At 39.1% G+C, this 72,089-nt stretch overlaps 1 long non-coding RNA gene across 1 annotated transcript; it reads left to right on the top strand.

Annotated features, from left to right (window-relative positions):
- The first annotated feature begins 25,983 nt into the window (after positions 1–25,983).
- Positions 25,984–50,788, top strand: LOC112944118. Its single transcript, XR_003248717.1, has 3 exons — positions 25,984–26,068; positions 29,575–29,659; positions 50,666–50,788. It is a non-coding gene; the product is annotated as an uncharacterized LOC112944118 (long non-coding RNA).
- Positions 50,789–72,089: the final 21,301 nt, after the last annotated feature.

Below are 72,089 nucleotides of genomic sequence, written 5' to 3'. Positions count from 1 at the left end.
ATTAAATAACCTTTCAGAGGTCACTTAAAGAGTACAACTTGGCAAAGTCTCTGGTAGGGCCATCAGGCAGGACTTCGACTTTACTCCTAGGATGCTTCTGTACTCAAGTGTAATGGTGATGCTTAGCCCTGTTACTGTTGTACAGGCATTAACTAATTAAACGCCCCTCATTCTTAGGAGGGAGGTAAATATTTGTCTCTTATAGGTAAGGCAACATGAAATAACTGAATGATAAAGGAGCGAACCCAGCAGTGGTGCCTGGCTGTGAGTGAGGCTGAACAAAGCAACCTGCCTGACTCCCGCTGGAAGCTGCGCARGGCCAGATCAGCTCTCTCCAAAGAGCTCTTTCTCCTAATTAGACGCAGCCTAGATGTTTTAGGCTCTTCTTGCACGTGTCACAAACAAGATTTGTATAACAAAGCGGCTGTTGTTATGGTAAATTCTGGGCTTTTGAAGCCCATTTTTTACTTTGCTACTTTTCCCTATTCCTGCTTTAGAGCAATTTTTAAATCTTGGGTCTTCACCAGATGTGAATACAAGGGAGGCAGCTTGAGGCAGTCCTTGAGGGTGATTTTAGGCCCTGTGAGAGTGGTGCAGGTGCCAGGTGTGCAGCTTGGTGTGATGTGGGAATGACCACATGAATACAGAGAAGAGCAGCCGTGAGATTGCTTTGAGGGAGCTTTCGGGCTGCAAGTTTTTCCTCTGTGACCACCYAGCAATTTTATTATCATTAATAAACTATCTCCTGCAAACCTACTCTACAATAAGGCCAGAATGTCATTCATCGGTGCCTGCTGCTTAAGGTTTTCTTACAGTTTCCCCACAGACACTTTGTGCTTTCCTACCAACAGAGTATTGAGGAGAAATTGCCTCCAATCTTCTGCAGGACTGGGATGCAGTAATGGGCTGTGTTTTGGTTGCTTTCCTACTGCCAGCTTATGAAAAATAATAAAGCTGAGGAACAAATTGGATATTAAATAGTTTATTTGTATGTGATTCCTTCTTTCCCATCCGTCGCYGAGTCCTCCCACGTGCTGCTGATGGAGGTTCTTCTGCCGGGGGCTGCTGTGAAGGCCCTGCTGGGGCTCTCGTGCTGCGAGCAAGCGTCGTAGCTGCCTTGAGCAGCCTAAATGTGCTTTAACGAGACTCTTCCAAATCACCACGCTGTAGCTGCGCGTGGTGCTCYGCAGAACACCAGTTCAGAGTCTGTCAGCATTTTCCAGATGATTCATTCTAAGAACTTATTCCATGTAGAAATTTGACATRTAATGGACAAAGTCATTCTTTTCTCTTTATCCATTTTTTGTCCTTTTTCCTCTTCATTTTCCTTTGTCCTCTTGGGAAACAATACTTGGTGCTCTAGCTACTAAATTTATCCAAAGTATTGTCCTACCCAAGATGAGAACGTCTCTGCACCAGGCTCAGTGCAGTTCTCTGACATGGTCCTGTGAGACAGGCTATAAAGAAGGAATCTGAGTATAAAAACAGTTCTTATGAAGCAGACGTGCTATTTTGAGGAATACCAGTATCATCAGCTACAGCCTGCAGCCTTGGGTGATCTGAAAGGCAGTGTCTAGTTCATCATATTGTTATTAGGAAGACTTTCATGCTTTTTGTAGGATAGACTGAGGGAAGATGTAATTTGGTTGAATACGAGTTTGAGAGTGACGCTAACCGGCATTGTAACCCTTTCATGGTAGAGTGACCTGAGTGGACTTAATTGCTGTTTGTTCATTTGAGGCCTGCAGTATGTCTGCAATGTGGGATGAAAATTGTTGTATCGAAAATATATGCATAATTGAACATGTGAGATCTTTCTAAAGTCACTCAGGGTTCAGCTATGAAGGTGACATTTTTTTTCTGGAAAGCCGTGAACTGGATCCTGATTACAGGCAGGAAGACCCTTCTTTAGGCTACCAAATCTGAGTGCAGCATTAGCAGCTGCGGCCAGGCTGAGGGGAAAATAAACACATGAACCAAAAGCAGGAAAGCAGGAGGACCGAAAGCAGCAGAGGTGGTAGTGAAAAGACATGGGGCTTCCTAGGGGTGTGGTGTTTTTTTTTTTTTTTTTTTTTTTTTTTTTTTTTTTTTTTTTTTTTTTTTTAAAGCTCCTGGTTTTGAAGATACAGGTCATGTAAAAGGCTGAAGAAAAGCTATTGTTGATAACGCTTTGAGTTAAGGACTCTTAAAAGTGCCTTTCAGGTGCTTTCTTGAAGATGCCTGGCTTGAGATGAGATACTGCTGCCTACTTTGATGTCCAGTATCCATACTTTTCCAGAGGATTGCTGCTTTCTGAGCTGTGTTGCCAGCCTCATTAACTGCTCCATTGGCAGTTTGTAAATTGCAGCCCATGGTTTATTGCAAGGTACCTGCTTGCTGCTTTGTCTGGCTCTTGTTGCCGGTGATTCCCTGTAGGAAGAGCAGCGAGTCTCTAGAGCAGCTAGGTCACCCCTCTGTAATAGGGGTGCTGGCTGCCAGGAATGGGCATARGTGATCTCTCAGGGGACCAGACAGTATCCAGAGGAGGCAAAGGAAGCARATATGTATTGCAGAATTCCTGGGAGGTGGTGGGAAAGGAAATGTGGTGATAGGTAGAAGCAAAGTGATTCCATTCCATTTAAATAGATGCCAGGCAGAGCAGTCAATGTGTAACAGCACTTCCCTGAAGTTACTTATCCCATTTAATTTCCATGCTGTTATTCCATGGTAATTCATATGTTTATGAATTAAGATGTATATCTTTGTAACAACAGCTCTAGAAATTAGTTGGTGTACCAAAAGAATTCCTAAAGATCTTTGACCTGCAGCAAGATAGGATAAACATATTTAAAATAAATCAAGTACTTTACTCCAACAGCAGCAGAATGGAAAGGTGTTAGAGTCAGACGGGGGAGCACAGGTGCAAATGGAGTTTATAAAGTGGGATATTTTAATGACATACCATACATCTGCTGTAAATGTTTTATGTGCTTTATTATAGCAGCACTGCTAAGCTTATTATATGCACCTCATAACCAAGTTCTGCTCTGAAATCTGCAGTGCGGAGTCTTTGATTTCATCCGTATTCTGAATTAATTCACTTGTATACTGACATTTGCGCTTGCAAAAGTGCACATCTTTGGGAGGATAATTCTCTAAAAGATAATGGAGTTTGAGTGAAGTGAGAAACATTAAAAAATAGCATCCTTGCTTTACACGTTGGATTGCTTACTTGCAATCACATATGCATTGTAGGCAATAAATACTATAATCAGAGCTCCAGGGTTGGTGACATCTGGTTTCAATACTTCCCTCATGATTTAAAAGATAGTCAGCATTCATTGTCAAAACGGTTACTGCTAATCTATGTAAAGGACTGTCATATTTGGCTTTTTGCTAGTGTTCTTGAACACATCTGAAATGTCTCCTGCTTCCTATTAAAGCTCTTCACGGAGAGTCTTAGCATACGTACTGCCTGGCAGACTTCAGATATGCGAAGGATGTAGCAGCATTTTCTGTGGCTGGATAATTTGGATTTCTACTTTCTGTGACTTATGCTTGTTGACTTCAAATTCTTGCCCCACCAGAAAGACGTATCATAAAGTTATTAATGCCAGGCAGCTTTCTTTTTCTTTTTTTTTCTTTTNTTTTTTTTTTTTTTTTTTTTTCTCATTAAAAACGTGTCCCTAACTGCGTAAAGGACTGCAGTGGGCTGCAAAGGCGGAATGCTGAAAACAGATCGCTGATGTTCCTTGGTATGACCAAGGACTGGGGGCCGGGGAAATGGACCTTGCAGAAGTTGTTGTAATTATCACTTGCATACTGTTCTAGCTGTTCACTAGCTTGTTCTCCAGTTGACTTTAAGTTGTAAAATAGAATCCTTGTGTTTTGGGTTTTTTTTAAATTTCTGATGTTTCTCCCATTTTGTTTTATCAAGTGAGGTTAACGGATCAAAATTCCAGCGTGTGATGGCTAAAGACATATTTAATTTTCCCTCTCATAGAATCATTTCATAGGATTTGAACTGTGTGAACAGCTATGACTCTCTTGGCCCCTCTGCTCAGTTTTGTCATGCTGCGAGCTGCCCTCACACTGCAGGTGTCTTGTTCAGGTCCTTTCCCATCTTGRGTTTCTGGGAGGATGAAGGTAGATGCCTCATCTCAACCATGCACAGTACTGTCAGCATGCATCTTGCAGTTGCTTCAGGAAATGTGCTGGTTTTGGGGACACAATTCTTTCTATAGCTCTKTTGCTCAGCATACATACTCTTACAAAGGCAAAATTCATTATAATATGTCTTTTGGTCATTTCTCTGTGGGGAAAAATGTGTAACAGTAGGTGCTCACAGTGCAGTAAATTAGATAGCATGGATTTTCTTCCAGAGAAAAGAATATAGATTTTAATGCTGTTTACGCTTTCTTCTGTGTGATTTAGATTTCAGATTGAATAAATGAAAAGTGTAGAGGATGGTATTTGTTTCATTTTATATAAGATATGTAAACTTTCTCCTTCTAAGCATGTGGTAAACATCTAGAAGATTTTATTATATCTAATGAATTGAAAAAGTCTTTCATGCATCTAAAAGAACAAAGGAAAAAGAGGATAGTCAGAGGCTGTAAAGCATTTAGGTATAGAAGTCCGTGTAGAATATCTAAATTCTGCAATTTTCAGTGACTTCTTGGTAGATAAAGAATATATGGGTGTTTTGTCTCTGACCTTAGCAATGTTACAAAGTCCAAAATTTGCCATGGTTAGAAAACTCTTCCAATGCATTAGCCTCAGAAATGTTTTTCTTCATGCTTGTTTTGCTTTCCTTTTTTGTTTTTGTGTTTTTTTCAGATCACTGAAGAAAAGTTGTGTTCCTTACAGTATATTTGTTCAGGGCAATGTTAAATGTACAGCGTACAAGTACAGAGGGTATAATTAGAAGTAATGGAATGGAAGAACAAATCAACTTCAGACTGTTCTCGCTGTGAGGTCTATTAGAAAAGTCTCATCCTTTGTGGTGCTTTCTCTTGACTGAACACAGCACTAGAGACAATATTAAACTGTCCTTGCGCTTTGGAAGGAAGAACTGAAAGAATGGTGTGGCAGAAAGATGGATCAAACACTCTCAGATCTCTAATTTCTGTCTCAGAGGAGTCAGATATTTGCTGTAAAAATATTGTCCTTGTTGCTTTTCTGACATTTTTTACRTTGGTATGGAGGTCTCACGAGGTGATGTTAGTCTGAATTCTGCAAGAGATGAGCAACCCATAAATCTCTGTAAAGAYATGCTAAATGGAGAATTGTTTAGCTCCACCAGGGAAAAGGCACAGTGCAATTATGTAGGATCAAATGCAAGACGTCACTGAAAATGACAGCATGAAAGCAGGATGTTTGACCTCTTGTGACTTGGTATTCATCATAGGCTGGCTGTGAGTCTTTTTTAATTTCTCAAAGTTAGTGGATTTGTCCTAGGTAGGTAAAAACCTGTGGAGGATCAGATGACACTTACTCTGTCTAAAAGTGGTATGGACTTAACGTGGCAGCATTTGTRCTGTAGTAACTTGTAGTTCAAATCTCATGATGGATGGGTCATATTCAGCTCCTGTTTAAGCAAGGATATCTTCTACTCACTCCAGTTGTTTTGCACCTGCCTGCCAGTTGSTTTCATGAATGAAAACTAAGGATGAAATGCTCTAATCTAGTTAGATATTGCCTAGAATGCCCCTAAGAATATCCCTGTTTTTTCTTTAATTATGATTTTCTGTTAGAGTACTCTTCCATCCGGATTGATTTTGGACAGAAGCTATCTGTGTGACAGTAATTTGAAAGCAAAATGTTTCCAGTTCTTGTGCCTGAAGGGTGAAGGCAGGAAGACCACAAGGCTAGCCTGATAAGTTCAGGTATTTTTGATGGTCCTTCTGTGGCTTGTGTTTTACAGGTGGTTGAAAGTCTCCAGAATCAATCAGAAGATTTGGCTTTATTGGTGTTTAAGTCAGGCTGCTATACTTCTGAAATCCAGTGCTCTTGCTCACTCATATTTCTTCATTACTTCCTTTCATTTATTTATTCTTAATTTTCTTGATACCGTTCATCTGTGCTCTGAGTTTCTACACACGTCAGTTCTATGCCACTTTCTAGCCTCAGTTCACCCCAGAGATAAGATAAAATTCTTTTTTCCTGATACCATGTTTCAAGGTATAAAGCAAAGGTAATAATGTGCTTTATTCTTTCTTTAGAATGTTTGTGGTAGTATTTATTTTACAAAAATGCAATGCCACATCAGGAACAACGTGCATGCCTTCCAAATGAGTAGAGAAATGAGTTCCTTCCTGTGGAGAGGAGGGATACGACAAGCAGCATTTCAGTTCGGTGCTCCGAATACAGTTAAATGCTAATCGAGGGAGAAGAGGAAAGTTGTGTCAGCATAATTGCATTATCATTATTTCCTGTGATGAATGCTTAATTGGGAGAGGATGCCCAGCATTCCTGGGAAAGCAAATAATGGTTTTATGAGCTGAAATGAATGATAAGGATAAGGCTTACCTAACATTCACATACTGCCTTTCACTTGAAACTGGTTACAGACATCAATTATCCTTCACAGGACATCTGGCTTGTAGGTAATTGTTATTTAAACAGGAGAGAACCAAAAAGGAAAAAAGCTAAGTATTATCTACATGTTCTTAATTCTCCTGCCTGATATGGCTTTGGGTGAGGGACAGCCGGAGTGGAGTAAATTTGAGTAGTTACACTGGGGGCAAATTTCTAATTGCAGTGAAATGGGAGGAAGAAGCTCCATGGAGCTATTGCAAGATATTGCAAGAAGGATACAACGGAGATTGACAGGAATCTGCTCTGCTAACAGGAAAGAAAGAGGTGGGGGGAAGTTTCTGAAACATAAAACAAAGGGAGGGAAAAGGAGACAGCGGTAGAGCAAAGACTTCTGCAGTGAATTAAGAGGTTCAGCTGAACTATACTGCAAAAGCAACACAGTGATTAAGACTTAGTAGAGCTGGGAGGTCCAGAATGATAATAAAAATCCAGAATGGCAAAGTGACTCACCCGGACAAAGGGTCTAARCACAGAGATGATAAAGGCTGCGGGTGCTGCAGAGCCACAGATGTGGCTTCCTGTGCTGGCCAGTACCTTGCAGTGGTGGGGAGAGCTGAAATCAACCAGGCTGCACTCACCAAAATCTACATCCCGAAGCTCTAGTGTTTTAGTGTTGATCAGTTCTGGCTAAAAAAGAGTAAGCAGTCTGATTTGTGTAGTCTGGGTTTAATTCTTCAGTTCTGAAGTACCATTTTTGCATCATTTTCCCCTAATGCTGTTCCTGAGAATACTGTGATATAATTAGCTCCTGTAAGTCTATCAAACTGTTGAAGATCTCAAATTATTTGAGATTTTGATTAGGAAGATTAAAGCATGTCTTAGGCTAGGTCTTTCACTTAGATACTAAAATTAAGCAAGTGCTTCAAATGATTCCCTGAATTGCTCTGATAGAGAGCAGCAATGTGAGGCAGTTTCTATGATGTGCATTGAAAGTAATCACCAAGTGCAGTGGTTATGGTCTGATGCAGACGGCAAAAGAAATAATATATATACTCCAAAGTCTGTGCAAACCTGATTTTAGATTTGCAAGAAATTTCCATCTTTATCATCCATGACTGCTCATAATGGTTAGTGCTAGGACAAAAGGCTCAAGGAAAATGAGAATATATGTGCTGTTTGTTGTAAAGTACAGCCTGCGGTGAAATGGAAAGGCATTTCTATATTTATAACTTTTTGTTTACTATTAATTTACTATAACTTTCTTGGCAAGGATATATGCCTAGAAAGGAGTGTTTGCTGATGCCTGTGCGGACAACAGAAGCAGTAGGACACATCTGCAGTGAACATCTCTACTGCAGGCTCTTGTGTCTTGAATTTATTTGGAAGCCTGAAGCTTATTCTGTCCCTGTTCTTGCCAGCAGGTCAGCCAGTGTTTCTAGAAATCTGTCCAGCTTGTTAACTGATTTTCTGAGTCAAACCATGTACAGAAGATTAAGTGCATATGAAAATCAGATTGTGGCAGGGAAGGGAGAATGAGTCAGTTGCAGCCTAAACTGCCAGAACAAGATACTGCTTAGAGGAGATCACAGCGATATGGTTGGACATGATTTCTAGGTCTCTTGTTCTCCCTTCACAGGGCTGCAGTAGGCTCCAGGGCTTCGCCGGTCTGTGGAGCTTGGTCCTCCATTAGCCTRAGCAGCGGAGAGATTCCACAAGCAACCCATGCTGTGGCATTAGGGGTGGTTGTGCATGCTGGCACTTTTCTCTTTTAATAATTTCATGACCACTAAAATAGTTAGCTCATGATAATGGTGGTTTGTAAACTACTAATACTTGAGGTATGAAGTAGCTTCTCGAAAAGACTGAAGAAACTTGCACTTCTAAAAGTGTTCTTCCTGTGTTCTTTCCTTCATTTTTGCATCATTTTCTTCAGAACTACATTAGAAGGATGACTGAGAAAAAGATTTTATGATATAAAGCAGTGTACCACAGGCATGTATTTGTTTAGAAGCCATGATTACATAAATGATATATCCATTTTAGGAATATTTTGTGCATATATMTCTTTGAGTATTTATGTTACTTCATTAGTCATAAAACACGGTCCTCTTTCTTCTGAGGAACTTGTAATTTAAGAGCAGCTGTGACACATGCAGTTTAGGCAATGTTGATACCCTGCAGAGATGTCTGTCTTAATTCATCTGTACTGTGCAGCTGTGCATCCTRCCATGTGGACAGTAGTGTTTGTGGTCAGCATATACCGGCTGAAGTAGTATTTACAGGGATGCAGTTAATGTATTCAGAATTTTTAATAAATCTTCTTCTCTTGTGTGTTTCAGATGGGTAGAATTTCCATGAGAAAAATGTTCAAATGTTATATGCAAGCCAGCCCTCTTACGTATTCCCTGCCCTAGTTTTTGCACAGAGCTCTTGCTGAGCAAGTGATCACTGCTTAAACTTCCTGGAGTGGCTTGGAGAAATATAAGTTCCTGACTGGGGAACAGATTGATGCTTTTCCCTTCTTYCTCCCCCTTATTTCTAGTGTCTTTTTCTTAACACGATTCAGAGAAGTTAATTTGGGTGCACAGGAATCTGCAGAGAAATCAGAGCTCTGACTTGCAGCTGCCTTTGATCCCATTTGTTCCAGTGCAGTTACCTTCCAGAGGCAATGCGCAGATYGAGGTCCTGCCTGATCTTCACAAGATTCCACCTTTAATCATATACATGACAGAATATGCAGAGAGGTTATTTCTGGGCTTAAGTTATAGATAAATGCAYGAATTTAAAGTCAAAACAGTCTGTTTTTGAAAGCTGAGTAGCAGAGTGCAACATACTGTTGCCATCCTCCTTGAAGGAACTGCATCTTGTTTAGCTTTTCATCTTGCTATTGAAATCCCAGTGTGATTTTATTTCCATCTGCAGAGAGCTTTGATGTATCCTGCCTCTCCGTGCAAGGAAAGGAAACAAATTCTTGCATTGTAGGACGTCTCATACTTCATGTCCATAAATGTCATGAATGCAATGAACCTTATTAAAAACTATTAGCAATGTTTTGAGCTTAGTCTACATGCAATTTTCCTTAACTCTGAATGGGGAGGGTGATGCTGTTCCTGTGTGCACAGGTAGAAGTTGTGTTTGCTCCTGCCATCTGTATCCACCTACTGCTGTGAAAAGAAATTGACTGTTGGGCTATTTTTCTGTATGGCATCAATCTAAGCAAGTAGGGGGAAAAATATAATGCTCCTTTCAAAGCAGCAAGCCAGWTTTTTTTTTTTTTTTTAACTGAGTTATATGTTTTATAAAATGTTGTTCTAATTTAAACTGGGATTGTGAAAACTGCCTGGTTTTCCTTATCTTTTAAGGTTATTTGCAAAGAAAAACTTTTTTGCAAAGAAAAACTGCGGCTCTTAAATTCTCACTTGACATTCCTTATGTCCATATATGATTAGCCTCCATTGCAAGGGAGGTCTCCTCTCAATTTCATATATAGAGAATATTTAATAGAGCCGCAGGAGAAAGCTGGTTGTGAAGTGCTGCGACCCATCCCATTTAATTTCCATGCAGAAGACGAGGTGAGCTTTGTGGGGTGAGTCTGGCCAGACCTTTGTGCTGCAKCCACTGAACCCCAAGGGAGCACAGAGCTGCACGTGGGGCACCTCATGCCCTGGGCTGTGTCCCCGCAATGTGGCTGTGGGTGGCCCAGCCGGCGCAGGATGCCAGGCTGTCACCAGGGCTGCAGGCTCTGCCCTCGGGGCACCTGAGAGCCCTGCTCTGCTTTGCAACACAGGCATGTCCGCACACAGCTAAACAGCTGTGAAATTGGGTAGAAGTTTCTTTCCCCAATGCCTGTGTCATTTTGAAGAGGGATTTAAGTGCTGTAGTAGTTCTGAAAATTTTATGTATAGTCCTCACATTAAGGATATTTCATTTAGAATTCAAAAGGCAAACTTTGCTCTCACTTACCAGCGTAGTACTTGCATGCGTAGCTATAAATTCAGTTTGACCCAGTATGTGAGTTTCAAAACTATTAGGCCTATCTATTTAAAATATGCTGACTGATTTTTCACAGATCACTAGAAGCTTCTTCTCTGATGCTGTGTCAAAGCATATTTTAAAGGAACAAATCAAAAAATCCTCAGCAGTGCATTTTATGAAATAATAATTTGAAGAGCTGAAGTCTTATACCATGGTGTTTTACAATCCTGTTTCTRTATATTTCTCTAAGTAAATACTTCTCCAAAATGCTTGTCACTGTTCCATTTGGTTATAATGCTTTATAATTATGAAACTGTAATCTGTAAAATGTTGTAAGTAGTTCCTGAGTAGAGARAACTATTAACTCATGAGATGTCTAATATGTAGATATATTTTTCCTCAGTGAAGAGTAGTAATTTCTTTATGAAGTTARATTTTAAGATGTTACGGGTTAATAACTTTCCTATTTTATTAGTTGGCTTCCATTAAGTTACTTGGAAATTTTTACATTATGGCAAAGAYGCTTTGCGATACACTTAATACATCCCCTGCCCTGTGCAAGGGCAATGGACTGTGCCATTACATAGTCATAAATGTGACAAGTAGTGATTTTTACTGTTCTTTCTAGACCACCTGCTCTAGTGGTGTGATTTACAACTATAGAATAAAGATCTTTTAATTTGGAGCTAGTGATGATTAAGATCCAAATCATCATTATTATTTCTCTATCATTAAGGCCCAAATCCTTAYGGTTTCCATCAGGTTGGACTGCCCWAGGGACCTCACAGGATCATGATTTACACYGGTGCTATGATACTTACTGTGCTGGAATGAAATTTTGGTAAGAAGTGAACAGTAGCTGAAGCAAAACTTTTATTTAAATGCATTTTAATTTAAAAGATTGATTATTTGCTCTTCCTCTTGTGGCACTCATACAGCCTTCCTCTCTCCTTTGGTTTAGGCTGTTAAGAGGATGGATAGTGATGCATTTGCATTGTAGGTCAACCATAAGTTGATGAAACTCAGTATAATTTTGTAAAATTTGGTAACAACCTTAACTTTCATATCCTTTCACTGATGTAAATGGATAGAGTTCACAAGGATTGGGCAGAACATGAAATACTASAGTATGTTTGATGTCAAACAGAAACTAAAGCTTAAAACTCATAGGGTGAATGTAACTCAAATTAAGGGATGTTTTAGGAACTCTATCTTAATTTGTGTATGTGTGTCTGAGGCTGGACTGCAGTGTCCTTCAGGTCTGTGGTGTATGTGCTCCAAAGCTGTGACCGGCAGCTCCAGTAAAGCATGGAACATTTCTGAGCTAGCAGCATGTGTCTCTGCTAGGGAAGTAATTATATTTACAAGGTCTCATTACCTCTGACAATAAGGCAATTAGCAACTATTCATAAAAATTGTAAATTATTTATATAACATGGTTCTTCATTGGCAGAAATAACTTATTAAAAATGCTATTCATTAGTGATGTATAGTAGTTCAGGACAGTTAAGTAAAGTTTGCTCAATTACCCATAGGGTGGAAATTGAGGGAATYGCTAGTACGTACTAGTTATTGCCTTCTGTATCTACTGGTCTCAGCACATGATTTGCTCTTCCAGCACTGCTCCTATTAAAGCCTGTTTGGGGGATGCTTGGTGTGGGGATCAGAGCACGTTCTTTTGCTTGGAGTCAAGGTCAGGTTTGAAGGTCCTTCTGCTCATTCAGATTTTTGATACTTACAGAGGAAAAACAGGTTCCTGCATCATTACAAACCTCAGCMCTAGTCTGATGAGGCAGACTTCATGTTCTCTTGCTGAGGCTTGTGAATCTATTTTGTGTCCCTCAGAAAATGTTTTACAGCTTTGCAAATGGGCACAGTATGCCTTAAGCCATTGCTAGCACCTGACTCTCCTTGCTTGCTTTGGTCTATTACTGGTCTTTCTGGAATAATAAAATGTACCTGATAATAATCTATCATAAGCATGCACTTGGTTGCAAGGYCAGTGTTTACATGTAGGGTTCTCTTCTGTACCACTTCTCTGCAACCTACAATGTCTTTGTTTATAGTGTGACTTAGCCCAAACCCTTTGTCCTTGTCCTTYGTGTGCTTGCACTCTGTACTAATCCTTACCTCTGAAATCCTGCCAGGCATATGCAAAGTTATGATCCTTTTGAACAAACAAGACTCAACAAGTTGGAGCAGTGGATGYGACTACGTGGTGATTTTTGTTAATTTCTGGAGGCCTGTAAGTAAACTTGCGTTCTTTACTGTCAGAAAGATATCACGTGTCTGCTTGATGGAAGGGTCTAGCCTTTAGCAGTGTGAGTTGCATGCCTTGAAATTGTGAAGTGCAACAAGTCAGAAGTTGTCAGTTTTCTAAACAAAGAAAAATCCACTTGTTCATTTTTGCTCCCAACTTTATCACTTTCTTACTGAAAGAGCTTCTGTAATTASGTGACATTCTCTGCCAGCCAAATAACCAAGTTTTCTTTAGCCGCAGAAGACATTGAAACGCTGAGTTTTTGAGAGCTGTACGTGCTCTGCATGTTTCGGTTATTCTTCATGCATGATGGCTTTTGTAAATCTTGCAAAATTTTCATGGTGTTGGCAGTGACAACTGCTGCACCTTTCGCACCGGGAAGGTCCACAGCTGCCCACGTCTCCTGGTGCAGAGGGCAGCAGCACCGATCTGTAGTGAACATGGATGATGAGACCTCTCTTGTAGCAACCAAAAGGTGGCTGTGCCCAGTGGTGGCATGAGCTTCCTTCCATCTTGTCAGGGGTGTTAGAGACTGAACATCTCTCTGAGAAAAGAAGTAGCTAAAGAAAAGAGCATGTGGCTAGAGCAGCAGAAATGGGCAGCAAGTGCTGCAGGCCAGAACTCGCAATTGTGAGCACAGTTCTTCCTTCATGCTTTGTCATCTTCGAGAATGACATTGATGAAAGAGAAATTTGGGTATTGACATTGGGCGATGTGAGTAGCGTACAGGATGATTTTGTTCTAGAGTGACTTTCATGCTTGTCTGTGAAAACAAACAAAAACCCTGGGAGTTGAATCTCTAACATTCAACACCGTTTTCAAGTTCCAATTTATCTACAGTCAAGTTATTTATTAATAGTGTTTCATCTCCTGCTTTTCCTCTCTTTCTTGGGCTACAAAATTCAAGATGACTCTGTTAGAATTATGTTCATGAGATTATATATGCAAGAAATATGTATTTACAACACATTCAGTGGTACTGTACATACAAATGGAATTTAAGAAATACAATCTCAGCCAAGTAACAGCATTAAGTACAGGGTTAAAAAAAGGGGAGGAGGCTGCAGTTAGTTTCAGAATGGCTTCCTGGCCATATTAAGACTCTAACAAAGCTAATTCTTACCTCTGCAAGACTATGTTCTTGTCCCTCATATTTTCTTGATGAAAATAATTTCACTTATGTCAGGGTTAGGTAGATAAAATGCTTTTTATGAAGATGGAATACAGATTCCTATTCCTAACTTTTTGTCTCATAGAGTAATAGTTACACATTAGTTTCAAGGATAGCGTYTCAAGTAAGGGTCAAGTGCAGAAAAAGTCCGTTTCTGTGAGCATGCAGTGCAATCTGAAWATGTGTGAGGAGAGTTGCAAGGTGCACTAGATTTTTTTTTAATTTTAGGCACATTTTTCATATATTATGTTCAATATTAAGGCTGCATTTGTGCTTTGTTTACATTTAATTAAGTTACAGGGTTTAATGCATTTTATCTAAACTTTGAAAGTTCAATTCAAATTATTTGTTTGAATCTCATTAAGTAGATAAGCGTTTTGTGGCATATTAAACTTTTCTTAGTGCCTAAATAGCTAATTTCAGCACTTTTAAAAATTCTATCAAGAATACATTCAATTTTCTCTGTTCCGTAAATAAAATAATTTATGCAAGACTAAATTCTTCTGAGYTCTCTTGCTAGCCCCTTTGTAAAGGAAACTTGGAAAGTTTTTTCTGTTTCTATTTTTTTCAGTTGCTCATAAGCAGGTGCAAGGGAGGCATATAGTTATATGCAGTATAGTTATTAACCTTTTCTTTTTCATACATAGTTTTTAGCAGCATGTCTGTATGTGTGTATACACATGTATGTATACAAACAATAGAACTTGTGTCAGTTCATGTCTCCTGTGTGGACTTCTGGAGTGATTTTAAGCACAGTAATAGGAGATGTCAGAGAAGGGCTCTGGAAGTGTGTGCCACAGGTCTGCAAACATCAAAAATACTGATTACCTGTGGGAGTCCTTCCCTCCCTGTCCTTTCTGCTCCGTGTTAACTGTACACCTAAAAGCAGATAGATGCTTATTCTTTTACTGCTACAGAATAGTACAATTTGAATGGAGAAATCTATTTAGTGACCATTTGGATAGGAAGCTCTCTACTGTTTGTCAAAAAAATCAATTTACCATTTTAATATCACTTTCCTTTGAAAGCCGAGAAGATGCTRATTTTGAGACTGAGGTATTTACATATCTATTTACACTTGGTTTATGTACCTGCTTACCCTTTGTAAATATATCATTTTACTGTGAAAAGCTAGAGGATGTTGGCTTTGAGACTGTTCGTATTTATTTTTTAAGAGAAGAGCTGAAGGCCAAAGCACATCACTTCTAAGCATGCATGTGAAGTACCTCACATGATGAAATGCAGTTGCAYGTGCCCTTAGCAGACCCCGCTTCTCTAAAGATGCAGCAGCAGGAAGCAAGGAACTACTCACATGGATAAATACTTGGTGGATATAAATAACCCRGAATAAATATACCTTTATTGGGCCTTATCCCACTCTAAGTGTCTTTCTGTAACCCACTTGGCAGAACAGAGCTGAAGTTCAGTGCAGCTGGTCCCAAGATGGGGTGAGTGTTGCTTAGGGGCTGCTTGCAGCTGCTTTCTGGTAACACAAATTACCTTTCCTCCTTGTTGGTCCCACTTTGCTGTAGTACACAATGCAGTGAATTCCAATAAGTGTTTATAATTGTGGAGTAGCTTTATTTACTGTACTGATCCCATGCTGATAGCCAAGCACGTGGTGACTTTTTGAAGGTCTTTGTGGGACACCACTGGTAATAGAGGAATGCACAGAAGCTCCATAATTGTAGCAGTGGGTGGTTTCTGTCAGACATCCCAAATAAAATGCATATTCTTTGAATCTGTAGRAAATTCTCTGAAGAATAAAAGGTTCCTTGGGTTTTGTTCGACAAGATATTGGAATTCACAGAGTTTGATTTGAAGCAGCTTAGGATTTTTTCTAAGGTTATTGAGTTCACACAGAGTTTTCCATTGGTTTCAAAAGGTTATGGATCTTCTTCAATCAAAGCACAATGACAAATACAATCTTGGAAAGTTTCTGTAAATTATAGCATCACAGGGAGGAAATGCTCGAGTCTTACTGTYGGCTTTGGTCTGATTTATTTACCGTCTCAGGAAAGCCAGACAAGTTGAATGATTTTCAGATGCTGAATCAAGAGAGACCCTAAACCTGGAATTGTTTTGCACTTTGGCTATTTCTCATAAGCACATATTTTATTTTTGAACCCATCTATGTCTCATCTCTCTTACCTAACAAAAAATACCTATTGTGAAATAAGACTCTTGGCTAAATTTCATTCTATTGAAACTCTGGGGCTGAGTCCACTGGGCAGTGTGCTGCATGGTGCAGCTGTGACAGTGCAGCAGAGCTCGCCTGTCATTGTCACTGCACAGTGGTTAGAGCAGCCCTCGGCTGCCTTAAACACCTGAGAATAATGGATCCTGTGCCCGTCTGGCTTCTGCACGTTGCAGTCTGGCACCGATCGGCCTTTTGCTGTCAGGGCTGCCTCTGCGCAGGTCGACATATTGACTTTCATCATGTTCCTCCAGTTCTCTTAACCTGCATCAGCTGCTGTCTTTAACGGGCCTGTCAGGGACCTTTTTGAGCAGACAGATGGTACGGAATAATTTGTGCATCACTGGTAGGAAACGCTTTTGTGATGAGTAACAGCACATTTCTAGGAAGGTGGCTTCAGAAGCCGTGAATTCTGGGGAAGGCCCTGCCTCTGGCTTGCTTTGCCTCGCGTGGCGTGGGTCGGTCTCTTAACCTTTGGCTTCCTGCTTGTGAAAGGAGAGTGTAACAAGCGACCTACCTGTCTTTTGTGTCATGACCTGTTCTTTAWTATTTTGTAGCCTATTAGAAAATTCTGTCAGTCTGATGAATTTTGCAGTACACTGCAGGAAATGAGCCTCGCTTTGCTGAAGTTGTCCTGTTTTATTAAAATCTGATGAAAAATCACATCTGTGCAGCTTTTGCATCTATCTTATGTGAAGATCGTTTTCACATGAAATTCATCAGCGTGCRGCTCATACATGCAATTCATCAGCATTCATATCATGATAGTGAAGAGTAGCCGAGCTTGTTGCTGGTCTTGGTAGTATCTGAGGGGAGCTTTGACTCAGGAGAAGGAAATCTTTATTTCTTGGAAATCTTTTCCTATACCTAATTAAGCCTCACTATTAAGCCTCACTACACAATCAGCAAAATTGGATTTCCTCTCTCAAAAGAAGATCCTGTGGCCTTTATCCAATCTCTGGCAATCTTCTATATGCTATAAATATAAACATAGGTCTTCTGCCCTCTATATTTGATGCCTGATAAAAAAAGAGTCATCTCCATTGATCACTATGAAGCCAGGCCAGGTCTTTGAGCTAGCTTCCAGGTACTACCTTAGCATTTTCTTGCTTTTCTAGTTGCAGGAGAACCTTGGCTGTGGTTATCAGTTCATAGCCCTTCGTATCAGCAAGGTTTCCCTGCCTGGGCTGTTGACATCAGATGCAGAAAGTTCATGCAGTTACACTAGGCACAGACAGAAGGGTAGAGTGGCGTGTATTGCTTGGGTCATTTTTTAGGTGGCATATGCTGAATAATTTAGTCAGTGTTTTACAAGAACCAGTTTATGACATTTGTAATATGTGCCAGGGCATTTCAGAGCAAATACAGTGGATCTTTCATGAAGCTAGTTGAAATCCTAATAGATAAATTTGTTGGATTATTTGTAAGAAGTAGAATGTTGATAGCAATGGYGCTCTGCCCCTTTTGGTCATATTCTCTTTAGGAAGATAAGTATATCAAAAATGTGCTGTATAATTTAGTTCCAAGCATTTTATGGAATATAAAATCTGTTCCTGTAATGTAGCACCATTTTAGAAGGCTTATTAACATTTTATATAGTGTACAGTGTATAAAAGTAATGGTCCAATTATTTATGCAGCAAGACATTCCTGAAAATTTTCGTACTCATGCTGACTATTTTAATAAGGTACTAAAAAAATGCCATAATCCTGTGACACTAATGACTTTCTTGGTTACCATAATCAATTACATCCATATTCCAGTTTACTTCAATATCTTCATTAAATCTATTTTTTTCTTTTTTTATGTTTTAAGGGAATAATCCTATTGCAGCTAAAAGACAGCATTAAATCACACACGATTTCCTAGCACGAGTTCTCCTCAGGAGCACAGCCCAGCAGACAAGGGCACGTGCTGTAGTTACTGCTCTGTGCAAGGTAGCGTTGTGAGAACCATGTGCACCCAGCAGAATGAGCACCTGGGCCAGGGCCCTTTTTTTGTCTTTGGTGTCTAGAGCCATTTTTAGTATGAACAGACAGTACAAACTGTTGTCTTTATTTTTTTTTTTTACTTTCCTGCCTTTCTAGTCTGTTTTATATCAGGAAAAATCACCTGACGGTCCTAGAAGTGTTCTGTCTAGCACTTTCAGCACTCCGGCTGTGCCATCATGCTGTATTTCTTTCTATAGGCAGCTCTGGCAACTTTAGTTTGCTATATTCACAGCTAGATATGRAATTTCCATCTATCCAGAAGCAAAAACTATTGATGCTTTGGTTAAAAATCTGAAGACTTTACTTATGAGAAAAGCTAAGTGATAAAGTCATAATATGTAACGTAAAATCGCACTTACAAATGTGGAAAGCTAGTTTTCATGGAGATGAGTTTGATAAGCAAATGAATAATAAAACTAATGGAACCTTTCCTGGAACACACTAAGCACTGGCATGCAAAGGGGCTGCTTCCTTGGGGGACTCAGCTGCAGCCCAGTGTGGGCTTCCTTCTGCCCGGCTGAGTGGCATTAAATGTCAGTCGGTGCTACATACTGATTAGCAACCAGAAAGCACTAGTTCCTGCGAAAACCAATTTTGCACATGGATAATTACCATCCTTCTGGATTTATTCTCCTTAGTACAATTAGTCAGTGCACATATAAAAAAAAGAAAATAAAAATCAGTGACTGTCTCAGAATTTCCATGCCCATCTGCAAGTCAGTCAAATTAAAGGCAGACAGGAGTAGTTTGCGCCTGAGTCAACTTTTAAAATTTAATGAGCTTGTACCTGTACCACCCATGTATTTAAGCATTTGTCACTTACATAAATTATTTTTGTCTTCAAAGTCAAATAACGTATCATCACTTACAATTGGTATTGCTGAATATTTAGGAATAAGCTGAGCTTTAAGCCATGTTTGTTTAACTGAAGATTTTAAGGAGATTTAACCACGCAATTAATTAATTCAAGAATGCATAGTAAATCTTTTCTTAGGTTATTTAGTTCTGTATAGTTACATGCTTTTACATTTTGGGGGGTTTATTTTTGGTTAAAAGTTTAATTCCAAAATTATATAAGTGTGCTTCTTATAAATGAATGCAAAACTCTTAACTATGGGGACAAGAATGTAAAATTGAGGTAGATTCATATTGTTGACCTTTATTCCTTTTAAAGTGCCTTTTTGAGAGGTATTTAAATTAGGAAGGTAGGAAGAAATATTAAGTTTAATGTGATTTAAAGAAATATAAATGCAGGGAATGTGAATTAATATGAAAGGTTAACATGAAGTTGGTGTAAGTAGGATAGATGTTATTTGTAGCATAAATAGATGACTCCTAGGATGTGGGGCATGGATTAATCACTATTAGCTTGGTATTAATTTGTAGCAGCAACACAGAATAAAAGCTGATGCAAAAAAATTGGTCCTGTACTTGTAAGTGATAAATTTTCAAATATCTTAGTTCACTTCAAAGCATATAAACTTTATTTGCAGATGTGTGTATAAAAGTTTAAAATGGTGCCCATAGCAGGAAAGGAGGAAGGGTGTCTGTAGGACTCCTTGTCTTTGATAATCTTTAAAACACGTCGTACTGCAGTGATTGAAGGTATTACTGGTATGAGGTTAATAAAACTGTTCTTGTGAGCTTTCAGATGCTTTAAATCTATCTTTGGAGTAAAAGTAGTGTTATAACATTATGGGAAGTGATTTTTTAGAGTTTTCCTGTGAAATAACATTCAAATCGGAATAACAKTCAGATGAAATCTGAAAATGCTGTAGATTACATAAAACATCTTGGCACACACCCATGTAAACTTTGGCAGCTCTAGGCATGGAAACTTTGGGTAAAATGTAACAATTTAAGTGGAAGTTAAATACAGTTTTAAAAAAAGGTTATGTTGACTGTGATTTAGTGATCCTCACTGCCATGAGGGACTCCATTGATTTTTATGCTAATCCTAACTGAAAGACAGCTGTTGTACCCACTAGCTTCAATAAAGTTAATCCAACTCATGAAAGTCTTGTAAACAGCCAGATAATTACATTATGGTTTTGAAGGGATTTAATCTTGCAAGGTGCTTATAACCCTGAAACGCACATTGCTGTGTTTGGAGACTGCCAGGCATCTTGAGGCTGCTCTCAAAGCAGGGATTTAGCGTCAGGGTCAGGAGGAGACGCACCGCGCTCCCAGGCCTTGGTCCTCACCGCGCTCCCAGGCCTTGGTCCTCACCGCGCTCCCAGGCCTTGGTCCTCACCACGGCTGGAGGAGGCTGCTCCTAGCAGCCTTCGAGGGGCAGAATTGTGGATCCAGCCCAACTTTCTTTGACAGCTGGTGGGCACTGATAGTGGCAGCCCAGCTCGGAGTTGGTGGCTGRGGCCCTGGGGGTGCAGCCGGGGCTGCTGCCCTTCCTGCCCCAGCATTGCCGTGTTATCGGTAGCAGTGTCTTGCTAATGGGGGTCCAGGTGTGCACATGGGTCAACAGGACAGTTGCCCCAGGAAGCACCWCACTAACCCAGACAGCGTTGAATGTGCAAGGGGAGGCATCTATCAGCACTCATGTCCTATAGCAAGGGCTTGCTCCCCAGGCCCTGCGAGCAGCTTATGCCTGCTAGTGCATCTAGGAGCATTAATTGATCTTAATTGCTTCCCAATGATGCCTGGCAGGTTTGGGGCATATCCAGAATAAAGCCCCGTGTGTGCTGTTCACCCAGSAGCTGATCACTGTGTGTATTTTTGAGCCATGCGACAGTATCTCCATACAATCCTTTTCACTTCATCTAAATAAATATGTATTCATGTGAGCACATATTAACTGCCAAACACAATATTGAACACAGAATTAGTTTCTTCATTTAATACATGCAACAGAATTAAATTAAACCTCAGCATAAGCAGAGCAGGCTTTGGTTATTAATCCTCCYAAGAGCAACTATAATTATTTTTGCCAGCCCTAATTTCATTTGCATATGTATTGTTAAACTGCAAATCACAGTGAACCAAGCAGAGTCTTTATATGTTTAGCTAAATTAAGTAGTGCTGCTTAAGCACATTGACTGTGGTAGCCAAAGTGCTAATTTAAAGGAAAAAAAGCAGTAACAGCAGCACACTCRCATAAAAAGGCAAATATGAACATCTTTGAATGCTTCCTGTCTTTGTTTGCGAGTTTCCTGGGAGAGTTTGTTGTCCTAGACATAAATGTGCTGTTGAATTTGATGTGAGGATCATAAGGTTAGTTGACTGAACACAGCTCAATATATCTGCTCAGAAATAGCAGAGATAATCACAAACATTTGTTGCTCTCTCTTTTCCTATTGAAGCTCAGCAATGCCAATGAAAAATTCAGCACTTCAGTCTCGTCCGGAAAATTGTTTAAGTTTGGCATTATTCTGCACAAAAAAAAAAAAAAAAAAAAAAAAAAAAAAAAAAAAAAAGAAAGAAAGAAATTCTTATTCCTGAAGCAGCTCATTAATAGCAGCACTTATTCCCCAAACACAACAGGTGGGTTATTGGAATCAGTTAAGAAGGCAGCACATTTGAAGGTCTGCAAAGAAAACAAATAGTGCCATTTTGTTTATTTGATATGCTCTTGTCTTGGAAAGCCTTTGGTTTAGAGACCTGACAGGAAATATCAGTTTTATGGCATCAGGAGGGAGAATCAAATGCCACTGAAGCCATCACGTGCCAATGGTTCCCAGGAGAGGGCTGCTGCTGCTGCTTGGTGCTGCTGCTGCTGGGCCTTCCTGGGCGTGCACATCCCAGGGGCTTTACAAGGCTGGCGTTAACCCATCTCTCTCTGAATCTCTTTTGTGTTATTATTCTGACTATTAAGAAATAATAGTCAGAATTGCTAACGGCTTCCCTGAAGCATGATTTTTCCTTCYCAGACTTCAGATGGAATATCTGTAAAAGAGATAGATAAATAGCAAGTGCGTCTGCACCTGAGACACGTTGAAAAGTTGTTCAATTTATTTGCTGGCTTCTGATCAAGCACCTTTTAGTAAAGGAAAGATGGAAGGAAGGTTTGCTGCAATATTTTATGAACATATTCGCAGGTAGTCTTCAGCACTGCAATAATTACTTCTTTTGTGGCATTTCAAAGGTGGCATTTCTGTTACTAGCTGAAGGCCAGGAATTGATTGAGACTGGGAAACTGGATACATTTCCACCGCAGATGAATAATGTTATGAGTTTATTTCAAAGCCAGATAATGTGTTTATTTCGAGATTTAATTTGTAGGTCCCAGTGCTGGGAGCTCATTGCAGATCGTTTTGGATACCTAARCAGCCCTGGGGATTTTACCACAAAAAGACTTGGAATAAAGTTACAAATATACAGGGCAGCTTGTGGGTCAGCTTAAAGTCAAAAGGCCATAAATGTTATTTTAATTTTAATCTTAATCTCAGAGCTGTATTATAGGAGTAGGCATCTAAAGGAAAGAATTTCAAATTGTCATGGAAATTAGTAGTATGGTTTTGTTTGGGTTTTGTTTGTTTGTTTTGCTGTGAAGGTGTGCTTAACTTTGGACTTTATCCAATCAACTTGTATTTTCATTTTTTTTGAGATTTTCAGCCCCCACAAAACTGTAGAATCCATAGAGCTATTGAATTCTTCTTCAGATAGGCATACTGGAAGTTGGAGTAGAAATTTATGATGCCTATTCAATCGTGGTAGTTCTTGATAGTAAAATAATTCTAGTTCATAACAACCTTTTTTAGACATGCCTTGGGCTGTGCACAGCTTTAGGTGATGACTTTATTTGTCATTTGCCCTTCAGTTTCAGGTTCTCATTACAATTTATTCTAAAGCKTTATTCTGGGTCTCACTGGTTTGTAGTGCGAATTATTATGGGCCTGTTCTGTGCAGACATTTTTTGGCAATAAYTTTTGTAACAGGGCAAAAAATAAGATACTGAAATCAGTGAACTGAGATGGCTCTAACTTTCTATATTCTTTTGCAACACTACTTTGGGAGGATTAAATGTGACACTACCAGTTGCATGTTTATAGATGTTGGATGGGACAAAAGCAGCTCCTGTTGTGGGAGGARAAGCAATTCCCATCTCTTTGGGCTTTCCTAGAAGCTTGGTGTGTGGCAGATATAATGAGAACTTTAAGGAGGAAAAGGGTTGGCTTGCTTAGAAATGGGAGTGAAGGGGTAAGAAGCAGCAGAGTCTCAGAGCCACCACTGGGAACTGCACRCAGCTTTTTGCTTGCTCAACAGGCAGGGGGAAAAAAATTGCTTTTATTAAAGGAAATATAGTTTTTCAATAAGAGGGCTGAGGAAGGAAAAGAAAAGGGAATGGTTAACATCATTTCTAACTGCATAGCACTTTAAATTCATTGATTTTTACAAATAACAAGATGAAATAACATTTAGTGCTGCTGAAACTAAACAGGTCAGAAATAAGTCTCGTCTGCAAAGAGCTGATTTCAGGCAGTCATAAAGGAGCCACCTGTTTGTATATAAATCTGAGCTCCTCCTCCAGTGCTATATGACTTTCTACATTTAATGTGGAACTGTTGATTTCCCAGGTTATTTTTGAGCAAAACCTACCTATTTTTTTCCAGTTACTGAAAGCGTTTAGTTTGTATGTGTTGTTATTCCCTCCCCTCCAAAAAGGACAGTGCTGCAGAGGAAAGAACGCCACTTGCTTCCTAATGCAAAGGGCAGAAGGGGGARAATTCCCGCGCTCCCCAGTCACGTCTGCACTTTCTGAACATGCTGCGTGTCAGGCTGGCCTTGGGCGAGGCCAGAGGTGCACAGCAGCTGCTAGCAATCAGCAGTGGTGTGGACTTTCATCAAGAAATTAAGAAATAAAGTAAAATAAAGTAAAATAAAATACTGCCCGCTCTTGCCTGACAGCTGCAGCATTGGCTGCTGCATCCAAACAATTTGGGCTACTCCATGGAGAAGCCTGGCTCCACATTGTCTGTRCTCATGCCAAAATATATAATTTTCTGCTATTACAAAGTCAGATATGGATTAAARCTGCATACCCTGTTCAAACACTTTTACATTCCTTTTCCTGTTCTGGGGGCTCTCTAAATCCTCTGTGTGGGTGCCTGAAGAGACTGGGTTTTGCTGTGGCCTGTCTGGATGTGGCCGTGCCCTGTAGAGCGTGTCACTGCAGTCCTGTTTGCCATGAATGTTCCACAGTTGTGTGCTGCCTAACTGCAGAAATGATCTCTTTGGCTGATGGACTCCGTGTTCCAAGATTTTTTTTTTCCTTAAATTTCAGATGAGTTTTGGATGATTTAGAGACCGGCTTCCAAATGCCTCATTTTGCTGCCTCAGGCAGCGAGGGATGCCCTGCAGAGCCGCTAAAGAGGCTTTGGTTATCACTGCTGGGAGATGCCCTTAGCTCGGCCTGTGCCAGCCGAGCTCCGAGCACGACTGCTGAGCTGAGCTTGGCTTCCCAACCCCYGCGCGGGGTCCTCGGTGCTTGCCCAGAGCCGTCACTGCGTGCAAGCGGAGCCATGGCTTGCTTTAGCCATAGCCTCTTCCTCAGGATCCCTCCGGGCTGCTCCCTCATGTCGTGACCATCGGTAGCGCCTGGAGCAGCCCCCCAGYCGAGCGGTGGCGGGGCAGCCGGCTGTGACGATGCTCCTCGCAGATGTCACATGCGGATGGGGCTCTCTGAGCACCAGGCCTGGCAGGACAGAGCGGCACTAGCTAGGAAATAAGGCACTGTCTTGGTTCCCGTGGATAGCAGTGTCAAGCTGCAGTGCTGCGAGTGGCAGAGGCTGCGTTTTCCCAACACGCTGCAGGGGAAAGGGAATTCTCTTAGCAGCAGCTGCTGGAAGAGGGGTGACAGCAGCYGAGCTCGCGGCCACCACAGCCCCGGCGTGGCCTGGCACAGCTCCCTGCCGCGCTGCTCCTTTGCACCCGCTGCCCCTCTGCCTTATTCGCCTGTTCTGCACCTGCAGTTTGGTGCTGAGGTCAGTGGCTGCCTTTTGGGGAAAGGTTTGCAAATTCTCTTGCTTCCTTAAGTCCCCGAAGCAAAGCAGAGGCRTCAAAGAGTCTATTTGCTCCTAGGAAATTGGTTATGTTGCAAAACGRTTATGTAACCAATGCTGATCATTCTTGCTTTTATTTTCCTAGTTTCCTAGCCATTAACATACAATTTTAATACCTATGGCATCATCTTCTGTCTTTGGGAAGGTCAGTGAAGGGATCCTTTTCTGTTTGCATGGAATACTCATTTTTGCCTTTCCTCTCCATAGCAGGGAAGACTGTCTCACTCTCAGTTCAGAATCCAGTGGATACGAAAGAGATGTCCTGGCCTCTAGCATACCCCTTGAACAAAATGCTTATTTTGTGTGCTGCAGTTTCTGTGAAATAATCCTCTTTTGCTGAATTTCCAAACCCTGAGTCTTAAAATACGTTAGGAGCCAGAAGATGTGTTTTAAGATGTGTATATTTTTAAGTGTACTAATTTTTTTGTCAAATATAATATTGAAATGAGACAAACATATTGAATGTATATAGTGTTAGCTATATGTATGATCTTAATATCACATGATTGTGAGTTGATTGACCTGTGAATGAATTTATTTTGAGGCTGTGSTAAGCAATGCAAATTTAATTGGAAATAGCTGCATATGCAGCTCTATTTCTAATTTATAGGTGGAATACACCTTTTTTTGCGTGTATCTTAATCTTATGTCCTAAGCTTAGAGGCACCATCTGTTGATGATGTCAGTTTAGCCTATATCTAGGCTACGTGTTTTGGAGGAGGAGCAGAAGCACCAGGTGTGTGGGTGTCTTGGTGTGTGTCGTGGCGGGACGGCAGCTGCCAGCCGCCCTGGGGACTCGGGGGGCCCATGGCTGTTGACCTGGGCACTTTGCTTTGCTGCTTACTTAGGTTTGACTTGTGTCAAGTTTGGACACCTGAAGAAAGAATGTGGAAGACGAATCTCGTCAGCTCAAAGGAAACAGAACTCTTTGTGCATCAGGTATCTTATTTCATTTTGGGTGCTCACGTGTGCATCATTATCAACTGAAACTTGGATAGTTTTACCCTGCATGTTCATCTGTCCCACAGAAAAATCAAATAATCCTTCCAAGAAAAATCAAATAATCCTAATTGTCTTGTCTGTGTATTAAGTGCTTGACTGTAAAACTTATGCAGTTGCATATTTAATGCCCCAAAGCCATGTGTTGAGTGGAGAATTGTWCTTGTTCTTTGGAAGTCTCTGAGCACTTGTTCATTCTCATTTTTTTTTTTTCTGAAAAAATTGTTTCACAGATAAGTCAATAGATATCCTAAACTGCTTATGAATAAATTTGTACTAAGCAGTGTCAGTAAGCAAGCAGGAGGCTACAGACTTGGCCTATGATGAAATTAATAGCAACGCCTTACTGACAGAAGAGACAGTCAATTATCCCAAATCAGAATGGTTCAAGAAACAGTAGATATAAATTAAGGCATTTTGCTTCTGCATTTGTTTATTTTGTTAAAATGTTTCTCAAAGTTTTCAGCTAATGTTTAAAGTCTCARTGCTTTATACAATTATGCACATATTTACCCATGAAATGTGACTGAGGACAAGAATACACATTACTACAAAGAAAAAATAAATGGTTTGAAGCACCAGTGAAAGCCTACCTTTTCATGGCAGATGAAGGAAAGCAAAAACTCTGTTGTACTCGAGCCAGGTTTTGTTCGTCGAGATCTTTGGCAGCTCGGCTAAGAGCATACATGGGTGTTAATTATATTTTGGATTTAGTTTTGTCATGTTCCACAGGTGAAGTGAAGGTCAGCCCCACTTTGCTTCTCGGTGAAGAGGCGGCTGCCTTCCTGCTGCAGTTGGAAGCACGGCCCTCGCTGCCTCGAGAAGGCACAAGGAGCCTCTCACCAGTAGTGGCTCTTCTGTGGGAACCTCTCTCTCACAGCCAAGCGCAGGAGCTCTGAGCTCTGCAGACACAGTATTTCATCTGCAAAAAGATGCACTCGAGCTACAGGCTTTATTTCCAGGATGGCATAAGATCACAATTTTAATTATCTCACAGTAAAAGGAAAGTTATTTTAAGAAAAGAAAAACRCATCTTTTCATGAGCTGAAAAGTTTCTCAAGTCGTAACTCATGGATTTATTAAATTGTGCCTCCGGATCAGGAGCCATGGCTATGTATCTGCTGGGGGATGGAAGAGAGGACCAATTTTGAACTGGAAATTATCTGAACATTGGTATCAAGTCTATATATTCTCCTGCAGTTTTATTTCAGAACCTGCTGTTATGGGCTAACCAGTTGTGGAAGCTCAAACAAAAACACGTCTGAAACCACATACAGAAGATGACAAGATGACACTGAAGAAGCTGTGTAATGCAGGAGAAGGATCCATAGGTGGAAGGGTCCATCTCACAGTTTCCTCCCAAAGGAAACAGCCCCTGCACCGCTAGAGTATCCAGGCTCTCCGAGCTGGGTGAGCCCGGATAGCGGAACGGCCCAGTTGCTCAGGAGCAGTGTCCCTAGCAGCACAGTGTGACCCACYGGCAACTGGGATTTACCCTGCCCAGCGGGTCACAGCTCCCACAAGTCTTCTACTTGCACTGCAGCTTTTTTCTTTTTGCTTGCAACAAGGGCAAGGCAGGATTGGCTCTCCCTTGCTCCATGCTCCTTCAGCTCATGGGAGCACAAACTCTGGTTCCTCTGCATTAAATATTCAGCTACCCCAACAGACAAAATACATTTTCTTTTTTAGCATGTAAAATTTAACACAAAGTTAGAGCTAGAATATCATCTCTCCTGTGGCTACGGGAGCATGAAGTGGACAGGAATTTCAGTGTTCCTGAATAGCAGTCCTTTGCAGAATGTTGCTATTAAGCTGTGTGCACGTTGTCTCATGGCTTCACATGGCTCCTTGTGAATCATGCATGGCCTTAGTCCTGGCTGGAGGCGTTTCTAGGCTTTGACTGCTCTTCTTGATGAACTCAGCAGAGGAATTCCTGCCTCAGGTTTCTCCATGTGACSCTCAAAGCAGGTTCTTCCAAGACAGCCAGCTCTTGGGCTGCTTTGTCTTGACTCTTGGCTGCTTGGCACTTTTTAGTTCCCTGCTGGCTGCCTCCAGCCCTGCAGTTGGCATTGTGGAAAATGTCAGGAAATATGATCCGAAAATCCATGGAATACAGCAAGCATTCAGAAACTCCAGGGTAGCATTTTCATAGTTCTCTGATTATTACTGCACTTCAAGATATTCTCATTTCACAAATTTAAATTGRTGATGAGTCGATTAAGGGATTTTCCACCACTTGTTGAGCTATTACAAACCACAGGTGTTAGGTAAGTCTGGAAATACAATTCTGACCTGGAATTTTTAATTCTTCATTTATTTGCATACCTCACTTTTCTGAGAAATGAAATAGATGTGATTTTTAATCTCATACACAGAAGAATATTGCATCTTCTTAATTGTAAAGATAAAATTATTTCTGTGATGATAATGAAATAAAGTATACCAGGTAGAGTGGCACAAGAGAAATTACTGGCATTTACAAATTCCATAGCTGTTTTTCTGTCACACAAACTCTGATATGTTTTTCAGGAAAAGCAAAGCACAATACCCCGAGGTAGTCTAATTTCATATCCAAGAAAATAGAAATCTTTTATTTCTGACTACATCAATTTGTGTGCACAAATTGCATTTTTATTACAGCAAAAAAAAGCATAATTTTTTCTTTTAGATTACTGAAAAAGCAGTTGATGTAATTGGACAATTGGTGTAATTGTATATGCAATTGGAGAAATCACTCATGCAAATAAGGTATTATATGCATCTTATGCAACTTCTGTGTGGTTTCAATATGGTTGTGTCTTATTTAGGCATATAATTATATGCGTGCTTTGCATCTAATGTTTTTAGGCAGGGTCCTACATACTTGCTGATTTTAGTAAAAATATTGTTTTCTAAATATAAAGTGTTCTTTATACTGTAAGCAATAAAAATAATGGGTTCACCATAATGTTCAGGGCTGTGAACACATTATTTCTAATAAATTCAACTTTGGTGAATTGTACGTTATGGGGATGGAGTTACATACTTGCTGAAGATAAAAACTCATTTAAGCTCCAGTAATTTCACAGCAATCTACAGTACACAGGATAGTTTGCCAGTTCCTGCCAGTTCCTCAAGCTCTGCAAAGGGAGCTTGACAAGCACTTGTTTAATRTATTTTTAAACTTATTGGTACAAAGGGTAGTATTTTAAAACTTTTTTGACTTTTTTCCCCCCTCACTTTTCTCGTCAACACAATCACATTAGAGCATCATGAGATTTTGTTTATAGTTAAGTAAAATAGTGCATTAGGTAGAATATAGTGCAATATATTGGAGTCAGAAGAGTTGCACTGCTCTGTTTCAGGCTACTAAGGTGTCACGATGGAGCTGTGTACAGTGAGATGATTTTTCTTCATGCTTCAGCAATAGTTCTTTTACTCATTTTCTCTCCATTTTTGTCCCACAGTGACTGCAGTGGCATGTGTTAGCACAGCATTTCAATGACATCAGGATTTTGAGGCAACCGATACATCTAGACCAAGAAAAATGAGGTGAGCACAATTAATTTATTACTTTCATTGACTTCTGCAGTTCTGGGGTAGGAGTACTCAGAAGCTCCATATCAGCTCATGAAGAAGAGCCTTTGAAAATTTTAAGGCAAATAAAATCGCGAATGGAAATATTATTAGTAAAATCTAGTGCCAGTATCAAAATAAAATAAAAATTTTAAACTCTTACAAATGCCATGGCAACACTACCTAGTATTAGAAAGGGCCGAGTAGGTTCCCTGTTTATGTAAGAAATGAAAGTTCTGTTGTTATGAACAGAAGTCTGATTTATGTGATAGAATTTAAAGAAAGCAGAAAGCAAGGCCTAAAACAGAGTGGGGTCATAGCTGTGSTGTATAGGGTTATTAGGGGGGTTGTTAGGGGTTTCATTTGGATGTGGCAGTTTGGCGCAAGCCGGTGAAATAGGAGCAAATGAAAAGTACTTGGGACCCAAGGGTTCAGCCTGGTTTTGGATGTGGTGCAGCTCCAGCGTGGCAGTGTGCGGGGTCTTTAGCCTCACCAACACCTAGCAAAAGTGGGCTCGATGTCAGGCCCAGAAACCACGGCAGTCCCGGTGCTCATCTCTTGATGCCGGCCAGCAGGCTGAGGCGGCTGCCGTTGGGATGGGCCGCAGCTCCCACAYAAGAGTGAGTTCTGCATCACCCACCTCCCTCCTTCCTATCGTGTCCAACGCGGCCAGGCAGGGATCCAGCACAGGACTGAAACTGCCTCCTCTGGGCTTTACTTTCTCTCATGTTTGTATTTCCACCATCCTTTTTGTAGGTCATGTTCACACGAATGCAGTAGTTGGTGTCTTTGAGCCATGCTAACGGTAAAATAAATATGAGGTTAAATCAGAATTTTTTAATTGAAATGGAATCTACGGATTTGCACGTTTGTCCATAAGTCAATAAAAAGTTATTTAYAGTCTCTGTGTAAGATACAGGGAACATTTGCATTAGAGGATGAATTGAGAGTGGTCAAGACATTGTTTTGATATTCAACACAAAGCACATCATCTGTCTCTATTTGTCCTTTGAAAATGTGTCCACAGAGGAATGAAATATAAGGATAATATTTGAAAGCTCTTGCTCTGTTTAGTGTTTGTGTGTTAGCACTATAGTATTTTGTCAAACAAGCACTGAGGCCTTCAGATAACATTTGTATCTTCATATGAAGGATTTGGCTTGGTTGGCCCTACTGAGATATGAAGATACATCTTTTTTTATCAAATCTATATAGAATTTTACGGTTAGTTCTTCAGCTGGTGTATTCTGGTGCCATTCCACAATTGTTGATGGAGCAGCTCTGGTGGGTGTTAGCCTTGGGTCTTGGGGTGACATCCTAATGCAAGGAAAGGCTTTACATTTCCTGTATTTCACCCTCTCCTATCTTGATATCCTGGAATTTTTAMTGTAGCTTAAATCTGTATTCCAGTAGAAACCCAGAGAAACTAAAATCATTTAGTTTGGTTTACATTTCTTCCCAAAGATCTGTGTTGCAGCAGCCCTCACTGCTCACCCGTCCTCACAGGGATCCAAAGCAGCTTCAGATGTGAGATTGGCACCGTTCTGCAAACATGTCCCCTTCGGTGCAGCGCATCTCTGCTGGCAAACTGCTCCCTGGTGATCCTTAACGGCAAGGAAAGATCTATGGAGCAGCAAAGCAGTTCTCTTACTGCAGCCTGCTGATGATCCCAGCCCACGGCCCCATTTAGGCAGTTCCTTCATCTCGCTATTTCTTACACTGGTGCAGAGACGACTATTTGCTGTCTTGTTCCATGTTTCCTTGTATAGGTCTAAGGACTTTGTAACATATGATTAATCCATAGTACAGCATAAGGATAACAAGATTATAATTTGCTGAAATCCACCCTTAACTCATATATCTTGACATTCAGAAGGCAAAACTTTATAACAAAAGAACAGAGAAAGGAGATTTTTGGACTGTTTTTTCTTTTTAAAGAAATTGACTCAATTATTTGTTTCTCTTCAGTGTTTAGAATTTGGTTCAGAAGCTTATGCAAACCTTGCTCAAAATGATTTAGTATTATTCAGTGGAATGAGACTCCTGCAGAGGAAGTTTTTTTAATAAAATGTTCTATTCAGAATATGCCTTCCTATTCCAGTCAGTTCAGAACTGCTGTGGCATGGTAACTACCCCATGTTTCACCTGTCACATCTTTGTTCTTTTCACTGCTGAATGCACAGAGTGAATGAAATGCTGAATAATTTTTTTTTTAATGATTTCACATTTCTAAAAAGGATTCTCAAATGCTCTGTTCTGATCTGCCCTTATCCTAATCAGACTCTTTCTCCTATTTGGAAATAAATAATCTGAGTCACTAGTCAGAAAAATACTTGTGTGTGCACTTTAAGTTGAGAATTTTAATTGAAGGAATAGCATGCATTCACCTGAGGTTAGTGAAATAGTTTTGTGAGAGTAACAGTGCTGCAATGTTTTAGAGGTTGCTGAGGGAGGGCTGTATAACAGAAGGTGTCAGAACCTTGGTTGGTAGCTAGCAATAACCTAGCAAGACTTCAGCACATKTGAGCCCCATACTGCTATAGCAAACACCCTGAGCCTTGGGGCCAGACTGTCCTTTCTCGCACAGTGAACACCATTATCCATGGTTAYCCATAAAATGTTGCATTCTAATTGCAGTATCATGGCTAAAAAGATGGAGGAAAGAAAAGATTTTTACTATGGAATAAAATGTATGGATGTTCTGTTTTTTAAGGTGGTAAGATGAGAACATGTAAACCATTGATGGTAGTTCTTAGAAGTACATAGATGAATTAGAGAGGAGTTTTAGCCAAAAGGCATGAAAGCTCAAAATATACAGACCTGTTTATAACTCAAATGGATAAAATGCACATTTCACAGTAAGTGCAGGTTTTTAAAGAGGAAGGTAATTACAGCCCTAAGCACTTCATGATACACAACGGTGTCCCTGTGCTGCATGAAATGAAGTGCAGTGATTCACTGTGCAGTGCTCGAGCTGCTGCGCAGAATTCCTGCTGGAAACTGAACTCATGTTACAATAAGGTCTATTTGAAAAAAAAAAAAACCCAAAGTTTCTTGTATTAAAACAAATTCCCCATATGGTGGCAGCCTTTAGAAGGAGATGGGTAGAAAGGAAAGGTGGCTTTAGGTTTTGCTTCCCCCTTGGTGAGGATGCCTGGGAGGCCTTGGCACTATGGGCTGAGCCGTGCGTGGGAGGCAGAGGAGAGAAGCTCCACGACTGCGGGGCTGCTTCCCCTCCTCATCTGGGCAGCCCAGCAAAACAGCAGGCTTTTTTAAAGCAGATTTACAGGGGTAGTGATTACATACACTTTGGTATTTCTTATTTCTCAAAATAGGACTGCTGTACTACCCTGAAATGACCTTGTTTCTGCAATACTTTGTCCCCAAGTAATAATAAGGACGCAGATATAAGCTGTAATAAACACTCTGAAAGCGGAGCTAGTATTTGTGGTAGGATCTCCAGCTCCAAGGTCCTGAGGCTTGACTAGCTGGCCCAGTTTGAAGCCTCAGGACCTTGGAAGGGCCTGAACCACCCGAGCAGCCGTTCYGGGAGGCAGCTGCTTGGCTGGCTTTGTCCATGATAGTGTCACTGTCAACTGCCTGCCTTTCACATTTGTTCCGTGCCCTCCTCCACTAGGTCTAAGTCAGGTGAGGAGGGAGCGCGTGCCAGGTAGCCCTTTTCTTGAGGTTGTGGCTGCCGCTGGTTGTGGCTCCTTCCACCAGCTGTGAAAGCAGCTGCCAGAGGGCAGGGCTGGGAGCTGGAGCAGGSGCAGTGCTGCCCCTTGCATCTCCTCTCTGCTCCACACTCTCCCCTGAAGCGACCTCAGCATGGACAGGTGCTAAAGAAGCTGCCTTCCCATGGGAATGGTGAGCCAGGGGTGATGCTGCTGCTGGTGGTGTGGGCTTTCCACCCACGTTTCCTTCATTGGCCCCCCCCAGACCTATTTCTGCTGGGAGACAGATGCTCTAAACTTGCATTTATGGGGCATGTATTCTTTGCAAGCTCTTTGCACTGTGCTTATGCAAATGAAAATCACTCTATTCTGACTAACAGCGATGTGAGTTATAGCCCGCTTATTGTTTTAGAAATAAAGATATTAGTATGCAAATGACTCTGGAAGGTGTTCCTTCTCATTAGAGAATGGAGATCATTTGATAAAAGATGCTGCATGCTGCTTCTGCAGAAAGGCTTAGCAAATTTGTCTTGTCTCAACAGCATCCTAACAACAAGACCGATCGGATAATGTAGAAAAGAAAGCGCAGAAGACAAATGGTTTATGACATTCGGGTTACCTTTCCTGTGCAAGGTGGGCGTGAAATTTTTTATGGTGAGACAAAAAAGATGATGGGCAATTAACTATAAACTCATGCAGCAGGTTTATCATATGCTCAGCTCATCCATCTGTGTCTCAGTCTCCAGTGGACTCATGAGTTTCATCAAGAAAACCATTTTCAAACCAGCAGACCAAAACAGATGATTTTCAACTCCAAACTCCATTGAGCTTTTGTGCTAGCTTTACCTTATTGTAAGATTCACGGATACAGCAYAACACACAGAAAAAGTGTGATCCAAATATTTTTGCACTTGCGGGGTATGATTTTTTAAAATATTTTTCTCATTCAGAGGCCAGGTTTGCAAATACTTACAGGTATATGAATAACTTTTTTTTTCGCTTAAGTTTCATTAAATCCTTTGGATGGTAAACATGCTGTATAACTGCATTTAAATTTCAGCTTCTTGGCTATGATGTTTCTGAAAGAATAGGTTCAGGGAAATAGGAGAGAGAGGAGGAGTTAGAGCACTGCATTAATACTCAGTGGTGCCTGGGTTGCGTGCTCTGCTGCAGACCGTGTGCGTAACCTTGAACGAACCACTTAATCTTAGCTGTATGTGAATTTTGACCTATAAAATCAACACAATTGTATATATTTTTCTGATCTGTTTGTTCCGAAGTAGTTAACATTTAACTGCACTAGTATTGTGCAAACATACATTAATCTTATTGAGAGCTTTTAAGTACTAAGTCAATACAAGTAGGATTTTGCCTTAACTAATTGGTTTGACATAGTGTAGAATCTAAGGAAATGATTCTATGAATTTTTGAGTCTCTTTTCTCTTTTAGGGCTCTAAATCTAACAGCTTCAGAAAATGTATCTGTTTCTTCCCAGTGGATCATACTGGAGACAGAATCAATAACGATAGAGCATTGGGATTAATCAGTTAAATCATCATAGAGCCCTGTGATTGTCTTTTTTCACCTGAGAGTATGGAGGTGCTAAACCGTGGTCCTAGTGGCTTCCAGAGAAGGAAGGAAAAGGGCGCTGGTGGCCTCAGCTCTGCGACACGGCCTCRCTGACGGTGGGGAGTCCAACTTTGCTGTGAAAATTATTTGCCTCAAATGGTTCTCTTTCATACTGCTCTTCTTGGCTTACGTTAAGATGAATATCCTCTGAAGGTAACAAACATAACCCAATTCTTTCATTAATTTGTCAAATACGTGTGATTTTTTTATTGCTTTAGACTGATACTAAACACTGTTGTGGCACCCTTTATGCAACACTATCAGTCTTAAACAAGTCAAATGCTTCCTTTATAATTCATTCCTTCACCTCTCAGCACCACCGAGGAAAGTGAACTGCCGAAGAAAGATATAGGCCTTGTGGTGTTCCCTGACAGTCAATAAATCGGAGTTTTGTCAGACCAAAGAGATGCCATAAAGAGAGCAGATTAAAAGAGATTAGTTCTGCCAAGTGGCCTGAAGAGGGAATTTACTCCTTCCCCTTCATCTGTCAGGCAGAATGAGAAGGATGCACAGGCCGTAGAGGTCAATGGAAATCTTTTTGTTGGTTTTACAGGGCTTAACACTGCAGCCAAGAGGAAAACTGCTGTTTTAGAGAGGAGGGAGAGGAAGGGGTCAAGAGATGCTTGTTTCTGTTTTTCTGTTGGTGCTACATTAGCAAGAAGCCCATTTGATTGATTGATCTTGATCTCTGTCATCACCTATTCATACCTCTCTGGGTGACAATAGTTATTGCTAGCAAAGCAGGTGGCTGTGTAATTGAATTCAAAGGCAAAGTAGTTACTTAAAGGGAAAAAAAAAAAAGGTAGGGGGTGGGGGGCATCGCAGCCCTGCAGAGCAGCACTGTCACCCAGGGATGCAAGTACTGGGATTCACAGCAGCGGGACTGCCAAAAAAGAAAAGTGGAACATGCCCGGGCAAGAGGGATGATTCCTCAGCAGGCTCTGGGTGCCCAAGAGACAGCTACCAATTGCTCAAGAACAAAATAGGGTCAAGCATTCAGAAGTAATGAGAGAAAGGGAGGAGGTTTACAGGGGAAACTGAAGTGGGAGTGGAGGGCATTAAAAATCACTGCAGTTAAAATGCACGTATTAACCAAAAGGACAGGGTTCTTTTAGCCCTTTTGCTCCAGCCAGATGGGTGTAAAGAGACATTACATAGCTGATTCATAGCTTCTGTGAAGATAATGAGTCTTTATTCGCTGTAATGACCAAGCTTGGAGCGTGCCACAAATAATACACCAAACCTGAAACATATTTCTGCATTTATAAATAGTAGTATAAGTCTGTTTGTTTTACAATTTAGCTTTTGTTCTGCAGATGTTACTTCTGAGCCTATTTTTCCCTAGGGCCATTTCCTGTTTTATTTACTTACTGAGGACCTTTTATAGAGAAAACAAGTTCATCTAAAAGCTTATATTTTACGTGATAAAAAGAATGTTTGTTCAGTCACATATGGTCCTAAAGATCAAGCGTTCTGGGCCCATCCGATTCAATGAAGAAAATGAAATGAACAATTAGTAGGGAGAGCACAGCTATAGTAGTAAGATACATGACATTTATTCTTATGTACATCATGCATGCTTAGCAGAACTTTCAAATGGTCTGCCAGAATGTGCTTTAATGTTGAAGTTAATGCTTTTTCATTTGTAAACAATAATAACTACATGTGCAAAAAGACACAAAATRAGATAGGATGTTAATACCTTCTGTGAAAATCTGTCTATACAAATAAATCTTGTAATATAGATTGCAAGCTCAGTGGTGCAGAGATGATATTTTATTTGTACAGCACACTGCACTTTTAACTAAGACGGACGCTCTGGAGCATCAGTGTAGTAAAAGTGGTAGCAGGTGAGCTAAACAGCCCAATCCTTATGAGGAGAAAAGGACCATGTGCGCAGTCACCCTGTTACTGAGGAACTGGACGGGTGCTGCTGTAGCTGTTTGAAGGTCTTCCCAAGTTGCCTTAGACTTTTTCAAAGCATTGATCTTTGTTTAAAATTCAGAATAAYGAAGAGTCCTGTTCGCTGTCACATATTGCAGCCTTTCTGCTGAATTGCAGTACTCGTTTTCTCTCTGTGTTGCTTTCAAATGGATGTTCAAAGCATTGCATGGGTCAGAGAGCTCTCCAGCTTGCAAGGCAGTGATGCCACTCACTAGCACCAATTCACCTAGCACCAATTAAAGTTAATGAAGCTACTCTAAATGAAGATCTGTTTTGGACTAATTTGGTGTAACCTGTTTGGGTTTTGGTCACGTCATCTTCCATGGTAGCCCATGGAAGGGTACTGTTGGACCGTGTGATTGTGCTGGCTATGAGAAAAGTGAAAAGGGAAGAAGTACATGATTTTAGAGCCTTTACTCTGAGACTGAAAGTTGTGAGTTCTCCTTTTTYTTTCTCTTTTGCAGTTAGAGATACTAGGAAATGGACTACAGAGCTATCAGAGGTATCTTTCCTATTTAGACTGTTAACTTTTCAGTGAGGAATAGCTTTAACAACAGTCCTTCCCATTCATACATCTATCCGATGATCCTACAATTAGACTGAAGCACAAATTTCTCCCCACGTGCATTCAGTTCTAAGATCAGAATCAACTTGTATGTACATGTTTCAGTTACAAAATTGATTTTGTTAGGGATATTTTTTCTTAATGAAACGCCTGGGAAAAAATATTGTTTGATTTGTATCTTTTTCCCTCCTTTATGTCTAGTGAATTCAACAAACATCAATTACTTAACTACCACCCATGCTGTTATTAGCTATGAATTCTTTTAAATTAACTATTGCAACTCATATCAAATATACAGAATGCTATTTACAAATTTTGCACATGGGATTCTGGAGAAGATAGTATTTAGATCCTTTCTTACATTTAAGCTTTTAGAAGGTTACAGAAGTATAGCCAGAATATGACTAGCATGAGTAAAGAGGGACAACTAGCCTGTTTAATATTGATGGCAAAAAGTGACAAAAATCCTGAGAATAAGAACAAAAAATATGAAAATTCAGTACTTYAAAATCTGTGTCTTCACAGATTTTAAAATCTTAAAAGCAACCTCCTCCCTGCCTCTTCCTTTGATTTTTTGCTGAAAGACTTTGTTTCAAAAGAAGCCATTCTCAAAAAGAGAGGGAGAGAGAAAGAGAAGGCCGGATAGAAAATTAACACTTAAATGTTCACTGCTGCTCCTGATTGACCCCAGGAGACAGGCAATGTGGAGAGGTATTCCCCTGGAAGCCTAGCTCCAAATATGAGAGGGAAAGGCACTAGAAGAGACAACATTTGTTTTATATCTGTAAAAGCTACTGACTCATCTTGACTGAAGTTTTATGTCTTACTTTGTTTAAATTGATATATTTCTCTGGATCTTTGGGACTGGGAACAAAGGTTACACTTTCTGTTGCCCGATGAGATGCAGCAGCTAGAACACTGCCTCTAATTTGTGTGATATTTAATCAAAAGGAATGAAAACGTCTTCTATTTGTGGCTTTTTTGCTGACTGGTCATCTTGAGGGAAAAAAAAAAAAAAAAAGACGAGCTGACATGCCATTACAGTGGAGATTAATGGTAAATGAAGGCATTAAGATGTAACCTTCTATTATCYAGTTATGATGTGAAGTGGAGCTGAGAATTTTTAAAGCAGTAGGTTAAAAATAATGACTTGCAACTGAAAAGCAGGAAAATATTGTATCAAATTAAAAAAATACAATTGCTACGATATAGCTCAGCAGAAAAACCTTTTGCAAGAGAAAAATGTGGTTTTGAACATGGATGAAGAACCATGGATCTGGTCTTAGGGAAATTTTAGTCATTTTGTGGGTCTGTTTTCTCAGTTGTTTATCTAAATGCGTCCTGGAATCCCTTTTTCTATTGGTGATGCTGTGTATAGCTGATGCTAGTGATGCTGTCTATAAGCTGTTCTACATTATCCATTATCCTCTAAACAGCAAAATGTGGACACAAATAATTGTGGTGCTGTTTTGGGCAGAGTTGCTTTCCTTTTCTACTATTCTGTCTTGCATTAAAGCATCATAAAGATTCTGTCTATGAATTTTATGTAGAGGATGTCTCTGTAGACCATATGATCTAGCACRAGGAGTTATTTGTTTGAAGGAATTTTGGGGTTTGGATATCAAGAGTTTTTCATGTTACCCAGAGGGATGAAAAAGTGGAGAAAGAGAAGAACCCTCACTATAAATTRTTCTTGTTGTTGAAGAAAAATAATCTTTTCTTGCAAGCTTACTGTAGTGTGAAGGCCATTTCTTTACTGGGATTTCTAAGTATTTATGCAATGTGGTTACAAGAACTATTTTCATAAACTATTGATGACCTTATATAAYGCCAAATATCAGAGCAAAATAACTCCATTTGACTTATGAAAAGGGCAGCAATAACAAATTAAGATAATATATTCACAACTGGTCCATTGCAACTTGTACTTATGCAAGAGGATTTTTGAAGATCAAACTTTTAAGGGAGATTTCTTTTAWTTTTTTTGCCTTTTAAGATTATTCTATCTTACCAGAAAGCATTTTGCTGCTTCTCCTACTTGTGCCTGCCAAACGAGCCCTGGCAGCCCTGCGCAGGCTCCTGCGGGTCTGATGCAGGCCAGGTCTGCAGCGGGGATCAATCAGCCACTGGCTGAAGCTCCGGCCAGGCACACGCAGGAAGCCCCACTGAGACTTTCTCCCTGTGCCTCCATCTCTGCTCCCATCTTTGTGCGCCAACGAGGAAAACACACCCCACTTTTCAGGAGCAATGGGCATTTTCCAGGGAAAGACTGCAGCTGGGATAGGTTTTTTCCATGTTTGCTTTGTTTCCTTCGGTGATTTTGTCACTTCACAGAGCACAGAGCTAGAGCTCTGCAGGCTAACCCTGCACGTTTTCATCGGTGTTTCTCTTACAGCCATTGTGAGGGCAACTCATCCAGCTTGAAACCTGCTTGTAGTGAGTGTCATACAATAAATCTATTGTAAATGGAAAAAATATGAATGTACAGTATTTTTACGGTTGCTTGATCAAAAGAGCTTATCCATAACCTATTGCAGAAGAGTTTGCATTGGTTCATGATTAATATATAGGATGTATATATGTCTATTGATATGTCTATTTAGATTTTAAAAAATATCTCCAAAATGCATTGTCAAGCAAGACAAGCTCTTAAATATCAACACAGAACATTTCAACTTTCCTAAAGTGCAACAAAATCTCATGAATAAAAGTACTAGTCTTTTCATACTACAGAAATAGCAAACTTCTGATAAAAATGGGCATAGAARGCAACATGATCTGTGTAAAATACCCCCGAATTATTGCTATTATCATTAATATTATTTCAGAAAGAGCTTTAGTAGTATGTATTTTTATATGCAAATATAAAAATCAGTTACAATCTAAAGAATTTTATTTATTCCATTTCCTCATAAATTCTAGTTTCTTTAAAGGAAATAATAATGCACACATTGCTTTATCTGGTTTTCTAATGTACTGCACCTAAACATACCAGCTACCCACTAGCCAGGCAGTACAGGCCATTATAAACCTTGGTGTGGGAAAGGCAGTGAAATATGTAATGCCAACCCAAATTACATCTATTTATTCTCTGTAATCATTGAGCCCTGATCCAGAAGAGTGACGGTAATCCAGGAATAAATGTGTACCTTTTATACAACATTAACTTACTTTCTTATAGCTTGTCAAACAGCTTTGGGATTTATTATGTGTTTATTGTATGCCTCACCAGTTTCTTTCCAACTAGGGGACTGCATATTTATTTTTACCTTCCACTTTTGAGCATTGCATTTGGCTTAGTGAAGCATATTTGATAATGGATTTTAGCACTGCAAGACTGCAAATTTCTTGCATTTTTTGCAACTAAGGGACATTGGGTAATGTGGTGTAAAAGCAGAGTAACATAAAACTGCCTATCAAAAAAGTTTTCCACTCTATCACAGACAAATGTATTTTCAGAGTGCACCAGAAATCAGGGCTGCAAAATCAAYATTCTAGGAATTTGGACAGTTTCGTGTTTGCTCAACTCAGTTCTCCTAATCTCTGGACAATTTTAGGACACATGCTTGTTCACAACTACTTTATCATGATTCTTCTCAATATTTTACTATTGGTAATATTTATTTATCACATTACCATTTATTTACCATATTATACATATTGTTAATATTTATTATCAGCTAATATAGGTATTATATTAATATACTAATATTATCTATATTCCAGATGGCTGGAAATTATGTTAAGATAGAAAGTATTAACCACTTAAGCTAGAAAGTGTTTATGGAATAATTATTTTTTGATGCATTGTTGATTTATCAAGAGCTAAGATTGTTTCCATATGATTTGTTCTTTTTCCAAATTAATACTGTATGCTGAACTTGATATGCCTAGAAATGAAATGGAGCCCTGTCAAAGACTTGTTAACTGATACTTCTTTTAGATAATAGCTTAGGTGTCTGCTGTTAGTACTGTAATCACAATTATACTACATAAACAAGCATCTGTTGTGCTTTCCAAGTACAATAAACTGGAAATGCACTTATATTTCTATTGATTCATTATAATTTGTGTACATCTAGCCAAACACGTTCAAATCTAAATAACATTATCACTTTAAAGTTTTTTTTATTTCCTAATAAAAATCCTGTTCTGAGCATTGCCCCAGCTTTGCCCTCTGTGTGTTCCTGAGCAGGAGCTGTAGGAAGTTTCCTAAAGCAGCCAGGTTGCCAACATCAGCCCATCCATCAACCAGCTGTGCAACCAGCTGGAGTTCCTTAGGCTTCCTCTTTGTTTGTTTGTTTTTTCTTAACTTTTATCCCTTTATTGTTGGCTTGCTCTGTTCTTGCAAACCAAAGTTTAATGCTGGCTTCTGAAAAATTTACTGGTGTAGTCGGTCGTTTATATGAAAGAATCAGATGAAGCATTTTCCTTGCATAAGTTACTGTGAAGGCGGACATATGCTATGTGTGAATAAGGTCCTCAAGTAAGTGTTAAATAGAAAATCAGTATAATATGTATATTACCATCCTTCGTACTATTGATCCAGATAGATATACCTGGGGATTTTAGCTCACTTGTGGTTGTCATAAAGTGCAATGATTGAATAATACTATTTCTCATCAATTTTTAAAAAAATTAATTCTGGATCAAACTTTGCTGTTTCTTGATGGTACCAGCTTTCACTAAGGAGAAGAGGTTGGAAATATTTTCATAGCAATTTTGGATTAAAATTAGAATAATGATTATCAAGAGAGAAGAGTATGATGTGTCATTGTGATGTGTCATCTCAGTGATAAAACGCTTATCTCATTATATGTGTCACATTTCTTGGAGTAGTCATCTTTTRTTGGCCATATTTAATTCAAGACAGATTGAAGGCTTTAAATAAAATACATTGATTCTTCTTTTGGAATCTTTAGGGATTCTGAATCACAATTTGTAGCTCTGCCACATCTTAAAAGCATGCCAGAAAGTCTGAAAATAGGTTTTGGAATGTGCCAGAGCCTCTGAGAATAGTGTTGGATCATCTGAAGGACTTCTCTAGCAAGGCTGCTGCAACCGTGCGTGTGGGCAGAGAAGAGGGTCTCCAGGAAAATGCGAGTGGGGCTTTGGAAGGAATAGGGCATTGCTTGCCTTCAATGCACAATAATCACAAGTGCGTGGCGGGAGTAGTGGTTTGGCAGTGTGTGATTTGGCTCGTACAGACCTTGGGCTTAGTTGAAGAAAGTATTTCATATCTTCTAGCAGAGGTTGTGCAGAGATGTCAGGTGCCCTTGGAGTGAATAGACATACAAGTTCTCAGCTTTTTCTGGGTATATTTAGCATGCAAAATTAGACAGCATGCGAAGTAAACCAAAAACTCAGTTGAAAATGATGCCAAGTCATTATGTGAACTCTGATGTGGGTGTGGKTTTTTTTTCTTTTTTTTTTWATAGTCCTTCTGTAGAAGATTGTGTTAATCCAGTTGTTTTGTGATTTGTTCCTGTTCCCTTCAAATAGAGAAAAAGCAAAAATGTGTTCTCTGTTAAGTAAATCTGTTCACTTGCAGAATCAAATACGTATATATATATTATACATAACTAGTATTTATAGGCTTTGTTCATTCTTTTTGTTAGTAAGTCTGTATATTTTTGCATTTGTTAGTTGTGAGGACACGGTCATATCTGCTTTGATTTCCTTATATCTTTGCGTGCTGTAATATCTGATGATGAATATTCTGGAGCATCTTGTTAGTGGTTATTGAATTACTGTATATTTGATGGTTCTGACATAGCAAATAATCTTCCCCTCCTTCCCATGCCCCAGCAGGCACAGGATTTAGGCTTGCTGACACACAACAAGCCTATTCCCCTCTCCTTATATGAAGCCCAGCCCAGTTCTGCAAAGCAGAGACTTTCTGATGGTACAGACAAACTTAAATAAACACTCAGGCAAGCTTATCTAAATGAAAACCCAACTTCCAAACTCTTTGGAATCTTTCCTATCACCACCGCAAAAGCCCATACTTAAGAAAGAAAATGAAATGTTTCAGTTTTCAATTTAAAAAAGGTACAGTTATTTCAGTTCTGAAAAATTAGATGTTAGATTATTACAAACTGCTTCTACATCTGAACATGGCCTACTGCACAATTCCACACTTGATTCAAACAAAAACTCTTTCTGGCAGAGAATGRTAGAAATGTCAATAAAGACATGAATTCTCAGATTCCCATTTTCTGTGGAAATGCTCACCGTTGTCCTCTTTCCTATGAAGGACAGCAGCAGCACAGCAGAGTCCCGAATGGTTAGGTTAAGCCTGTGTGGGGAGAGGAGCAAACTCTACTCTTACATACAAAGATAGCTCGATTTAGCACGGTGTAGATCTTGGAAGGATGTCCCTGGGAGCTGTGATGGCCTCGGCAGGCCCTGCAGCCTTGCCCGATGCTTGGCTGGGAGCAGCGCAATGGGACCCGAGGCAGGAGCCGCAGCAGCAGCACAGAAGCGACACCCAGGGCTCACCCTGTTCTCACGTATTCGGCGAGGGGCTCTGAGGTGGCCGCTGCTACTGAGGAACAAGCTAGCAGGCTCTAGCAGGGTGACCTATAGAGGTGTTGTGTCGGGGCTTAGCAGTCGTCAGAACCAGAAATTTAATGATAAGAATTGTGAGGATGGAAAGAGAAGCCAGAAGAAGCAAGAGCCCCCCGTGGTGAACGCAGTGTGCCCATGCCTTTGAAAGCTGCCTGGGCTTCTAATCCCTTCCCCTCAGAAAGGATTCCAAGAAATCCCTCAGAAAGGTTCAGAGAACAGTAAAAAGGATGAACAAAATGGAATAGCTTAAGTACAATGAAAGATTAAATATACTTAGGCAGGAATTAGAGACGGCCAAGAGAGGATAGGAGTCTGAGCACRAGCTGCTCTCCCTGGACGAGCAGTTGTGGCCATGGCAGCCTGTAGTGCGTGAACCCTTGCCCTGAGCAAGGCAGTATCATAGCCCTGAAATGTGAAACCTCCACGTGAGGACAGCGTGCGCTCCTCTACTTGTGTGCCAGATTAACAGTAGCTACATAAGCCTAACAGCCATCCTGTGCCTGAAAAGATTAATTACATATTAGGTTGTCAGTTAAAAAATATGCCAGTTGATATGTTGTTATCTTTTGGACAGGCACAGCTCATACTAGGGAAGTAATTACAAGAGTATATTTTTTTAATGTGAATCAAAGCTATGTTCTGTTCAGACATGTCTGTAGCATAAATTGGAAATCAAACAGCGGACAAGTTTTTTACATCTCTTCTGAAAGTCTCCAGGCTTAATTTAGTCAACATTGTGAATTAATTTTCCTATTAAATGGGTGCTTGCTTAAAATGTAGAGGGGAATTTTTTTCACTGATAAGATTGTTCTGTGAACCGTTCCTAATGAGTTGCTATGTCATTCCCTTATGCTTTCTATTTGTCTTGCCTAGATTGCTTTAGTTTTAAGTATTCTAGTCTTTTACTGCCTGTTAAGAACTTAGGTTTGCAGGGGTTTTGTTTGYTTGCTTGTTCTTTTTTTGTTCTTTTTTAATTGGGAGCATCTTCAAAGCAAGTCTTAAAAGCTGTTGAAAACAAAAACATTTTATTTATTTTAATTGTCTTTTATTCAGGTGACTGGATGATAAAAATATATGTTATTTTGACATCCTTTTCCTATTTCTTCAAGATTTCTCACCCAAATTTCATTTTCAATGCTTGTCTTTTCTTGTATTCTCTGAACATTTTTCTTATCCCAGAGAACACACTTCCAGTTTGCAGGGATTTCGGAGACCTGGTCGCTGTAGCATTCTTTATAGCTCTGGCTGTACAGATGCTTAAAAACATACGGCTTAAATCCATAGAGCACTTCCCCTGAACACAATGCACTGCTTTGCTGGAGATCTCTCTTGTTTTTCCAGCACACAATGCAGTTCAACAGGGCTTTTGCCAAGGTAGCAATGATCTAAAAATAACCATATTTCTGGTAAGTTTTGTTATACTGACAAATGCTTATACTGCAAACTTGGCTTGCTCATATCAAAACCTTATTTCTTTGGTTATACTGAGGTGGCTGGAGCGCTCCCATCTCCACTCTCTGCAGCTGTGCTGGGCTCACAGGCAGTGCCTTTGTAGCTGACAGCTTCTACTCACAAAATGCCTTTGTACTATGACATGACAAACGTGGACATGGATCAATGCCTCGGTGTTATAAATGCGTTGCGTGTTTTTTTGCTTGTTTCTGTAGTTTCATCTAAGTATTGTTTTCAATGGCAGGTCAGGCTTGTTTGCAGAAGATGTAAATGAACCAAGCGATTGATCCGAGGGCGAGTGGGTGCGGATGTTGAGCCCGATGTAAATGAACCAAGCGATTGATCCGAGGGCGAGTGGGTGCGGATGTTGAGCCTGATGTAAATGAACCAAGGGATTGATCCGAGGGCGAGTGGGTGCAGATGTTCAGCCCTGCAGCGCTGGGGCAGGAGGAGGCCCTGGGCAGGCAGTGGCTGCCGCGGCCCGGCCACCAGCGCAGGCCCCAGCGCAGGCCCCAGCGCAGGCCCCAGCACCTCCCGCCAGCGAGGCAGGGAAACGGCCACCTGGTGTGGAAAACACTGGTAACTTCCGAATGACTGCTTTTCATGGCATCGTTAAGAAAAGTGAGGAGGTGAGCACCGAGGAGATACTCTTTCAAAATAAAAGAGTTGTTTAAAAATGTTTCAGGCCAGAACATGGCTATTATTTTCAAGATGACTCCCCAGGGCTTGCACAGCTTAAACCTTAAACTTTGAAAATACTTCCAGTATTTTCAGAGAACTTTATTGAATTAGAAAAACTGCTCAAGCAAGAGCTGGTTTCTTCCTTGGAGTAGCTTGTACCTGTGCTAGTCTGTACTCCGAGGAATGGAGAACTTTCACAAGCCAGTGATTCTACTTCTTTTTCTTTTTATACTATGAAATATCCCAATATTCTGTAATAGTGTCATACCTATATTTCCATACTTCAAATCCACTCTTCCGTCCCCATTACACTTTAWGCAGTTTGAAGTCAAGGGTTTTAGAGTGCATGCTCACGAGGCAGCTGTCTGCCGGTAACTTGTGAATAAAGTAGCATTCAGACATCCATTAGGAAAAAAATTATTCAAACAGTGCAAACTTTATGCTGTAAAGTATTATAATGCCCTGTGCATAATGTACATTTTCTTTACATTTTACGTTATCTGTTTCACATCATAGCACATTTATCCCTAGTTTTCTTTCCTTCTAGCTTAATGAGAATCTCAGTTCTTGAAAGTGCAGTTCTGTCCTTTGTGTCTAATCTGTGCCCTCTATTTCGCTCCCCCTCTTGGAGATAAAACTGCATTTTGCTGCTGTTGCAGTTCCAGGTGAATTTGATCAAGATAGAGGAACTGACTCATCACCTTTCCTTGAATCTTCTGGACTCTACTGGCTTGTGTGCCCTAGAGGAGTCAGGATCAGCACTGTATGGCGTCTACTTGCATTGCTAAGAGAGAATGGGCTTTTATTGTTGTTTTCAAATGCTGTGCATCAAAACTCTTTGGAGCCTGTYGCTATTCATTTTATCTTCTGTAAATGAAGAAGCAGAAAAAGCTAAGCTGATATGTCTGGGCAGTTGAGAAAGACTATTTAAGAGGGGAAGTTTCAAAAAGTGTGGTGCTTGCCCCGGTACACTGTGCAGCCATATGCCAATACGTTGCTCTTTAAAGGGAATTGTCCTGGTACTTGCATTTAATTTTCCATCCCATCTAATGCTAGATGCTTTTACATGAGTTGCCGTATGTGCCATTTTTGCTCTGACATAATAGGGCCCTTAACTCCAGCTTAATAACTTGCCTCGTAACTGAGTTTGGATAGACAATACATTTCTAAAGGGCATTCAGTCACAGTAGGACAGCATGAGTTTAAAAAGAGATATTAACCTTTAGGAAGTGATGCTTTAACAAACCCAGCCACTTATTTGAGAGGAAGAATCAAAACGCTGCGGCCATTTGCAAGGGGCAGTAGCAGAGGTCAGCATGGCTGTGGAGGACTATGAAGCTGACTTTTTGCAGCGATTGTTTCCCCGCAGGTATCATATAAGCTCCTCTGGWTGTTTGTAAACAATGCACTTTGCTTCTTATTTGCAGCATCAACTTAGTGGCTATTGTTTCCTTGGAGCCTCATCAGCACATTTTCTTGTGGTCATTAGAGAAGTTTGGAAGGGAAGAGCTTTTTACAAAGGAGCACAGAAATGTTTTGTATGCTGTTTCCATCCCTAATGACTCAGGGAGGCTAAATCTTTTCTGTGGCTTGCAGTGAGATTTCACTGCAGAGAAGAGGTGCTTTGGGTTTGTAGCATATTTAGACATCATATCTGTTTTTGCTGCAGATGAAAAGACTTCTGAATAACTTTTGCTGTGCTTTCTAGCAATGCTTTGGCCATTCATTTCTCTTCAGCACAGTATTTGTTTGTTTTGGGGATGGAGTGAGGAGGAAAAAAGAAGATATAAGAGGCTCAGGCAGGACTGGTGAGACAGTCCTCACATGTCAGTGGCACTCGCAGCCCTGCATGGGCAGCCCAGGGGCTGCACTTTAACTTTGCACTCTCTGGTGCCAGAAGGTAACTACAAAATTTTTGTATTTTGCAACTGGTTCAAGTTCTGGTCCATCTTAACTAGTGTGCTTAAATTCAAAGAGCTGGAAATCAATCTTTAGCAGGTGGTCCAGGCTTGGGGCTTTTATCTGCTCTGCAGGTGGCTGTGTGGCTCCCTGCAGTGGTCAGTGCACCTGCCCTGGCACAACAGTCAGTTCGTGTCTTTTGCTTCTTTTTCTTTAAGCCTTGTATCCTCTCTTCTGGTTTTATAAATCACTGTTTTCTATTTAAATACTGCATTTTGGCAAGGTGGGCTAGAGGAGCTGTTCTGTAATATAAATTTAAGCTGTCCTCAGACAAAAAGAGTAATCCATGAACAGACAGAAATTTTAAGTGTTTCATACACTCTAGGATTTTTAACTCTTCTGTGTTACAGTGCCATTTCTTCTAGTGAATAATTTTGAACACTTTGCATGTTTTGTTGAAATTCAACAATTCCTCCTTGTTTTCACATGGTAGATAGACGAAAATCACTTTCAACTTTTGATTTGTCCTTTCTAACTCACCAGCTTTCACATTTGAATTGTGTTCCCATTCTAATGGAAACAGTTGTAAGTTTCTTATAGCTCCATAATGGATATGTGTAAGTTCTATCTATCATAGAATGATATAAAATTCAGAAGAACATGAACTTAATGTTTACACAGAGTTAGAGCTGTAATGCATCTCAAAGTTAAAATATAATGAAAAGGGATAGGAAGAATAAGACAGAAGAGAATCAGAAGAATAGTGGGAATATAATTTTAGTTATACGATCTTATTTAAACATGCAGTAAGATTTTTGTGGAGGAATGCTGGAACAGTCAGCACTGTTCTAGCTACAGTACTAAAGGTGCTACAGAAATGCCCTTCTCCTCCCATTCTCTTTCTCTCCTTTCTGGAACATGTTCTCGATCAGCATCACAACATTTACTGGCCGCATTGAGGCAATGATTACAGGTCATACTGGGACACATTTCTTTAAACAGCTCCTGAAGTAGAAGGACAAAGTCCTTATTCTGAATAGAGCACAATCTAATTTTAATCATGATGTGATAAGATGGGAGGTGACAATCTGATTTTGAAAAAGGGGTGAGGTGAAGAAGGACAAGAGCACATCCAGAAGAGCCGTCTGGGTTCCAGGCCACAGTGTTTCCTTCCCAGTGCAGAAAACAAAGTGCTTTATGCAAGCATTCAGGAGAGCACATTTATAATTACCTTTTCCTGAATATTAGTGTTAGTGAAGCTTTGTTTACTGGTAAAAAGAAAGTGTGAACAGTATGTGTCTGAGTGTGCAATATTTAACTGGCTTGGGTACGATGAAAAACCACTGTGGGTGACTTGGCGGCTTTAAATGCCATCTATGATAGTATTGAAATTGAAATCCTTAAACACGCTTTCAATAAATCTCTGCACCAGAATAAGTATGAACTGATCCAAGGTTTCCCTATGAACTTTCAAACCATCTTTGCAAAAATAATTTATGTTTGTGCAGCTTTGAGCAAGGATTTAGTTTACAGTTGACCTTCTTTTGCATTTGCTATCAGAAATGCRTGGTGCRTACCTGGCTTCAGTGCAAAGTATTATGAAACACAATGAGTGAAGATTTAATGGGATTATATGGACTGTCTTATGTTGTCTTGTTCAAAAGATTAGAATCTGCAGCTTCTGGCAATCAAAATGCAAGGAAATGTTTGCCCAGAGCATTATTACTGAAGCCATTTCATCTTCCAGGTATTTCAATGGAGTTTATTTTGTTAAGGCAGAATTGGAAATTACAGTTTATTTTCCCTATTGTATTAAATATTTTTATAGGTATATATTTGATTCTTAGCTCAACATTTTTGGTCTCAGCTGTGCCTCCTCAGGGTTTGAAGCCTTTGATGTCTTTAGACATTATACATTTTGCAGAGACTTTCTCTTTCAGGAAAATTTCTGCTGACATATATCTATATATGTATGCTGTCAAAATATTACGTGCTATTCTCAATTATTTGGTAGCGATGGGAAAAACACCTGCTTTCTAAGAGTATTTCATCCATTCAATTATCTGCAAGAGGTCTTTTGGAGATATATTATTTAAAATTGTAATGACAACTTGACGTAAAAGCTAGGTAATTTTTGATTCCTCTTGTTCCATTCCTTGACGTTAGCAATCTTGTTCCGTATTCTATTTAATCATGTGCAAATGACTTTCACACTCTGAAGCAAATTTGTGCTGTTCTTCATCCATTATATCTGTGTACTGTTTGATATGCAAAATCTTTTTGGATTCACTGTGCAGCAAATGGTGATTTTTAATTATAAATATATTTAAAATATTCAGAAAGATAACTTGTCATGGGGAAAGAAAGAGCAGGAATGTGAAATATATGTCCAGAAATCACCGTGCTTTTATATGCTTGAYTGTTTTTTAGAAAATTTCTTGATATGATAATGTTTTGAAGGGCATTTTCAATATTTTGAAAATTGCGGGACATTGAAATTAAAACGTAAATTTGTCATGTGTCTTCCTGTCTAATTAGTTACCTAAACTCATTATTTTCCAAAATTAGTCTGCAGTATTATCAGCCACTGCATTTTGTGAAGAAGCAAGAACAACTGAATAATATAGAAGCAGGTAAAAGCAGCTCCTGCTGGCTCGCACGAATGGAGAGGCCTCTCTGACTTCTGGTGACTGTAAAATCAGGGCTACCTTAAGTGGAAATGGCAGGTGAGAATTTTCTGGAGAATACTCTTCTTTGTTAAAATATGTATATGTGTGTGTGTGTGTAAATATATATATGCACCCATATACCTATATACATGAATATTATTGATTACATGGAGCTAAAGATGATCATGTTATTCAGGGGAAAAATATATAGCAAAAAAGTCAAAAAAAAAAAAAAAAAAAAAAAAAAAGGAATCTTTGTTTAGCCTGGAAATTTAATTGAAGTTAATGTGAACTATATCATCATAAAGAATTTGGTCTCTGTTGAACAGCAGCAGAGATTATGCATCGTATTTCCTTTACAGCACTTGCTACATTCACTACAGGTTGTTCCTGTTCCACTGCCATAGTCTGAGGCTTTTAAATCAGGAAGGAATTTCACTGTAGGTGGCAGATACTGTGATGGGATGACAACAGGATTTTGTTTTATTACTGGAAGAAGGAAACATATATTTGCTATGCACAATATGATGTGCATAGTGGTACAGAGTATGGAGCAAATTACTGATTTGTCTCGTACAATTAAAAAGATAACTTAGAAAGCTTGGGCCAGAATGCCATAAATGGATCATGAGTATTGGACTTCAGTTTACTTGAACTGGSTCCATTGCCTTTCATCCTCTATAAAATACCCACAGCAAGGCTACTATCATACTCATCACAGTATTTTTTAAACAAATTATATTATTGGTTCCTGCCTGACCTAAATTAATATAAGAGCAAGAAAAGCAAAAACCAAGTTAAATTACACTTTAGCAGGAATTTCAGGCAACGGACACTTTTCCATGAATATTTCATACAAAGCTATAAATAATTCTGTTGGATTTTGAAGATCAGAAAGTGACTACTTGGATGATGTAGGGCATTTATGTAAGCTTTATTGCTTTGTGCATGCTATGATAGGCATACTCTTTCATGGAATTCAAGTCATGTATGGGTGAGAGTGACATTTTTCCTTAAATTTCCCTTAAATAGCTATTTGTTTAGATTGCTAAAGACTGAAAAAGACAAATACAGCACTGACATTCGCCTTTCTTCTTACCTAGGATCTGCTTACATTGAACTGTTTTCCAAAGCTTTTTCATTTTAAGAACGTTTTATACATTATTCTAATACTAGTGCTGAATGTTTCATGTTGATAAAATAGAGGTTTGTTAGATTACTCAAATATAAATCTCTCTTAGCCTTCATTCAAAAATATAAATTAACTCCACTGGATTGAGTTTGCCTCCTCCTGAACTCATCTGGGTTTTTCAGTAAATGGTGACTATATTTTCATGTCAACCGATGGAAAAAATGCAAACCAGATGCTTTTTCCCTTTGTTTCATAGTTTTGGTAATTTAGTTAATCTGCAAATTTTATTTTCTTTTAATAAAAAAAAGTGACGTTTCTAGGCTTCTTTATGGTAGAGAAAAACTTGGAGAGGTGCTTGTTTTTTACCATAAAATTTAAGGAAGAACTCCAATTTTTTTATTTTTATTTTTTTAAAGAAAAGAAAGAAAACCCATGATTTTAAAGGTACCACTTTTAAGCATCACTGCTAGATACACTGGTGCCAGCAYCTCCCAGGTTCCCTCCCTAACGGCAGCTCTCCACACATACGTGTTGGAATTGCCATCGCATATTTTCCCAGGCTTGGTGTCACTTGCTCTTCTGCACTATGAAGACCTAGATACTGGCAAACAAACAAAGGAAGTTATGAAAACGTTTGAAGACCACRTTGTCTAAAATCCCCAGCAAACAACTGTGAGCTGAGCAGCAAGGATGCAGAGTCAGAGCAGCAACTCGTGGAGAACGGCAGCTTTTGTACTTACAGAACATGCTAGTGCTGCAAATATTGACACTGCTGTGGCACAGCGAATGGAATAGCCTGCTGCCATGTCCCCCCATGTAAGGAAATTAGACCTCAAAGGAAATTAGACCTCAGAGCACCCTCGCTGTGGGGCTGCTGGCCCTGTCTAATTTCACCGGGTGTCTGTCCCCTGAGTCCCCTACAGAGAAGCTAGCAGGCAACCAGCTCCCAAGTGCTTAGGAACCTAGTTCTTTYGAATTGCACTTAGAATCCAGTCAAAATAAAGCCTGTGAGGTGGTTTTTAAGTYGGCAACTGGTGTCAGTCTCTAAGAGGTGTAACTGAAACTCCCACGAGCTCCCCGAAAAGGAACTGTTGAATCGTGTCCCCTGGCAAGAATTGGTCCCCGAGGTGACAGTGTCTTCCCTGCTGGGAGATGCTGTTACTGGAGCAGAGACCTCATGTAACTCACATCAGCAGAGGAGCTGAAGCTTTTAAGTTCTGCTTTTCATCTTCAGCAACCCTGTATATTAATAATGTGTATTCAAGTCACTTCACTGAAAACACTAGCAATTGAATAACTGATTGTGGTTTTGGTCTCCTTTTTCTTTGTATTGTTTGTTCAAATCGGATCCTCAAAAGAACATTCCTTATTTCACTCTATGCATCATTATTCGAAAACTGAAATGGTCATTCAATTAACTATTTTTCCCCTTCCCCTTAGCATGGTAAAACTAGGATCCGGTATAGTATTTCCGTGCTGCAATTCATTACCATTTCTCATAAGCCATATTATTTCTTTGGTACCATCAAACATGCTACCAGTGCATGATGAATTTGTACAACAGCAAAGAACTTTTCTGTTGTTCTTTTTACAGCTAATGTCCGCTATGACAGAAAATGTTGCTTGTGTACTGGCTAGCAGATAACACAGAATGAAGGCAGACAAGAATGAATAAGTAAGTCACACAAAAATACCAGGTGAGACACAGAAAGATAATTTATATGTAACAACATTCAACTAGGTGCTGAAGTACACGCTGTAGCGATAAAATCTGCCCTGCGCAGTTTGAATGAAATACTGAGTCGGGATGGCAGGAACTGTGTTAGAGTTCAGAGGGCTGACACCAGGATTATCTCAGTGCAACTAAGATTAAAATAGTATTTTTATCAGAATTTAAAGTAATTTAAAACAAAGAAAGCTGATAAGCTGTAAATATTATTTCCTTTGATTTATTTTTCTTTCATCTATTCCTGTTGCCATTCATGTCTCCTCTCCATGCTTTTTGGTATGTAATTGCAGTGCTTCTGAATTTGCCTTCATTATTGTGGGATATTCACAGTTTCTACATTACGTTTGGTTGATGTTTGAACATTGTGTAGCACTTCCTTATAAATGAAAAATTATCTTTTCAAAGATAATTTGCTTCCTCAAACAATAAGTTAACAGGCTAATGAACTACCAGTGTGTGGTACAGCTTTATTTGCTGTTTAGCAGAAATGCCAGGTTCAAGAATCTGAAAAAGACTGGCCGTCTCCTGTATCCTATTCAGGAAGCATAGAATAAGATACACGAGAGTTAAAAGAACATTCCTGAATTCATAGTACTAAAGACTGTCAATATCTTTAGTGACCTTTGCTTGGTGGTAAATTGGATTAGTAAGACTTGACTTTGCTTTCATCATGTAATGTCCCAGCTCATTATATATTAATTTAACGTAATTTTAAAGTAGGCTAGAATTAAAATGTTGCTTTGTAAATTGTCTAAGGAAAAGGTGGTTTACCTTCTTGTACRATCCTCTTTAGGCTCCTGATGGTGATGACTTTTTTGAAGTTTCTCAAAATACTACTGTGGTAACTCTCTTCTGTCTTCAGCCTATATGAATATCTGCTGTGATATCATTCTTCTAAAATCTCACATCACTTTCTCAAGGTTTCAGTACAAATATAGCGTAAAGTGATGCTAAAGGTAGATAGCTTCTCATGTCCAATTGTTTTCTTTAGACAGAATATTAGCCTTATCCATAGTTCCATAAACTCTTCCACCTCCCAGAGCCTACATCACTTTCTGAGTTTTGCAGCCTGACAGGTTTTTAATTTACCATAGTATTTCATATTCCATATTTTCTATTTTGTACCTTGACATTTAACTATTAGTGACCCCTGGCAACATAAGGCTTAGAATGGCAGGAGAAAAGTAATGAAGCACTTGACGTGTCAGTCATAAAATGCGGAAGAATGCTTGAATGCTGTTGTGCTGAATCCAGACTTATTTTCATTTATATCTGTCATAGCCAAAGGTAATATCACAATGGATTCTTTTCTTGCTTTATAAATTGAATCTCCAGTTTTATTTTAGGTTCCCTCAGGAAACTGTGAGTGAAATTGTTTTCCTGTCCTGCAAAATATTTTAAAAACTTTCCTGTCCTGAATTGAAGTAAACCTTTTTGTGTCATTCTTGTTGCTTTTCTAAAAGTAGTATGTTCTATTTTCCAGTCATTTAAAATCATTTCAATTTGTATGTTTTTTTCCCTTAGAACTTCAAATTAAAGAGCATTTTTCAAATTCATGTTTTATTAGCTCAGAAAAGTTCCAAAACTTTTTTTAGATCAGTCTTTCACAGGAACAGTTTCATTATATTGTATTTTTAAATGAAAATACTTGATGGAAATTTGCAACTGTTTTTTGTGCTTAATCTCTACCTAATACTTGAAGTATGTATGTTATTTTTCCTTTTTGTTAAAGGCTGGTGCCAAGGAAAGATGCATAAGGTCTTAATCTGCGCAACATGACTTTTTTCCTTGGACCTCAGTATTTCTAGCTAATTTTTCCATTGAAATTTACTTTCAAATTGTCTTCCTATGTTTACCTTTTGTTTTTGTCTGCTCAGAGCTTGCCTGGCACTCCAAACTACAGWCATTACTCACTTATCATCTGCTGTAGTGATTTGGCATTTGGCATTATTTGGCCCTATGTCATGTGTGAGTTTTAATTATGCTTATTTTTATGTGTATCAAAGTTAATATAACTGTCTATATTTTCCCCTAGTCATGTTAGTACTGATGCTGTTCCTCTATTTTGTGGATTCTCATCCCTGCCACAGGATGTTAGAGATCTTTTCTGATGGATCACATTTTCTCCAGGCAGAATTGTACCCTTAGGAGCTGCATGCTTCCTAATTTGCCTGTGTGTTCCTTGACACATCCTTCCCTTCATAAGCCTTAAAACATTGTMCTGCTAAATTAATGCAGTAAATATTTGGTCCCAGGCAACTCTCTGTGTGAAGCAGGAGCAGGTTATGCCCAGGTCTGTCTCACTTTGTGTTATTGCAGTGTTATTTTCCCTCCTTTACTGTTAGGAATCCAGAATTCCTTTGTCTTCCACTACTAATGCACTGGCAGAACCCTTCCTTGCCTAACTCACCTTGCACTGCAGCCTTCATTTTTTTTTATCTCTCTCTACATGAAGAAAACTGTCAAGTTTCAGAAGTCTTTTTAATGGGTTTCTGAAGTAACATTCTTAAAAATTAATCACTCCTACAGAGCTTATATACTTCATTTTTAGTAAATGTCAGTTCTTTTTCTGACCTTGAGGAACTCTGTACTGGTATCTTTTCCCCTAAATTTAGCCTGTTACGAAGAGAATCATACATGATAATGATTCTTTGGGTAATTTTCAGTGCAGCTGCTTCTGGGAAACATTCAAAAACTTTTAGAAGGTGAGGAACATTTTCCTCCTTCCTTCAAWAAATTACTACTCATCTATGAAGACAGCATTTGGAGCATCATGCCAAGTAATTCTAAATATTCTAAATAAATCTCATGACTTATTTCTACCAGAATGTTAGCAGCTGCTCAGTGAGCAGTTGAATAACAGAGATCACACCTGGAAGAGGAAAGAGGTTTTCTACTTTAATCCCTGGGATTTTAAAACAAAGTATGAGTATTTCTCAGRCTTTGAGCTGTACACAAAAGTAAAAAATAACTGGCATTTTAAGTAATCTTAAACCACCAGAATTTTGGAAATCATCATCATTTCTTGTAAAGGTGTATTTTATGATCAAATGCCTGTTTCCACGTGTGTCATTTTGGAAGTGTACTGAAGGCTCTCAGCATTCACTGAGGGAAGTGGAAGACTAGGTGCTCATCACTGCACACAACTRAGCTGCCTTTTTCATATGCCTTATCATTATATTTCAGGTATGGTAGTTGGATTCAGAAGCAGGTGAATGCCATGTAGTTTTAAAGCTACAGTTATTACTACATGGTTTTAGAGCTACAAATTGCCATATACATTGCCATAGATATATAAACCATGCCTCCCCTACTGATGTACAGGGATGGTAAAGTAGCAGTGCCAGCTAAACCGGCTGTGGATTTTTTCAGTTTGTTAGTTTGTTATGCCTTAACACAAGAACTTAGAACATACAGCATGTTCCAAAACCCCAAAGCTTATATCTATAAAAAAAAAAAAGAAAAAAAAAAAAAAAAAAAAGAAACATGCCAATCTTGGTATTTACATGCTGCTGCTTTGATTGTTTTCAATTTCTTTCTAACACATTGAGCTCCATTAAGAGGTTGACAAACTCTTTAAACAGCTCAAAGAAATTAACAATTTCCCTTGCTCTCAATCTTCTGCTAATTCTTTCCTATTAGAAGCATACAAATTTTTCTTCTCTGCTGTCAAACTCTATGTAATTAACTCTGTCTTCCCATTCTTCCAGCTCCCACATCCATTCTTCCCCACCTCCTTAACACCCTTTCCCTTACAAGTTTGAAGAAAATTATTATTCCACTAAAAAAAACCAAAACAATTCAAAGTATCCTTCAGTGACAGCCACGCTAAGCATCAGCTGCAGTTTGCTTGCCTTTGATTGAAAACTAGTGCATAATTATATGAGAATGAACTTGCTGTTTTCATATCTATATGGGAGCTAAAACCTTTAGCAGTAAGAGAGGTGTGAGGGAGGAGTGAGGCAGAGTGCCTGCCTTATGACTTCCCCCTGCCTCCCTGCTCCTTTCCTGGATAAGTAATTCATTTTCCTCTTTAAGTTTGAAATCACACATTTTGGAAAGGGAGTGTGGAGGAGGAAAATAGTCCTAATTTTGTCATTGTGGAAAGGCAAGGGAGAACTGCTGTAGGGAAATGCAATTGCACAGAACAAAAAGGTCCCTTCAATCTTCATTCTGATTTGGAGTTAGGTGGGAAGCTGGGAACAACACGTTGGCAAGTAATCAGCAAGAGACTAGTCAGGAAATTTGGAGAACATTGTAAGTGGCAGATGCATAAACACAGGTACGTATCTGCAGTGACAAAGGTAGTGAGGGTAGAGATAGTTTCAAAAAATCAAAATTGTGTCCTGAACACAACATATATTTACTCCTCATGATTCTTCAGCTAGCCTCATCATTCCTAAATACTTGTTGTTCCAATGCAACTTGGAAGATAAAATCTCAACAAGATCTTATTATATTCTGCTTAATTACTATTTGTCCAAATATTTTCAGTTTCATTGAAGAGAAGACATAACAGGACAATGAAGATGAGAGACGTGCTCTAGAGATGTGATACGACCAGACCAAACCGATGTAGTAAGTAAAAGATAACATAGATATAAACCAATCTAAAAATGATGTTTCAGAAAACATTTAATGTTCTATGCAAAAATCAATTTTGGAGAATGTTTGAATTTTTTGATGCTGATCTTTTTGGTATAAATTGTATTTTCTCAAGGAAAGCTGCCACTGTAGCAGCAAGCCAATTAATCTGTCAGAAGTTTTGGGACTGTATATTGTCTCATGCCCGCTTTCTTCTACCGTGCCAACACATCCATTTTAAGAGCTCACTCATTCTGACCTTCCTGGCATAGTTTTCCTTTATTATGTAGCAAGAGAATTTCTAAATTAGCTCTTGCATTTTCTTATAATCATTGCCTGGGTCAATTGTGTACTTGTCTATAAAATAATGTGAGCTGWTGTCAAAATCTCTTGTAGACTTGAGTTGCATAGCACAGTATAAATGGGRTACGAGGACTGATGCAAATGCTCATCTTAAAATTAGCAAATAGCAATGTCTTGAGCCTCAGTACAGAAACTGGGCAAGAAGGAAATACCTGCCTTGCCTCCTTTGTGCTTGTTAAACAGGCTACTTCTCTCTGGTCATGCCTGTATGTGGAAATACTTTATCAGAAGACAGGAGGCACCAATGTATCATAGCATTAATGTAGGACAAACATTGGCAATGTAGTTTGTTTGTGATATGAAATAAAAATGAAAATAGTAGAACCATGTGCATGTCTGTCCTAAGGGCACGAAACATGTTATTCCACTTGCGACTTAGAGCATGCCAGCTGAAAAACTAAAGTGAGTGGGAATATAAGTTTAACTTTCCTGAAACCCCATTTTGGTTTTAAGAGAGGAAACTACTCAGAATGAGGATTTTTCAATAAACCCTATCTTTGGAATACRTCTCACCTCTTCATATGAAATAGTTCAAATCTGCTGACAAGCTGCCTGTGCAGCACAGTCCTCTGAGGATCTGCGGTTGGGTAGGGGAGAGGGAAGGGATGGGGATTCTGCTGTCTGAGCATTTGGTGTCATACAAGATTCATCATTCACACAGCATCGAGATGCACTTGATTCAGCACTGTGAACTACTGGCAACATCATCTGTAGGGACTCAGGGATTTACTGAGAACTGTAAAAGCCTCTGTGATTCTTACAGTCACTTTTACTGCTTTCAGTGCCTTGGAAATCAAACCTGGGGTTGACTGTAAGGGTCAGGAGCAGAGGCTGCACAAGGGCCATCTGAGCATCCCTCCCACCTGAGCAGCCTCCAAGAGCAGGACCTGAGCTCAGACCTCTGCCATTAGTTGAAGTACTGGACARCTGTGCTTGGGAGAAAAGGGCTACTCATTCCCTTGAAGGGAAGAACRCAAGGGGCGAGGGAGGGAATCAGCCAAGTTATTCTAAAAATATTGTTTTCTGTGGGTTTTGCTTTCCTGGAGACATTCTTAATAATCCTTGGTCAGGAAGCCAGGAATCTGTCATTCCAAACACAGCTTACACAATTAACAGGATTTTCTGCAGAGGTGTCTAGACATTAAAACCGCTTATGTGAAAGAAAGTTATAGTGGAAAATTTAGCAAGGGCTCTGGGGAATTTTTTTGGTTTTTTGAGTGGATGAAAGGACAGAGTATGTGAGTAGTAAATATTGGTTACAAGATCTCATAGAATGGGATGGATTCTTGTAGAACCTTTGCTTGTCCACTGAATAATATTGAATAATATCACCTTCAAGTTCTGCTCACTCCCAATTTAATGCTAACTATAAATGATAAAAAGGAAAAAACAGACTAGAGTTTAATGAGAAGGAAAAAATATAGTTATATGGATGTCTTTGCTTGAGCAATGCAACATGGTGATAGCAGAAGTTCTGTATCTTGTTAGCATGAACTTCAATATTATCTGTTAAAATATAAATTAATTACTGAGCCATCTTTACCAATGTAACATGTTATTTTGTTTTGTGCTTTAAATGTCTGAATTTAATATACATATATTAATATACATATATAGACAACTTGGTTCTTCATATTCTTATCCTATTGGTAAAACATAAAAAAACATCCTATTGGTAAAAGCCCCCCTCACCAAAAAGGGAGGCGCTGGAAGACTTAAGCAAGACAGAATAGCAAACCATTTTGTCCTCAGAAAGTCTGATAGTTGATTAGTATTGATTAGATCAAGGTGACTTGTTCTGCTACAGTACAATTCTTATGATCTCAAATTCAAAATTCATTTTGCCTTTGGTCAAATTTGTTAGAAATTGTGGAAAATCTCCCTGCTCAATCCAGGGCAGAGCGGCGCCAAATAAAAGCCAAATAAAAGGCAAGTATTGATGACAAGCAAAGAAGGTTGGTGAAGGTAATGGTAAACTTCATGCATGCACTGTTTGTGTAACTCCAGTATTGTGTAACTYCACAAATTGTGTCTGAGAAAAATCTCTGTATTCCAAAGGAGGAGGCCAAAGAGGCCATTCGTGAGAAGCTCAGCGTTTTCAGCTACAACACTTGGTTTTTCTCAATTTTCCCTGGCCTACCATGGAGCTCTGTCTGCTCCACCTGATGACTGTGTAGTGTACTGTAGGGTACAAATTCAACTGTTTTGTTTTTGGTCAGATCCTTTACTTTGTAAGAACTAAAATCTAAGTGAAGATGATAAAACTATGCAGGGAAAGCTTGGGATAAATGTAAGTTAGCCAAAAGGTGCTATCGTATATTCACTTCAGGCATGTCAAGATGTTTCAGAGCTAAAAACAGTAAAAAGTGACATCTGAATATTATGGAGCATTGCCAGTTTAATAGCATTCAGAATTGTGCAATGTTCTAAAGAGGATTTATACTAGAACCCTAAAATCATAGTAAAAGAAAACATTCTGTAATGAGAACTGGTACTTGGGCCAGAAAAGGCAATGAATTATTCTGTAATAGCAAGTTTATAAATCTCTGGTATTGCCCCTTTTCATACATAAGCTGTTATATCAGGGTAGAAACCCTGCAAGCAAAGGATCATGTTGAAAATCCTACAGCAAAAAGATTGCTGAAAAATAATGAACAAAGCCGTGATCTAGGGCAATGTGATTGTGCTTGTACAGAGTATAAATGAAGTTAAAGCGCTTTGGGCACTGTAATTATGCCTTTTGTTTTGGTATCCCAGTACTACACAGAACACTGTTGCTGAAGTTAATAAATCATTCACTAAGAGTACAGTGTAGTAGTTTTTGCACAACATAATTAACAAGCTAAGCTGTGACTACAGTACATGCAGCTGTAGAGAGCAGTGCTTAATTAAAAATTATTGTTCTTCCAATGACTTGAATTTGTTTCTGGTTAAAATTTGAAGTTTTTTTCATGTTAATTTGGACTTTATAACCTGAAATCTCTTGTGGCAAATAAAAAAATCCTGTATTGTGAGGGTAGGAATTAAATTTCTGCATAAACTTTTGCTTGACTTTATTAGCACAACACCAAATTCAATTGCAGATTCTTTGGGAAGAAAAGTGGCTCTGCAAAAAAGATAGGTGTGGTTCCATGATGAGACCTCCAGGTCATTTAGATCAATCATCCCTTGTCTGAAAGTAAATCTAATTATATGTATAGGTCTATAGCTATGTTTCACTTGCATAAAATTTGTTGTGAAAAATCAATGCTTATATTTACAACCGGCACAAACAAAACATATGTTTTGATTTAGCAGGTGTGTGGGGTGCATCTGAACAAAAGTTCCTGTGTTGACAGGCTTGTACAGAGCATGAAAACAAAGGGTGGCCCTGCTTTCCAAATGTCAGCCTTAGGATCCACACAAAGGTCAGGATTTAGGAGAGAAGACACCCTTTCCTATAAATGTTCTGCGCTGAACTTGGCTGCATCACTTAGGTATAGATCTCTCTTATTGATTGTAATTTAAAATAATACGAACCCAGGCAACTTTTGAGGATTTGAGCCTTTAATTCTCTTTGCATTGTGCACCATGTGAATCATATCATAGAGACCAGGTAAAACTGTCTTTAAAGCATCTTCTGCCCTCCCTTTGGAGAGGTTTACCCTGTATTGTAACAAGCTGGCAATATGCACATGTTCTGCTATCTCAGCTCAGCAGAGGTGATTTTATCTTCTTTTCAGCTTTTGACCTAATTTGGAATTTATTTAAATTCTCATCAGTAAGGTGGATTAGCAGYGAAGTAAACAAATATAAATACACTTAAAGATTAATTACTTTTATAATCTTAATGCAGTGAGGTTTATAGATTTACGTGTATTACTAAAATATGTATAGGTTAACTCCTTTCATCTKTTGCAACAGCTACCATGTGTAAGCAAGTGACAAATGCCAGAGAACGCTGAGAGGTTTCTGGAGCTTTCCAGAATGTATTATCTGCCCAGGTCAGAGCATCCGAGTGCTGCCCAGCACAACCAGGCTCCTTTAGAGTACTAAATTCCTATTTGGCTTTTTAACCATTGTTAAATATTATAGAATAGTCAGTGATTTGCAGTAATGTAGTAGGAGTAAATTTTTGCTGCTTTTTAATTAATAAACCTTCATTTTAAAAGCATATAAAATTGGAGACTGGAAAAGAGCAAAGAGTGATTTGTATTTAAGTGCTAGCCAGTGATACTGTAGAACATATGTGCTATTATGGTAATAACAGGAATTCAGTGTGTAATGGGCACAAAGGCAAGCTGCTGAACACTGATTAGTGACAAGATACTTATTCCTAGTTATTAAGAATAACCCCAATTAAGGATTTCAGCCTGTTTTATTTAAAAATAAACAAAACATCAATTCCTTAAAAGGTTTTGAATAACAAATGGAAAGGTTTTGCCTGTCACAAGTCACACTGCTTGTTAGTGCTTGTTAGTAGCTCTGACTTTTTATTTCGATAAATATTGAAAATGCTACTGAGAAATGCTACACAACTTTAATATACAAGATATAACAGGTTTCTGTGAAAGAAACCTTTTATTTGATTCCAGACATCTGGAAAACTCAGATTAATAGGAAGAATGCAGTATTGCTCTGCCTTTTTAGTAGAAATCCACTATTAAGGACGTATTATCTTTTATGTGACACGATAATTGCTAGGCTTACCACGGGGATTTTCACAGTGGGTCTGTCACATCCCAGGCAACTTTCTGAATCACATTTCTGCCCAGTATCGCTAGCTCACACATTGAAATGATTTTCTGATTGGCCCATGGCTTAGAGACAAAATCTTGCGTTTTTCCTTGCATTTTATAAAGTGTTTAGCTACTTGAAACCTTCTGCCTTAGAAAATCCCAGACAACAGGTTCAGAATTGTGCTTATGAACATTTGCTATTGTTTGCTTTAAATAAGCTTTTCCTGTTCTTGCATAATTGCTCAGCATTCCTCCAACTCTTAATATTCTTACAGATGGGACATGAGGTTCCATCTTGAAAAAGGGTGGTTGAAAACAATTATTTCCCTACCTGAGCCCTCTTGTGTTGCTGTTATATTTTATACTATGTTGTTATATCCCTGCATATTAAAGGAACATTTTATATTTTTAAAAATATTCTTTACATCTGTGAATGGTCACAAGCATTGGGATGCCTCTCCACAACACTATGCATTAACATTCCCTATATTCACCCAGTTGACAATAGAAATATTTCCTAGACATTCTGCAATGTGTATATGAAATAGTGATAGCAGTAATTCTGATTGAGCCTTTTCTGAGTTATGTCATCTTTTCAATTACATGCAAYTCCTCAACCCTCCTATTAGCCTCTTCATTCAACGTTTCTCTGATGTCAACTCATTATTTCTTGTCATCTCTTTGAGCCAGTAACGCCCCCTTAATGTGCCACTATACTCACTCAGGAAYGAAGAAACCAAGCAAAAGCTTTTTAAATTGTAATTGCTAACTGGATCTGAACTTTGTAAAATGCATTTTTTCCTATTTGAATGCATTTCAAAGTTATTTGGTAACTGTAACTTAGAGCATATATTTAGTCATGCCTCAACACACTAGCATGAGTAACAATGACAAGGTATGACAAAATCACATAGCAGCAACTTGGTAGAATATGTCTTGCACTAAGTCACCAAAGTTTACATACTTCTAAGGATAGAATTAACATTAAAAGGAGTAATGGAAAACTTCGGGGTKTGAAGTATTATTTTGTGTTCTGTTTTAGCTCTAAATGAAGTGGATTGTGTTTTCCAGATTTTTGTAAAAAGGATTGCAATGTATGTCTGATCCCATTACTAGCTATCTAATTTTGCACAGCTCTACAAAATCAAAAATGCTGTGCCAAATTCTCTCTCATCCAACTTCAATTCAGGAAGAATAAATTATATGATTGTAAATTCTTAAATATGCCTTACTAGCATAAAATTATTTTTTTCCATGCACCTCATTATGCAAATATGTATGCTTATTATATTGTGAAGCACATTCATTAACAATGTGAGTGGGTATTGCATACCCAATGAAACAACATTACCAACAAACCGGAAAGAATGATTTAGAGATAACAGCAGCAGATGTCAGATGATTAATACAAATATCTCATTGTAATAATGTATACTCAGATTCTTTTACTTAACAGCCAGGATTACAGTGAAAAGGTTTAATTTATTGCATGGACAATCTTTCCCTTTATTTGTTAATCTTCAACTCTGAAACTGGCTGATAAACATTAATTGGCCATGAACAAAGCCTCTCCCATGAGCTTGAAAGTAACCTCTCATTCTGAGTATCATTTATTTTTGCCATGTACTGAGGATACATAGCAGGTACAAAAAGACTTAATTGCCAAAGGCCAGTGCCAAGATCCTCCTTATGGGTTAAATCAGGGGGGAACCAATGTGAAGGACCAGCCCTGCATGTCCCGCCACCTTGGCAACATTCACATTTTCTTGGAAGAGGTTGTGATTTTTTCATCCAATCTCCTGACAGGTGCTACTGTTAACGAATAGCGGGTCCTGCTGATGATTTTCATATTGTAAACCACATAGGTGATGAGAAGACCACATAGGTACTGCAAAAAGGCACTTGCTATGTCAACAGACCTCCAGCTGCTTCCTGGCAGAAAATCAAGCACTGCAAGTTTGTATACAAATCTGTTAGCTAATGTTAAGCCCATATTAAGTTTATCTAGGTGGCAAGTTTTTCTTCTCCCCACAGAGAAAGTTTTTCAAGTCCTCCTGAGTCTTTTAAAAGCGGAAGAGTGGATATGTATGTATTTTAACATGCCTTTAGTAAAGAAAAAAATTGAAGTGAATCACGTTATGGTGAAGCCCTTTCACACCAGCAAGGGATCGCAAGCAGGGTAGGGGCTGAAAAGGGGGGTGGGTTTCACCAGTGCTTTGCACACATGCTTTAACCTGGACTGCTTGCAGGCAACTGGCACCTGGAGCCAGTGTGTGAAGGGGGAGAGAGCCCCAAGCTTCCCCTCCCAGGGACGTCCAGCCACGTGCACAGGGCAGGACCTGTGCTCTGCACTGATCCCCGCTCTGAGCTCTCAGAAACTCTCTTGATTACAGGTGTTTTTCTGTCCAAGGAGCACGGATTTAGCCTATGCAAAAAAAAAAAAAAGAGGTAAGTGTCACACCCTTGGCTCTTGTTTTTGTTAGTAAMGTTACAATAACTTCTGTGTTTATACATAAGTATTCACCTACAAAAGCCTGAATATCAGAAGAGGAGGTAAGAGAAAAAARTGATGCAAAAAATCTCAAAAAAAAATTGCTCTATTTTTTTGGAATGCCCATATTTAAAAGCCTTGTTTGTTAATAGCAAAAATAAGTTTTATGTGATAAATTTCATTCAAGAGCATATGTACTTATGGTTCATTTAATAGATTCATTTTTGGTACAGATCATTGTCTAACATTTTCCTCCATTCTCCCTCAGTTTCYGATGCTTTCACAGCTGTGATTACTCAAATCAGCAACTCTGCTCAGAGGCAAGTTACCGGAGTGGGGGAGGAGAGCAGGTGGGCATTTGAATCATTAAATCGTGTTGCTGCAGACTGTCCTCGTTGTCCAAGGTGTCTGCACGGGGGTTCTGCCTCCTGCTTGGCAATTTAATCTCCCTTCCCCAGGTGTGTGTGTAGGAGGGTTAGGTGACGATGCAGCACTGGCCAGTTCAAACCATCTTGCACGAGAAGGCCGTGCAGCTTGGCACTCTGTGGGACCTGTGGTGGGTCTGAGGTGCAGGAAGGGACTGTCCTCAGAGGCGGGAAGGGGTGCAGCAGGGACCCAGCACAGGTAGGTTTCCTTGTAACGCGCTCCCCTGTGGGACCTGCCCTTTCCTTGCCTGGAGGGAGATCCCTGCGCTGGCCCCAGCAGCAGTTCCTCTGTCGAGTTTCCCTGGCTTGCAGGTATGGGAATGCCATAGCCACCTGTGGCTGGGATAGATGGGTGGCTGCGGGCATATGGATGRGTGAGCTATCCTTTTTAATTTACAAATCCTGTATTGAATGCTTTGATGAAACCCAGGCATAATAGGTTACTGAGCTCTGAGCATAGCTGTAACGCTGGGGATACTTGTCGTGGAAAACTTCTAATTGTCTGTTTATTTTTGTGCTAAACATGCTTGTTATTCATCAGAGAACTACTTGTTTTAATCTCGGTTGCAACAAGACATGAACCTCCCTAGGTAGCAAGTTTCATTGATAGAAAGCTATCAAGGGAAGCGAAACGCTTCAGATAAGGAGTTATGATTGAATTAGATTATCTTGTTTATTTAGCAGAAACAACAGAGAATAACGTTCTAATGGCTTTCAAGGAAAATACCACTTGATGCTGATTTCTGCCACTTATCTGTTGCTTATGAAGCTCGTGTTGTGGATGGAAGGACTTGCTGCGTCTTGTATGGTCCTATCCAGCAAAATATGTAAGGAAGCGTGAAGCATAGTGCCTGCAGGATAGGAGATTGTAAATAAATAGTCTACCCTCAGACTGCAGCGTGTTAATGATGAGTAGGCATGATCTGGACTATTAAGAGTTGCAAGAAGATTTACTTGAAAAAGTAGTGTGAATTATTACGTTCTTGCTTTCTCTTTTTATTTTCTTCCTTTCTTTTTCTTCCTAATTTATCAGAAGATGGATTTGGACACACTCTTGTGAACAGATTTTTTTTTTTTTTTTTTTTAAAGGTATATTTCACAAACTGGTAGCAGCCTTGAAGTTGATATTAAATAAATCTGAGCAATAGTTTCTCATTGGCTTTATTTGTAGCTTAGGCCTACCCCATTGATGCTGCTTGCTAGTTTTATGTTAGACCTGCTGACTGTGAAGTTTTGCCTTTGACGTTTGTTCGGAAAATATCTTTTATTATTTGTCAAACTGAAGAAAACAGTCCTCGAACAAAGTTTTTGTCCTATTGGCAAAATCAAGCTGCCAAGCTCAGAAGTTTCTTGCCCTTTTGYGAATAACCTTGTTCTTTGCTACAAGCCTGAATACCCCTATTAGGCATCTCAAGATGAACAAGAGCCTTAAAGGAAACACTAGCAGGTTATGCAAGTTTTGCTAAAAACTGAGCTATGCTGAAGAAATAAAATAGGCTTTATTGATAGAATTGTGTATGTGGCCTGTGATTCCCTCAGTCAGTTAAATCCATATGAGGACAAGAGCAATTTTCACTGTAGAATTTTTTTTTAATGTTGTTTAATAGAGTGTTTATTGCCCCTTCTAAATGGAATTGGTGCAGGACAAAATCAGCTTGTGGCTCCTAAGAATTTCTGTGGTGTTTTCTCAATCTATTTCAGAGTTTTTGTGGTTCTCGTTACTTAATGGGTTATTTTGGTGACAAATGCTATTTCAGTGTTTCAAAGTAGGAAATGAGGCTTGGTCAGCAAATAGAGTCAGCTCTGACTGTTGCAAGGTGTTCTGCTTCTCACTCCCGCTGCTCCTCCCAGATGGTGTTTTGAAGCTTTGAGGATTTTCAGGAGAATAGCTCGTGGAAGGCACTATGTAAAAATGTTGAAGAAAATCAGAAAAATATCACAAGTGTGAACAAGAGCACTAGAAAGTGGTCACGTAGCATAAGCCAAATCTAATTGAACTTTGGGCTGGAGAAATGGAAGTGAGGAGATGGAGTGTCCTCACAAATATAAATTAACTCTAAAAAAAAATATTATTATTTCTGCTATTGGAGAACAGAGTAGATTTCTTATTTTCCAGAAGCAAAGAATTAAGGGCTGTTTAGGATAATGAAAAATATTGTCTTGCTTTGTAAATATTTTGCGTTTTTATTTGATTGAGAACTTGTTATCCAAACAACACATGAGCTTTCATTGCAATAAATTCAGTCCTTGCAGAATTGGAAATCTGCAATTTTTAGATTTGTAGAGATATATGATTATGTTAGTTATGTTGGAGCAAAATATTTTTATTTAGGTTATGCTGCTGTACAATGTATATTTTGTTGGTGTATTCTGTAGTATTCTGGCCTGTGACTCAGTCTGTCCAGCAGCTGTGCTGTATTTCATATGCTAGAGACTATATTATCCATATATCTATTACTGATACACTGCATGATAATTTTCCCCCTAAAATTGTTGTCTAATTGCAGTTAATACTGATTCTTAATCTTGCTAATTACTGTAAATCATGCTCTGACAACCAGTCTTTCTTTCAGYAGCAAAAAGGCTTTTTCTTCCTTGCAAGGTGCATGCAGTTTGTTATAATAGAGATGTCTCAAGTATTAAGATTTATTAGTGTGAGCTATGGAGTTGTGTGGCTGTAGGTGAAAGCAACATGCTGGGTGATTTAAAAAAATGCAGAAAAGCTATGGAGCCTCTAAAACACTTTATTAATGCTAATGGTAGTCTGTAGAAGTTTAATGTCTAAACTAAGCTGGCTAAACATAAGACCTTTAATTAAAACTATTAGAAGCCTGCAAAGTTGCTGACGTACTGTTTGACAGGTGCAATTTCACCTCTGAGCAATTAGSATTTCAAGCAGAGCATACTGGCATCCATGCAATCCTCCCAGGGGTATCTAATATTTTAGGACTTTTCATATTGAATACTGTGGATTTCGAGACTAATCAGATCATCAGATTCTATTAGCATGTAAATTTGGTTAAATTAGATTCACAAGTTTACATATAGGTCTGTTTAAGGATCTCCATATTAAAATGAAAGTCCACATTTAAATTTTACAAGATTGAAAAATTGAATGTCATATGTCTGAAAATGTTTGTGCTTGCACCKAAGTATTGGTATCATAATAGACTTTGAGGTTTGAGCTTAATTTCTGTTGACGTAGAAATCTTTTGTCTTGTTTAAAGGGAGTGGTTAACTTTCACATTTCCAGAATGCAAATTTACTGCTTATTCTTAGGAAGATAGAATTAAAAAGTCGCCAGAAATAGATTCTTTGAGATCATGATGGTAAAAGCTAACAAGTATTGGAATTCATAAAACGAAGGCTAGAGCTTATTTTTGATGATTAAATATTTACTGATGATTTTGATGATTAAATAAAATGCTGGATTTGTAATATGCATCACAGATACTTACTGAAAAATACCTGTAAATGCTGCATTCTCACTCTCTGTACTAGTATCTCGCATATTAGATTTTGTTACCTTATTTCCAGTCTTGGGTGTGCTTCYAGCCAGCCGCGTTAATGAATATCTGCTCATTCATGTTAATAGTATCTGCTGATAACTGGCAATGTCCTCAGCTTGGATGTGACTGTGTCCTCAGCATCATTCCATACCATCACATCCATGGCTTCTCATCCTCCTGTCTTTAAGTAGCTGCTAAATGCAGCCTGCTTTCCTTTCCTCACATTCCTCTTTTATAGTTTCTAAGTAAAAACTGCATRTTGAAACCAACTAAGTAATCATGATAAGCTGTATTAACCTCTCCTTTTGACATGTCACTGTAGAAGGAAGTTTTTCATAATCTAACAGTCTTCTACACCGTAACTTGCATATATAATTGTGTTATTAATTACTTAGTGTGGCAGTGAGAGAGACATGCTGGTGTCTTTTCACAGCAATTTCACAGGTTGCTCCCTAACTGTGCAGCATCATTAAAGATTGGAATGATGTCGCTTGTAGGAGACGTTGTTATTCCAGGCAGCTCAGTGTTGCCATGCTTACAGGTGGTCCATGGAAGTCCTCTCCTACTATGTGCATACTGTATTTATTATCCAGTGTTATCAGTTGGCATCAAGCACCTCTAGTATGGGAAGGTATAGAATCATATAGCAGTAGAAAGTCCCAATTAATCTAAAGTGATCTGGCAGACAGAGTACAGTCCCTGTGATAAATAGGAGCAATAAGGCGCCTATTTTTCATGTTACAGAACCTGCTCAATGCAGCTGAGACAATATTTAAGTCTTTGTCATGGATCACAATTGAAAAACCTGTGAGAACACCTTGATTACGTCTTGAGGGGACCCAAGAGACATCCCAGGAGCTTGTTAGAGCTGCTGCAGGATCCTTCCGGCTGTCTGTGAGAAGCCCTTTTGTGGAGCCCTCTGTGGCATGCTAGTGGTGTATAAAAAGTGAATAACCTGGTAAAATCACAGTAGTCTTCCACATGTTTGAAAAGTAGAAAAAGGAGGCTCTTTCAGTTCCTTTAGACGAGAACTGCCTTCCAACCCATACCTTTAGCCTTATGTGAGGTGTTTTTTTTTTTTTTCTCTCATCTTTTGATTTACTTGTTCCTGCATTCCTACCATATTTTTGTACCAAAATATGTTCTTCTTTAGTCTGGTTTGCTTTTGGCAAATGGTTTTGTTCACTGCATAAATAACCAGAGATACGGAAACCTACACGGATTCTCATATTGGGGATGCAGTTGCCCTGCCTAAGGGAGGTAATAAAGATTGACGGGGGCACTGACATTTGGGTTAATTTGTCTTCAGGAGCCCTAGTCATTACAAAGTTGACCTATGTTAAATATGATTTTGTCTTGATTCATGAAGAGGTTGGGGAGAGGGAGATGCTGATACAGGAAAATTGCCAGAAGGTTGGTGGTTGACATCCCTTTCCATTGAACATTAACTTAATCTGCCACTTAGTCTGTCAATGATGACTGGAACTTTGAATTCCCTTGTATTTGARAAGTGGAATGACTGGATTGCATTGCTAAAAACAAGAGTTTTCAAAGCCCATGTGCAAGAAACAATCTGAGTTCGAGGCTTATCCCTGCTTAGAATATAAGGGTGTAGGACTGGAAGACTGTTTTGTAATTTAAACCTGTGATTGAGTTTTTCTGTCTTACCTCCTAGTCTTAGTTATCCCAAGTATCTTAAAACTCAAATTAATATGTGAGTACACATTTATAAAATCTACTATTTTCCTTTTTCCTTTTTTTTTTTTATTGGCACATCAAGAGAACAGATCTTAAAGATGTATAAACCTTAAAGTTAATGTGAATTCTTTCAGAGCAAAGTTTACACCTTTTCATCTTATATTTAATTCCTTCCTGAATTTACAGGTTTTTTTCTCCACTAATGAGCAAATTAAGATTTCTGTTTGTACCACTAAGAGCCTCTGTCTCCAGCCACCAGGTTCTCAAATTAGTTTGTATGTTTAGCTGGGTGTTTCTGTAAAAAATACCTCTTTTTCTGCAAGGGAGAAAAAAAMGCAACATATTTTAAGAATTTAATTTTAATAGTTATGTTAACAGTTTAACAAGATCATTCTTTCCTTCAACATTCAGTTTTATACTGCATAGAGATACATATGATATTCCTAAGCTGAGATACCTTATGTTTGATTRTGAAACATATAATAACTTGGTAAGTTACAGAAATATGCTGAGAACTGTAGAAGAGAGGTGAGGAAATGTCCGTTTAGGTTGGTTTGGTGTGGAGAGAGAAGGGATATGTGGAAAAAAAGAGGGTATGTCTATGAAGGTGAATAGAACAGTTTTTAACGTCTCTGCCAGGGAATATCTCCTTTTTACGTGGGTTTTTTTTTTTT

This window comes from Nothoprocta perdicaria, unplaced genomic scaffold, assembly GCF_003342845.1.
Source record: "Nothoprocta perdicaria isolate Ctin4 unplaced genomic scaffold, notPer1 scaffold_16, whole genome shotgun sequence".
In the NCBI taxonomy this organism is placed as follows: Eukaryota; Metazoa; Chordata; class Aves; order Tinamiformes; family Tinamidae; genus Nothoprocta; species Nothoprocta perdicaria.
This window is presented reverse-complemented; position numbering and strand designations above follow the sequence as displayed.